This window comes from Tympanuchus pallidicinctus, unplaced genomic scaffold (genome assembly GCF_026119805.1).
Source record: "Tympanuchus pallidicinctus isolate F22 unplaced genomic scaffold, pur_lepc_1.0 scaffold4, whole genome shotgun sequence".
NCBI classification, from domain to species: domain Eukaryota; kingdom Metazoa; phylum Chordata; class Aves; order Galliformes; family Phasianidae; genus Tympanuchus; species Tympanuchus pallidicinctus.
This window is the reverse complement of record NW_026294758.1, coordinates 25,424,960-25,497,048: the sequence shown is the minus strand read 5'-3', so window position 1 is coordinate 25,497,048 and position 72,089 is coordinate 25,424,960. Positions and strand designations below refer to the sequence as shown.

The 72,089-nt window shown below is 38.3% G+C and overlaps 1 protein-coding gene across 1 annotated transcript; it reads left to right on the top strand.

Annotated features, from left to right (window-relative positions):
- Positions 1-55,690: 55,690 nt before the first annotated feature.
- SLC25A46 (solute carrier family 25 member 46) lies at positions 55,691-68,872 on the top strand. Its single transcript, XM_052701032.1, has 8 exons — positions 55,691-56,035; positions 57,720-57,762; positions 60,757-60,814; positions 61,295-61,372; positions 62,026-62,126; positions 63,794-63,850; positions 64,300-64,357; positions 67,275-68,872. The coding sequence occupies exons 1-8, from the start codon at positions 55,783-55,785 to the stop codon at positions 67,851-67,853; spliced, it is 1,227 nt and encodes a 408-aa protein (XP_052556992.1). The 5' UTR covers positions 55,691-55,782; the 3' UTR covers positions 67,854-68,872.
- The last annotated feature ends 3,217 nt before the right edge of the window (positions 68,873-72,089 follow it).

Here is a 72,089-nt window from a genome sequence, read left to right as displayed (position 1 = left end):
TTTTGTAGGACCATTTCATAAAGATCCATGACGTAGCTGAGGCTTTCCTATGATTAACAAGCCATCACACTTGGACCTCTCCACTCTCCCTTTTTTTTTTTTTTTTTTTTTGCTAAAATGTTTCACAGGTGATCTTCACTGCTGTTACTTGCAAGTTCAGATCTCATTCTGTTGAGCTGTTTTCAAGATAGAATAAAGTTCTAGGGACCAATACATGTATTTCTTCATAGCAGATGTCACTGTTATTGCTGCATTAGAAGTGGCTTGGAATACACAGAACCACTGGAGAAATAGCGAGGTTAAAAATAGCTTTTATTTTGTTTCCCTAAAGAATATCTGACAGACAAAAGAAAAGGATTATTCTTGAAAACTTTCATAAAAGAATCTTTGAACTACAGCTTTTATTAGAGGAAATAAGTAAGTTTTTGGATTAACCTATGCCAGCTGAAGGTACACACATAATTTTGAAAATGACAGCCTGTCATTTTCTGTTGGAAGAACATAACTTGAAACTTTGCATCAATAGCAGAATAATGTTGTTTCTTATATCTGTTTTCATAGTACCCTTGAACCTGTCTCAGTGTCCTAAATGTTGTGAAAACACAGCACAGCTCCATCACATGTCACGTATGGTTTGGATTATCCTAGATTTGATTCTGGTAAGTAAATATGAGCCAACCAAAGAACGCAAGCATGGAACGCAACTTATGGGACATAACGGAAGAGCTTGTAATTGTGTGGAAGGGAAAAAGAAGAGAGAATAGATGGAAAAGCAGCAAGATACAAATTGATGAATAATAACACTCACAAAAAAAAAAAATAATAATAATAAAAAAAAATCAGTAGATACAGTTGCAAGTAGAATTGATTCACTCCTTAAAGAGTCAGACTGAGCTCATGTTGCAAGATCCTACAGAGCCTGTCCAAAATCTAACACTACTGAGTATTTCCATTGGTGGTTTGGCTGATGGAGACAAAGACTGCTGCATTTTTGGGTGACAGGGAATGAGAAGAAGTTCTGCAGAAGATAATTGATAGTTCATCTGCTGTGCTTGAGTCAACAATGCCATAACGCTGCAAAATAGTTAAATATCATACTAGAAGATATACACAAAGCAGTAAACCTACATCACTTGGGAAATCACTTGTCCAGTACAAAATTATCAGAGATCTAGAAAACATATTGTAATAAAAGAGACTAAAGGAATTGGGGTTTTTGAGTCTGGAAGAGGGAAGCCTCAACTAGATAACAGAAGGAGGTAACAGGTTATTCTAAAGGTGTGCTGGATTTGAAACAAAAAGATTGGTTTCTGATAGAAGAAAAATAAAGATTCAGCACCAAGTGACTTAAAATATTAGGACCATACATACTTTTTCACCTTGTACAGAGTATGGAATTAATATCCGCTAAAAATGCTTTTTCTTGTGGCTTGACAGGTCTGTATCTACTGTTATAAAATATTTATAAAATAAGCAATAATTCTTATGCATATTCATGTTTCAGGGTCCTATGCACCTTTGCAGTTTAGGTACCTAAATTCTTTCTCCTAAAAGATTTTCAAAATACAGACTGTTCTAGTAAGAGTTAATTTCTTTTCAGACCTTTAATAACTCTTTTAATGTAGATCAATAAAAAATTGAAAAATAATCAAATTGCCAAAATAAGTATGTTGTGCGAAATGGAATTCTTCCTTTTTTCTCATTTTATTCATTATTCAGTTAATTCTGGTTTGCAAAGTATGAGCTTACTACAGTTAGATAGTCCTTAAACTATCATTACAGTACAATTATAACTCTCTTTTCTGCAGCTGCAAATTAACATTATTCATACAAAGAGATTATACACCACATTAGAATTAGAATAATACCAGGGTTAATAAAATTTAGACTCAAAATATGATAACTAAAATTAAAGGTAAGGAGCATGCCAGCAGGTACTCATAGTCAGGTCACTGATCTTTAGTTTTATTAATGAATAATGGCAATCTAATTATAGTGCTTTCTAACAAAAGAGTTATCCATGGTTCTCAATACATTCTGCTCCCCTTTTCTTCCCAGTTTTTAAATGATTTAAGTGTCTTTGCATTTGCTGAGCAAACAAACAAACAAACAAACACAAATTCTAATCTGTTTGCATACATAGCTGATACTAAGTACATGGGAAATGTTTGTGTGTGGTTCTGTAAGCCATTAAAATTATAAGTTCATTTTCTTCATTAGATATTGGAGAAGCCCCATATATGTTTATGTTTGTTTCTGAAGTTCCTTTTGTGAAGGAAATGAAGTAAGCAATGACACATGTAATTTTTGTTCTCCTGCAACTCTACCTGTCCTTGAAAGTCACTTCTCCTATTTTGAGAATAAGGTGACTTTTACTTGTAAAAAAGGAAATCAATCTGCATATAACTGACCCTAAGCTTGCTGCTTGTGTGCTACAATTTCCTTGACTGTCATTCTGAAATTATAATTTAAAAGAACAGACAGATTGTTGGACTGGATGACCTTAGTGGCCTTTTCCAACCTTCAGTCCTAAAATGATTAATTAAAAAAACAAATAAAAAAAATCAACATGCTGGTTGAACACTTTGTCTTAGATACATCAAAAACTGTTACTGCTGGCAAGTGACAGTCTTGGCAGTAAGAATAAAAGAAAAAAGATCAAAATCATTCTCAAGCATTTCAGAATAATTTAATATATCGTTTTCATCTTTTCTGTGTATGTTAAAGGCTCCCTTTTTTACAAGATGGAAAAAAATGTATCATCCATCCTGTGGTTTGACAAAGAATTGTTGGCATTTGGCCACTTATTCAAAATTGGAAAACTTATTCATGGTTAAATCTGGAAATACAAAGTGGACTACAGATTGTTGAAAAATTAAACCATATTATTCAGAAATTTTAGGCAGAATAAACTAAGTAGGACTTCCAATATTTTTCACATTTTGTGCAAAATGTCTCTAACTGCTCCAAGAAATAAATGACAACACCATAATCCTTCTTTTTCTGGGTTTCTTCACTCTCTGCTCTATAACGTTATTGTAAGTATAAAAGTGGCAGAAATGTTTTTCATCTTCATAGATACTTGCAGTCAGCTGCAAATGGTATTGCAAAGGCTCAGAAAAACATGCTCCTCCTATTCATCAAAGACGCTTTTGTGATTTTGTACAATCACAGAATCCAAAGAAGGCAGTAACTATGAATTAATAGCACATAAATGATAAGAACAAGATGGCGTATATAGCTAGTATCCTAGAGTAAGGATGACAAATTCTTCATGAACTACTGTTTTTATCAGGACTATGAAGCTCTGATTAGCCAGAATGGGCTTATGATGGGCATGTCCTGGCTGACTAATTGGATTTCCTTCTCTTCCTTCTTCTGGTTAGAAGTTGAGGCTGCGGATGTTGTCTACCTGTTTTAGTACAGCATTTGACACTTTTTCCCACATTATTCTCCTGAAAGAACTGGCTGCTCATGGTTTAAACACGGTTCACCGAGTAAAGAACTGTCTGGATGGCACAGCTCATAGAGTCCTTGTGAATTAAAGCAAATCCAGATGGCAGTAAGTCACCAGCAAAGTCCCTGGGGGGCTGAATCATGATGCCAGTTTTGACTGATATCTTTATTAATGATATTGATGAGTTGATCAGCTGCACCCTCATTAAATGCACAGACAACATGAAAGTTAGCAAGGCTCTGAAGAGGGATTTGAGGGACTTGGGTTGACTAGCTTGATGGACTGAATCGTATTGTATGTCATTCAACAAAGTCAAATGCCAATTGCTGTGTCTGGGTCATAACAACTCCACACAGCTGTACAGGCTTGGGAAAAAGTGGTTGGAAAGTTTTCCAACAGAAAAAGACCTGGGGATGTGATCAATAGGCAGCTGAGCATGACCCAGCAGTGTACCCAGGTGGCCTAAAAGGCTAAGGGTGCCTTGGTTTGTATCAGAAATAGCATAGCCAGCAGGAACAGGGAGGTGATCTCCCTCCACACTCAGCACTGGTTAGTCTGCACTTCAACACAGTTTCAACCCAAAGCATATTACGCTGCTTGAGTGAGCAGAGATGAGAAAAAAAAAGAAAAAAAAAAAAAGAAACTTTTTTTCACAAGACTTGTGAGGAGTTGCAGAGAATGCTGGGGATCTTTATGTACAATAGGAGAACTTATCACTCTCTAAAACTGACCAAAAGTATGTTGCAGACAAGAGACTGTGAGTCTCTTTCTCAGGTGACATCAGGAACTGGCCTCAAGTTGTGCCAAAGAGATTGGACATTAGGGAGGATTTTTTGACAGAAACAGCAGTTAGGTACTGGAAGGGTCTATCGAGGTTGGAATACCCAGGAGGTATTAAAAAGACGTGGAGGTGGAAGTAAAAGACATGGTTTAGAGGCGGAACTTGGTAGATAAGGTTGGTGGTGTCACTGTGTGATCTTAATGGTCTTCTACAACCTAAATGATTCTAGGAGTCTATAATTCCATCTATCTGAAAGATACATGGATTATACTATATGATTAAGGGTCCCACGAATGATTTTTCATTATATAGGGGTACTCTATTCTAAATTTTTTGTCATATTTATTTACACTAACTGCAGAGTAACTTGGGCAATTAATTCTGTAGAAGAAATAATCATTCTTCAATCCTTCCTTTTGCAATTATTTTCTTTTTTTCTTTCTTTTTTTCTTTAATACAAATATATTTCCCCAATATGTTTATTCTATTGCAGTAAAAAACATGTTTATTCTCCCCTCCTTCTAAAAGTACTAAAGGCAATCTGACTTTTGATTTTACAGAGCAAAGAAAATAGATGTTTTTCTTCTGTTCAATTTAGCATTTCTAAGGCACACACCTCCTTCCACTTCTGAATCAACACAGTTTTTACCTGTTCCTGAATACCCATTGAAGTGGAAATAACTTCTCTCACTAGGTCCATTAAAGTCTTCAAGCAGAAGTTTAATTTGGCTACCTCTCCAAAGGATCAACAAACGTATGTATTTTAGAACTGAAAGAATTAAAAAAAAAAATAAAATTCTTAAATACTAAAGAAGATAATGATTGATTTTTAAAATACAAAGCCTACTGGTTAAAAGCAAACATTATCTTAAAAAAAAAAAAAAAAAAGAATTCAAGAGACACTGTCATTTGATGCAGTCAGTTAACATCAATTAACACTTGCCTACAGAGCAAGTGAAAGAGGCTCACAGTTTTATTGAGATTTATTGGATTCAATGTAAAAACATCCATGCTATGGAAAAGTTCTACTGTATCACAGTTCTTTTGTTACCAGAATAGACCACAGAGTCCTAAAAGGAAAGCATACTCAGTGTTTTGCTATAACAATAAATAATTCATTATTAGAGGTCAGGAATAGTTCTGTAGGTTATTCAGGAACTTTAGTTTCACTGGTGAAAGTCAAGTCATTAGAAGAAAAGTTTCCAAACTTAGCTTACTTGGACACCAAAACTACCAGGGGTGAAGATGCCTTTGGACATATGGAAACACAGTGAATGTCCAAGAATTCTAATGCTACTTGCTTTCCACTTTTAAATAATTTCTGTACCACACTGTTATACCCAGTTAAAGTTTATGTCATTTTATTCCAGTGGAGAAGGTATGTTTTACTACTACTACTGTAGGGGTAAATGAATTAGATATATCTGACTCCTGCATGCCATCTGTCCTGAAATATACAAGTTAGTTATCTAACTAGCAAGGAAAAAAAAAAATCATGATTTGTTCACAAGTAAACAAAAAAAAAAAAAAAACTATGAACTGCCAATGAATCAGGTCGAAGATGTTTCAAGAAAACTGCTGACAGAATCAATATTATGTCAAGTTTCAGTCCACATCTTCATTAATGATCCAGAAATACAGTAAGCAAGCATCACTGAAGGCTGACATACGAAAGAGGCCTTGTGAAGATCTGTAAAATGGCCAGGAGAACAGCAAAATGATTCCCCTTGTAAGATATAGGCTGTTAAAAAAAAAAATGTAATGTGAAATACAAATAAAATATATATTTGCAGGAACCTGGAAAAGCATAATGTGGAAAATATAAAAAAGAAAGGCAAGGCAAGGCAAGGCAAGGCAAGGCAAGGCAAGGCAAGGCAAGGCAAGGCAAGGCAAGGCAAGGCAAGGCAAGGCAAGGCAAGGCAAGGCAAGGCAAGGCAAGGCAAGGCAAGGCAAGGCAAGGCAAGGCAAGGCAAGGCAAGGAAAGGAAAGGAAAGGAAAGGAAAGGAAAGGAAAGGAAAGGAAAGGAAAGGAAAGGAAAGGAAAGGAAAGGAAAGGAAAGGAAAGGAAAGGAAAGGAAAGGAAAGGAAAGGAAAGGAAAGGAAAGGAAAGGAAAGGAAAGGAAAGGAAAGGAAAAGACAGTACAGTTAACGGGACATGTGGCAGAACAGGACCAATTCCAGTTAGAATGCACAGGAGTAAAGAGGAATAATTAAACTTTTTTATCAGCATTATCCTCACTGGACAACCTCTTCCAGTCTCTCACCCACCCTCAGAATAAAGAATTTCTTCCTAATACCTAGTTTAAATCTGTCCTCTCCCAATTTAAAGTCATTTCCCCTCGTCCTGTTGCTGCCTGCACAAATAAAAATCCCTCCTCAGCTTTTCTCTAGGCCCACATCACATGTTGGAAGGCTTCTATGAGATCTCCTTGGAGCCTTCTCTTCTCCAGGCTAGAAAGCCCCATCTCTCTCAGCCTGACCTCCTAGAGGAGCTGTTCCAGCCCTCTGATCATCTTTGTATCCCTCCTCTGGCCATGCTGCAACAATTCCATGTCCTTCTTGTGGTGGGGGCTCCAGAAATGGACACAGTACCCCAGGTGGGGTCACACAAGTGCAGAGTAGAGGGGCAGAATCACCTGCTGGTCACGCTTCTCTTGAAGCAACTCAGGATACAGTTGGCCTTCTGGGCTGCAAGTGCACACTGCAAGCTCATGTTGAATCTTTCATCAACCGACACCCCTAAATCCTTTCTCCTCAGGGCTGCTCTCAATTCATTCCCCGCCCAATTGGCATCTGTGCTTGTTAATTTATGTCTTGTATTCTATAGTTTCATAACATAAACACTCATACATTTCTTATTTAAGCAGTATATATATAAACGGTTTGCAGATGTTTAAGTTTTGATTTTTAATGACATTTACTTCAATTAAATTAAAATTTATAATTTTTATATTTTCTGGGACGTCAGTCAGAACATCCTGCAGACTGCAGAATCATGTACAGATTATAAAAGATATGAGGTTGAGGTCTTCAAACGTGATGCAAGCAGGTTTTTCTGAGTTTCAAACTTTAAACGTGTTTTTACATAGAATTTCTCCAGATTGCATATATGATGAAATTAATGGGGGAATATAGCAAAACTAACATCAACAGAATCTGTAATAACAATTTTCTGTTAAAAATACTTCTGCAGCATGCAGAAAACAACACATGTTAGGTTTGATTTCATAGCACAGACAGGTTTCATTTTTCCATGACATGTTTTAACACTTTCCTACTAGTGTTAAATTTTACAGTCTTTTCTATAAAAATTTCAGTTTTTTGCCACTCAGCATACATATCATTAAAAGGTTATGGACCTACATGTCCTCATGAATTAGATCAGTCCCTGAGCAATCTGTGTAAACTGGATTGGAAAGAATCATTTTGCAACATGACCACAGTCACTGTCCCCATCATAAATAAACTCAACCTGACAAGTAACTGATGAAATATGAATGGTTTAGTTCCAGTATTGTATGGGTGCACAAAAAACCAGCCCCGTCACAGTAACCTTGCATCTGGAATCAATTTCACACTGAACTTTCCAGAGGAGATGATTATTGATGGAAAAAAAAAAAAATGGAATCCTAAAAAAATCATGCAGAGAAAAAGGAAAAATAGGTTGTGGATGAAGCTATGAAAACAGTAAGCCCAAAGAGGAGAGTAGGAGGGAGGAGAAAAAATATTCCATAGATCATTTGCTGTTCTTGATCTAAGATAGCAACTTTGGACGTCAAATTGCATACATTTCCTGAAATTATACCAGTTGCAAAAATATTTTCTTCTATACATCAGTTTATCGTGCTCAGAACCGAAATTTAGTCACTCTTGTTTGTTTATTTATTTATTTGCCTACTTATTTACTTTTCTATTTATTGAGAAGCATTTCCTACTTCTAGAGTTGTCATTGTGGAGAGTTGCATTAGGAATCCAAGTTCGTGAGAGGGCTTCAGGCTGTGAGTCTGTCTCACAAATGCAGACAACTTAGGGGCTGCATTTAGTTGAGGTATGAAGTGCTTTCTTTGGAGTGTCCAAACAGATAGCTTTCAGCATGCTTCTGCCTGGCTGTTGGCTTGCCCAATTCATAGTGAATCATCTGACATATGTCCAAGTGGATCAGTATTGAAATTTCTCTGCTGTTCGGCAAAAGATTTAGTAAGATCTTATAGTAGAATAACCATTAAGCAAGGATAGGACCTACACACAGGTTTGCTGGACCTGCATTCTAGAAAGTGTAACTCAAGACACATTTCAAATGAGATTTAGGAGATAACTCATTAGCCTGCACAACGTAAAGCAAGCAGAAATCTAACCAGAACATAATGAGCACTTCCTAGTCATCTTTTTTCTTCCTTCCTTGCCACATGTAACGAACGCTTGTTCTTGCCAAAAGGCAAGAACAGCTTGCCATTGAAGTCTTGTTGCAACTGTGAAAGAGTAAGGAGTATTAACAGCTGAAGTCAGAAACGAGCTTAGAATAACCTTACCATCAGCACTAGCAGAAAGATGAAAAATTCTACACAGAGGAAAGAAATACATGCAAATGAGAAAAAGAAAATTCAGTTTATTTATTTATTAACTGTACATGGAAAAGCATTGTGATTGGAAATGGAAGCTGATGTCACCTTAATGCTCCTAGATGTTTCCATCTAAGCGCTGCTAAGCGCTCAGATGGAATCATCACTAGCTAGTAGTAACACTACTAAATGCTACTAAGTGCACAGAAAGCCTGTCAAACACAGGAGGCGAGGTGATCCAGCATCACTCTTTAGAGAAATGTTCTCTGAGGTTCTAAAATGCAGTGAAGTTTCTGTACTGTTCTTCAAATTATGAACTTACCAATTATCATTTTTAAGACTTTGAAAAATAAAATTAAATCTGAAGATCTCCTCAGGTTAAAGATAACAATAAAAATAACAGCAAATTCAAGGTTGCTCATTACTTGCATGAAAGAAAAAGCATCAACTTGGATTTCCCCTAAGGACTGAATGCATACTAAAAGCAATAACACCAAAAATGGAGAACGGCCTTTCTTAGGAACAGAAAAATTGTATTTCTGAATTATTTTTCATTTATTTAAACAAAAATCATTATATTGTGCTGCAGCCTTCACTGAGTTTACTGACTCATATATCTACACACACACATGCATATGTATGTTTTTAATTCCACTTACTGCTCATTTTGCCCAAGTAACTTGCCCAGCTCTGGACTCTGGGTCCTCAGAATATCTTTCTTTCAAAGTTGGGACAACATTTAACATGCAATTGTCAATAACATACACATCATTTACAACATCAGTAAGTGTGAGGGAAGATTTGGGGGGATAAATGTACTCTTCAGGGTTCATTTGCAATAGCTGATTAAATAACAGACTCTAGAAACATTGAATAGGTTTATTTTAATTATTAGTGACAAGTGTGTAATCATTTAGAGCTTGAGATATGAAAGTTTGTAAGTACTGGCATCCTAAAAACTAGTAATAGGGCAGGCAGTATACATCTTCAGATAGCAATATTTCTAGGCAATTCTTTAACACTTCATTTGCATGCAGTATGGTTCCCTCATCCATATATACACCATTTCTGCCAAACCTAGCAACCAAAAAAATGCAGAAAAAATCTATAAAGGCAGCAGGTGTTCCTAATAGCTGAGATTTTGTACAGTTAAAGCATGCAAACATGTTTACAACAGTTTTGTCTGCAAGGCACAGGCAGGATGATCCCTGACGTAGATCACAGTAGGACAAAGCTTATTCTGAATCTGAGGTTGCTTGAGGAAGATTTGTTGGCCCAGACTTTCCAGGATAACAGAAAGAAACTTGTTCTGATCCAGGTTCTATACTCTGTTCATTTTTCCCCTCTATCTTGCAGATTGTCATGTCCTCCAAAGGAAGACTCAGCTTAGCTGATCTAAGCAGCACGGTTGCACTGAGGGTTGGAGGTAACTGAACTCAGAGAGACTTTTAGTTATGAAATCATATAGAAACTCAATTCCAAAGTAAAAAATTATTATATATATTGCAGTGCATACCATTAAAGCATGTGACAGAAAAAAAAATAATAATAATGCCAAAGAGCTTGAAATCATAGAAGCATAGAATGATTAAGGTTGGAAAAGGCCTCTAAGATCATTCAGTCCAACCATCAACCTACCGCCAATATTGCCCACTAATAGAATGGTAGGAAAAGCTGACATGCTATAGTGTTCCAATTTTCTTGGAGACAAGTTAATTTTCTTCACAGTGCCTGATATGATGAGGTGTTTTGGCTTTAGAAGAAAAAACAATGCTGATAACACACAAATATTTAGTTGTTGCTGAGCAGTGCTGTACAGATCCAAGGACGTTTGCACTATTGTGACAATGGGAGGTTGTGGGACACAAGGAGTTGTGAAGGGACAGAATCAGGACAGGTGATACAAACTGGCTAAAGAGACATCTTGTACTGTATGTCATCATGAGAAGAAAAAAGAAGAAGAAAAAAAAAAAAGCTTTAAAAACTGAAAGGAATTGCCTGATGGGGTATTCACTGCATCAAGATTGGCTGGGTGAACAGTTGATGAGCAATTACCTGATGAGTTGTGCAGTATTTGTTCTGTAAATATATATTATTTTCACTACTATTATTTTCCTTCTCTCTTCTTTTTCTGTCTTGGTAAATAGTTTTTGATGTCAACCCATGAGTTCTACTTTCTTGTTTTTTTCCCATTCTCTTCCACATCCCTCTGGGAGGGAAGAGTGAGCAAACAGCTCTTTGGTTCTCACCTGCTGCCAGTTTAAACCACAGCACATATGTGTGTGCCTGGAGAAGTTTTGGACACATCCTCATGCAGGGAAACAGTCACTCTTTGTCTCTCAATTTCTGACTGAGAGACAGCTACTCCTGTAGCCAAAGAATTACACTAACTCGTAACTGCTCATGTGGTATGAACTTCACATCAGAGAGCCATGTCCACCAGAACAAGAATATAACAATAACACATACCCATGTTAAACACGAGGAGTGGGATCTGAATGGAAAAGAAAAATACAAGCGTAACTTCCAAAATCTTTGCCTCAGTCTAAAAAGACACATCCTTTGAATACATCCTTTGCTTACAGAGTTATTGCTATTAAAGAAACAATGTCAAGTAAAATCAACTTTTGAATGAGACTTCTTATTTCTAGTGATGCATTTTTCCTTGAGAATTTTGAAAATGTATATCTCTGGTCTTTGGATGCCTGAAATTAATTATGAAGTCAGTAACATTCATCATGATGTAAACAAAACGAACAAAATGTCTTTACAGGGAATACATACATAATGCTGATCTGGCTCTCCAGACGTTTTCAGATGCTTTAAATCATTTAACTTCTATTGTAACTCTGCTGAACAACATAGATTTAAAGCTCAACCATATGTGTTTGATGACTAAATTAAAAGAAAGTATACTAGAAAACATTCCACCAAAAAATTAATCTTAATCATTCTGGGTTTGTTTTTGGTTTATTTCAAAAGTACAGGACAGAAAAAAAAATTGAAGCTTAATGTATTTTGCTGAAGAATAGAACATTTCATTTCAGCTGCTTAAATATTCAGAAAATAAAGGCAACTTACAGTGCAAGAACAAAGATTGTATCAGTAAAAAACTAAATTAAAAAACAACTGGGATAAGATTTTTATGTGCTTAATGCAGAAAATATAACAGCAATTTTTTGATGTATTGAAGGTATACAGAGTACTTCCAGAGTGTATGCTTCTGTTGCTGAGATTATAAATCTTTTCCATAGGGTACATAAGACTGATTAGCATGTAACTACATGAGTTGATAATGTAAGAATTATATCGAGGTAGTCATTGACCATTGCAAGGTCTGGTGGAGCTCCTTCATATAGAGTAGAAATTGGAGTATTTCATGCAGCTGAAAAGATTCATGGCGTACAGAAATCCCAACCTTCACTGGTGGGTTATGACTCAAAAATAAGTAAAACAAGTAACTAAATGAAACTCTTCACTGAGACCCTTGTCCTTCATTTAGCCTTTATACTTGAATTCTAAACACAGCAGCAGTCTAAATATACATATTTATATTTTCATACTGTGTTTCGAAAAAAAAAAATAAGAAAAATGAGAAGCTTACCATTTCCTTAGCATTATTTTCTTCGTACTTCATCTAGCATAATATGTTTCTTTGTTTTTGCTTTTGTTTTTTTTTTTACCACAGACCATTTTTCGTAATGGACTAAGAGTTACTAGTCTTAGAATGGAATCTTGTTCTAACCTGAGAGGAACTTCATGAAAATAGAGTTTAAAGCTTAAAATTAAGATTGGATAAAAACTCTTATCAACTCTTCACTATTACAAGCAGTATGGTTCTTTCCATGTGTTGAGAATGTAGTTAGGCATCTGAAAAGTAGATCAGCAGCCTGTACATATAGAGCTTGCCCGTAGGCCTCAGTATCTGGAATCAAATCTCCACACTCACATCACTCTGTTCATGCATGAAATCCTTGATGGTGAAAATTTATCTAGGAAACGGAGTAAGTGAGACTGCATAACACAATCTAAAGCACTTTTATCTACAGTTATGTAGTACAAGCATCATAATTTCTTATGCCAGAATGTTTGTAAATCTCATTTCCAAAGGATCTGCAGGAATTCATGACAGATCTGCTAACTTCAATGAAACTGTGCACAAGTGGTAGAGGAACTGTAATTATAATTCTCACATTATACCAATGTGAGAGAAACCGCATTTAAAAAATTAATTATCTGCATGTTTGCATTATTATGTAACTGTTATTGACATGTTTTAGATCTACCACACTGAAATCATTAGATCCTCCTGTTAACTATATAATTCAATCCTTGAGATGTGCTGGAGCCCTCCTCTGACAGAAAGGTGGAAGTTTTCCTCTAGCTTTAGTCTCATCCTTCTGTCCAAAGATGAAAATTAGTTTTAGCCCTGAAACAAGGGACTGAACACTATTTTACAGAAAAGCATGATCAAGTATGATAACATTATAGTGTTTTCTACTACAAAAATTACTTTGAACTAAAATATTTTAGAATGGCTATACACTTGCAGTCACTCTCTAGCACTTCTTGGATCCCATTCTTAGAGAACTGCCCTGCTACCAGATTACACTGTTGGTAGGAAACGTCAAACTCCCATTCCAAGTAACTCCTAAGCAGAGCTAACAGGGGCATAAGGTTCATGCAAACAGCAAAATGTTTCCATGAACTCTACAGCTCCGCACTTTGCAGGCACTTAGGTTCATGTAGCTGAAAGGCTGTAGTAAGTCTCCTGAGAGGCTGTATGCATGAATCATAGAGCCAGCAAATTCAAAGATGATTCAGATTTTCTGAATTACCTCAGGCAATTCAACTGTCACTCAATCTTGCATGCCTAAAGACCCTATTTCTCAATTTAGTAACCCATAAAGGATAATTAATTATGCAGTGTGCTTCTAAACATTATGAAAAACAAGCTTAATTAATTGATTCTCCTCTATGACATCCGACCACCTGGAACTTGTCTAATGTTGTAAGTTCTACTCAGTTCTGTTACTTCTACTTAGGCATTCATTTCTGTAACAAAGAACAGTAGACCCTGAAATCAAGAAAATGAAAATAGGCACCAAAGAAGCTGTGGCAATGTACTGTTGAAAAGTGTAGGTGCGATTCATCTATAATTTATTAGAAGCAATGTCTGGAGAATTGGTTGCATTCAAAATCCTTAGACACATCTGGATTTCAGAGGACACTGCTCTAAGTGCCAGGTGCCAAAGTTACTTTATCTTTGAAAACGGTTACATTTCTCAATAAAGAGAGGGAATGAACTATCACTACACTGTGCTAGTTATTTCCCATGCATGCAGTGGCTGAATGAAAGGATTCCAGGTTCTGGTATCAGAAAATTAATTTCTCCCTTGATTTATTTCTCTAACACTTCATGTATTCAAGACATGTTTATTAATGAATAGAAGTCATTTCTATGAGAGCATTCACTGTTCTTTTGTCTCCACACTCACTGGGGAAAATTGTTCAGAATGAATTAGCCTAATTAAGTATGATTTTATCACCTTCAGAGATGGAGGGCATTTCCTTCCAGGCTGTTGCTAACGGAGTGAAGACATGCTATAAAGTCTTCACGAGTCAGCTGTGACTCTTCCTGGCAGCAGTTGGTGCTCTGCAGTGGGACAAGATGCCCAGGTTTGCATCTTTGCACTCCAAAGTGGAGTGCAGATACAGAAAGTTAGTCATGTCCTCTTTACTCCCCCTCTTCTGGAATCATGAACTCTTTCACGTTTCTCTGTGACATCATGCAGAAGTCAAAGTTTCTTCCTTCTTGTGCAATTTATTTTACCATACCTTTCTTCCTAACTACAGAACCTCTACATGCTCTTCACATCACCTTCTGTCCACACTGTTCAGTTACTCTTATGACAGCATCTTCATTGCTAGGCGATTTTTGAAATAAAATTTAAAAATCTTTGCCTAAAAGCTTAAAGAATACTGATCATATTACAGATGAATTTTCCTCATTATATTGAAGATTTGCCATTAAGTAGAAGCTGAACTTTAAATTGTTTTATTCAGTCTTGCAGACTCTCTGCAGTGAGGAATATTCACAGTCTCCATCTATAGCCTTGTCCTGACATATGGCTTGTAGGATGTGCCGCATTCTCCCTCTTCCCATCTGTTTCAACCCCATGCTCTTCTCAAAAAACAATCCTCCCCCTCAGGCATTTAGTTCTCTCTACCCTTTTTTTTTCACATTTTGGAATAAATTGGCTGGAGAAGAGGGCTAATTTTGACATTGAGTCTATTTGTTCTTTCATGCTTTACCATTATATTTTTCTCATCAATTAAAGAATTTGACGTGCAAAGGTGTTAAATAACTTGTTCAAGGTCACAAAAAGAGTTCATCAACAAAGTTCAGGTTTCCTGAATATCAGGTACTTACAGAAAATATCATATTTCTGCTATAAGAAATAAATGCCCCAAGAGCTGCAATCCTGAGAAGCTTCAATCCTGAGAATCCTTTGGAAAATGAAATGGGAAAGCACCTTTAATCATTGTCCCTCTGTTATGCTCATTTGAAGAGAAAACAGACCAATGTGTACAGCTTATGTAGCTTACAAAAGCAAATATAACCGAGTATAAAAAAGGGAGGATGTTTCAGATCAACTCTGTGACCTTGGTTAAGGCATAGAGGATTGCACTTAGAAAACAAGCTCGGTAAGTTTTTTGTATGTTTGACATAGGGTTTGTCATTTGGGGCTGCTCACTGCTTAGGAAAGTTTAAGGCTCTAGTTCTATTTTTCTATTCATGAAGAAGAAATAAATATATTTGCCCTTTGTTGAGAGGCTTTCTAGTACCCTGAGATAAAAAATACAAGTACTAAAAATTATTAATTACAATAAACAACACTTGTACTTAAACTTTGAGAAGAAAGCCAAAGTGATACTTTCAGTTTAAATGGATTGGTTTTGTTTTGTTTTGTTTTGTTTTGTTTTGTTTTGTTTTGTTTTGTTTTGTTTTCTCTATAATGATTTGTTTACCTGAGTGAATGAAAACTTGTTTACCCAAGGGACATTACAGAGTTCTTTTGAAGCCATAACATCCTGTAACCTAGGCACATAATTAGGCAGCTTTTAAGGACATAAGTAATAGGCTATTGCATATCAAATAATGATAGTCTTCATACTACAGATAAAGCAGGTAAAGTAGAGAAAACACTCAGAAATTACCTTCACAAAGTACTATCCAAATGAAGGACTTGGGGTAGCAATGGAAGGAGCTGAGAAATGTGAGCTCCACACAGTATGCTCAACCTCTACCAGTAAGAATCTTTGAATCTTACAATAATAGAACAGTTTGGATTGGAAAGAACATTTAAGATGATCTAGTTCCAACCTCCCTCTATAGGCAGGGATACCTCCATCTACAACAGACTGCTCAAAGTCCCATCCAGCCTGGCCTGGAAGGCCACCAGGGTAGGGGCATCCACACCTTTTCTGTGCAGTCTGTTCTAGTATGCCACAACCCATACAGAGAAGAATTTCTTCCTAATATCTAATCTAAATCTACCTTCTTCCAGTTCAAAGATATTTTCCCTCATCCTATTGCTACACGCACTTGTAAAATGTCCTTCCTCAGCTTTCCTGCAGGCCCCTTTCAGGGGATATGCATATGTTAGGGCAGACATTTAATAATTTGCTCATTTATACTTCCTTCCAAAACTACATTCTTCATAGCTATTTCCTATGGTAGGAAGGCTTTTCCAGTCCTGTAGACTCATAGGGCAGCACAGCATTAACTCTGCAGCTTCCTTTAGCCACCATATTTCTTTCTAACTCTAGTTTGCCTGTCTCTATTTACTGCAAAGTTAGAGACAGCAAATAGAAATTGCTGAGATGTATTACAACCAAATGAGATACCAAAATTGATGTCCATCGTATCAGCTGAGACTTCTACTGAAAATTCCAGATGGGATCTTTATGAAATCATCTTGTTTCACAAAGTCAAGTGGCAATTTCTTCACAATTAAGGACTGTTTATTGTTGAGCAATTTACTGAACTAGGTGCAATTTGTTCAGCTAAACTAAACTTTAATACTTTCCTCTAAGCTGCCAAGAGTGCTTATTTGATCACAGTAATCCTTCCCAGTAAATTGTATGTAATTTGATTACACTACCCACCATGCCAAAGAGAGTCTGATATTGTCCTTCTTCCAAGCATACATCAGATACCGGTAATGATTCAGAAGGTACCACTGCACAGCATACTGCTTCCCTTGCTCTCAGCATGAAATGTACTCTTGAGAGGCTGTTTGGGAGGCTCATGACAAATTGCACAGGCTGGGAGTGCTTTAATAGAAAAAAATATATATATATTGGTGAAAACTGTCTTTCAGTTGTTTTACTTTCTTTTTCTTTCTGTTTTTCTTTTAGTTACTGCCTAAGATTTTACTTCGCTGCTTAGTGGATAGAATCATAACCAAATTTTCCACTGCACAGATTTATAATTGTTGTGTGACCCCTTGTGGTGTAATAAAATATTACACGTGTAATCCATGTGTAATACAGTTTATGTGAACTGCAATTCACATACACCGCTACATCCTAGTATACGTATTTCTGTCAACCAAAGATTAGCTGTTGCCTATGAAATTGTCAATTAATAATCAATCACAATATAAAAATCATCCTTTTTAGCAGCCATTAAGTGAGTTCATGCATTTTGAGTAACTTAATTCCTAGGTAATTTGATTTTCATAAACTAAAGCTTTCCTTAAAATTTATTTCTGACATGACTGTAAATTCCATATTCAGCAGTAACATACAGATGCTAGAAATGAAAATATAGTTTCATTCCTGTCATTAATGACTTTTGGCACATAAAGTAATTAACAAACCTCTTGAATTTGTTTCCATGCGTAAGGGCTCTTTAAAACTGTAATATATGCACATACATAATGAGTAGATTAAAAAAAAATCAACTATTTAGAAAAAGTTGTCAAATGGATAATACTGGCATTCCTTAAGCAACACAGGAAATTCTGAAGGCATTGTTCTTGTTTGTAGGAGTTTTCTATAATAAAATATCCTTCAGAAAGCCTGTTAAGAAAAAAAAAAAAAAAAAAGGCAAGAAGTGATATTAATTTTAAAAACTGGCCTAATATTTTTGCTTTGTATTGTATATTACTTGCAGCCATGACAACCAACAATAGTAACAAGACTGCAATGCCTCTGCAGTCTTATCACAGCAGCAGCCTCCTGATGCACCGCATGCAGTGTACACAAAGGAGTCATGCTATAAAATATCATGCAAACAGCTGCCATTAGGTGTCCGTATCAGAAATGTTAATGAAAATACTGGAGCTGAAGTCAGAAGGAACTTCATTTTTGTCTTTAATGCAAGTTGCTCATTCCTCTATAGAACACTTTGAAGGATTAGCCTATATGTCATTTCCAAAACTAGAAGCTTAAGGATACTGCAGTGTCATTATTTTTTTTCATATTTGTAGCAGCGCCTTCTCATCACTTGAAACATATAATAATGTGTAAGAACACTTTCAAAAATGGCTTAACAAATAAGTAGCACTATTCTTAAACAAATCGCAAAGATAATATAAATTCGATTAGACTTTTAAGAACAGTCAGGTTTTCCACTTATATTCTGGTGTCTCTCAACATAATATTTCAGTGATGTGAAATTGTTTTGATCTCTTCCTTTTTCCATCTGCACATCCGCATTTTCTTCTACCTAATTTAATCTGTATTGACTGCTTTCTTATGTTAGTTGTGGTTCCTGATTTTGTTAAAAGGACTTTTAGGAGGATATGCTGTCTGTATTTGCAATATACCATGGCTCACCATTTAATTCTGAGTAAAGCTTAGCATAAATTTTGCAGAAGATTTCATACAACCAGACAAGCAGAAAATAAAAAGTCTTAAAAATTCAGACCATAAAAAAGCTAGTAAAACACTAAATGAAAAAAACTCAGCAATTATTTTCAAAGCATCAAACCATCTGCTCTGTATGTAAATAACACCTTTGGAGTTTACATTTTTCTCAACTTTAGCCAACGTTCATTTTTCAAAATTACTACCTACCCTAATACTATTGTATCATAAACCTAGAGTAAGAAGGACTGAAATGTGGATGAGAAAACAAATACAGTGTAAATATTAAAAAATAATTTTCCTGCAGTTAGTTTTTTTAGTTCTCATTAATAACGTGGAGTAAATTAAGAAAGACACTGAAAGCCTACTTGGGGGGGGTCTCTCTCAAAGCAAAAGAAAAAAAGAAAAATCTCAAAAGTTTTCTTGCTGAAGAAACCAGTGCATCTTTATATATTAAGCATCCACAACTCATGAAGGCAAATTTACATTCAAATAAATAAGTAAATAAGGCCAATAAATCTGGGTAAAATGCCAGTAAAATCCCCTCGGTGGATACAGATCAAAGTGCAAACTTGGATGTCCAGAGCTCAAGCAATTTGCCTCCTCTATGCTCCTGTATTTCAGTCATATCCATTCTGAAACAGTAGCATTACCTCTTTTATTTGACAGCTCATGGACCTGGTTGGTGGCTTTAATAAAAGACAGAGGCTATGAAAACAGCAAAAAGATGAAAAAGAAACAACTAACTCTATATATCACTTGTATCAAAAGAAAAATAAAATAAGTATGAGTTTGAAAATCTCTGGAAATCAACCAATTTACATTGTCAACGTACTTGGAGTCATTCAAGCATCCAGTTATTGTTCTTTGGAACAACAGTTTGTAAATATGCTTCAGGTGAAAGCAACTGAATATGCAGTACTCAGGATGCTGAAGAAATACATGGAATAAAACACAGGCCTCACCTAAGACTCCTGAGAAAGGTGTAGAAATGGCAGCCTAATTCACTGTGACAGTTGTATGTAATGGAAGAATTATGGCTGTAACCAGTAAAGAAGTGGATAGCTTCTGTTAATATCTTGAAAAATAGATTTTTTGTTCAATCTCAGATCTGAGACTGTGAACACAGACAAATTGGATGAACTTATTCATTTAAGAAAAGTTAAATTTTCTGAGTTCATACTAGCAATATGTCCAGTCAGTTTTAGAAGCAAAAGCTCTAACGCACTCCAAAACATCATCTTTACTGTGAATTTTAAGTAAACCTTGTAATTTCTCTTTGACGGTTTTTTTTTTCAATTTGCTGGTCTATTATCCTTGAATGGCAAAAATTTTATATTATTTTAAAATATAAAGTAATGTCATACTCTTTCCATTCCCTTCTCTTTATTGTCTTACACGTTACACTTTTTCTGCATTGCTTGGATCTCTCCAGCAAATTTCACAAACCTTTTTGCCCTCATCTGTTCCTCTTTGCCTACAGGCCATGACTTCAGCTTGGAGCTACCTGCAGCCATAATGACAGAAGCACTGCTGAAACCAGTTGCCGTTCATGCCCTGAGCCAACAGCTGCATTCCTCCATCGGTCTGTGTGGTGCAGCAGTCAGCACTGATCAGTTTGCAAAAATATTGCAAGGCAAACTAGGAGTACCCTCATCCCTTTTTTTGCCATTTATCTGATACAAAAATCATAATAATAAAAATCAGAAAATATCTCAATTTCCTGCTCTCTAAACTCAGCGCTGAAAAGTGGATGTCTTTTTAAAGTCTTGAGTAAAATTCATTCAATCTGAAAAAACGTATGCTGAATATATTTCTCTTTGTACTTATAAATAAAAAGAGAGATATTCTATTATTGCATTTTATTATTTAAATAGATTAATCAGAATTGGCTGAACTTTAGACTTGACTTGACAGAAAATTATCCCCCCAGAGAAGACTTTAAAAATTGCATAACCCTTGTTAACATGAGTTTGTTTGAATATATGTGCAATTTATTGTGTCATATAATAGAAAGTTTTAAACCAAATAGATTCTGTAAAGAAAAGTAAATCATGCTTCTGGATTCATTGGAGCACGACCCATAGAAATTAAAAGGATTTATACAGTAGAAACTAACAGCAAATAAATCCACTAAGCTGAATCTTGAATGACTTGTAAGTTTACTTTAGATATACGCTCTACCTGCAAGTTTAACAAAAAACAACTCAACCTGTTCTCATTTTGGCAAACTACTGAACAGCTACAATTTTTTTGTGTCAGTGTGCAGAGTGTGTTATGTAAAATTGTTTGAATTAAATCAGTGTTGAAATTGTATAATAAAATTTAATTTGAATATAGTATATTTCACAGGCTTATGTGTATCAATTTTTACTAGGTATACTGTTTTTTCTATCATGTGAGTGAAAGCAGTCAAGTGAAACTATGGCTAAAAAGGTAGGGCTGCTTTTTATGATTGAAAAGACGCTTAAATTGTTCTTTCAACAATTTTTTACTGTGAAACTAAGTTTTGTCTTTTCTTAGTTTTTGGCTACTGATTTGTATGAATCTTCTGTTCATGAAATTGACAGATTTATAGATCTCACAGGCAAAATTTAGCCAGGTAGTTACTATGCAAATTTCCTCAGTTTTGCCTGTCATTGTGCTTTAATCTTTACTTCATCTGCTTTATCTGACAAATTGTATGTAGAAAACAAACTCTAAAAGGAAGAGTAGAACTGCCTCATACAAATCTTTCAAGTTCATTACTTCCTCTCTCTCATCTTGATCATCCATATGTTACATGATGAAAGAATCAGTCTTTCTCCCAGCCAATTTCTCAACTTCCACCACTTGTCAAAAGAGGTGATATTGTTACTCATAGCACCTAGAGGTCTGAAGTGAGACGTGAAGTCAGGGTGCAATTTATCTTGCTATAAGTAGATTACTAGTACTGATTCAGATGTTTTGTTGTTTGGAAATGGATCACCTGGATTCCCACTGTCAAGAAAAGCACATGCTGCCTTCACACATGCAGGCAGCTGTGTTTAGATGCTCACATGAAGAAAAAGGCCTGGATTCCTTCTTTTGCATAAATTGTCCATGGACATACTTGTTTTTCTAACTTTTTAAACCATGGCCAAAACTGGTCGTAATTCAACTCTTGCATAATGACAACTACAATAAGCTATTGATCTTTCCATAACCATTAGCTCTCATAAGAGTAGCTACCAGCTACTGTGCCAAGCAACATGGCAGTGGATTTCCAGTATCTCAGACTTTGAAGTTAGTATGGGATCTATAATATTCATCAAATGCAAGGCACTCCTGTCACACACTCTTGCCCTAATCCAGGGAGATGAGAACTCTCTCAAAAAAGAAAAGCATGGTCATGTAAGTCTGATGGAGATAGAAAATAATTTGATATGGACTGAAAAATGCAGGAGAATTAAAATACAGAAAGAAAAGTTTCTAGAATTTATGGCAGCCTTTTTTTATCTCACTGGTCATTTATTATTCTCCTTTTTGCAGAAGGATCAGAGGGCAAGTCCAGCACTACTCCAGACACTTCAATGCAGTCTTGACAGGTCATTATTCAGGATGGTACGACTAAGGGCTTTTCATTTCTAACCTCATCTTACTTTACCTCACAAGAATGCCTTGCCAGTACTAACAAGCAAAAGGGATAATCAGGAACTGATGATTATAGTTTCAGCTCAGGCCAATCTCATGGGATTGTTAGTAACACCATCAGCAGCAGAGTTAGGTTTGTACAATACAGCTCTGAAAGGCTTTGCTTTTCCCTGATTCCTGGAAAAGGGGACCAATTGTCTCAACAAGAAAATTTAACTGACCATCACTTTAAATGACTGCTAGAAATCACAGGCTCTTAGAAAATGAATCTTTGGGCTCCAGAGTTTGTACATTTCTTCTAGTGTGATCACTACAGTGGAAACTTAGTATGACAGACGTCAATAAATTGTCTAGCTATTCATAGGCTTCTAGGGATCATAAATGGATCTTTAAGTAGAATCACCTGCATGGAAGACTTCCCTGTGTTTATCTAATTACGTGGCTTGGGAAATGCAGACAATCAAAGCTGTGCTCCTATCTATTGTCCAGGGCTTCACTCATGTGGAGAAAGAGGGAGAAATGCTTGGTTGGGACAGCCATGGAAACATGAAGACCACTGTACTGTTTAGGAAATATAGTTTGAGACGGTGTCTATACTAAGAACAGAGCCATGGAAATTGGCCACTGCTATGTCAAATTCACACACATCACACAGCTAGCTTTGATGGCTGAGATGCTGAGAGTTGGAAGGACTCATGACAGATAAGAGGATGTCTGTCCTCTTCCTTCACATTCATAAGGAAGACGGGGAGAGCCTAATATTTCAACGTGGACAAAGTACTCACTAATTTCTTAATTACCTCCATGTGTATTTGTAGCATGTTCATTGTCTAGCAGAGAATCATGCAGATGTTTTGAGTAGCCCAGTGCTGCCTTCACTGAATGGCAAACTGGATGACAAGATAATGTGTCATCAGTTAGCCACAGGTCTGAAAAAAGAGGACAGAGGGACGGAAGAACTTGGCAGTGTAAAGAGATGTTGGCATTTCCTGATGTGAGACATTTCACTGACAGGTCAAAAGAAAGTTCTGTATTTCTTCAGAATTTTGACAAGATTGGTTGTAATTTTCCAGTTACTCCACTGAGTGATACTGTATTTCTCCATAACATTTGGGCTGGGAGCTCTTTCCTGTACAAGGAATGAAACATTTTTTAAATATTTAGGTTTGTGAGGAAGGCTTTTGCAGATTTGTTGACCCTATATTTCTTGTCCTAATCTTTCTGCTTAAACTGTGAAGAGTTCACCATTGTTCTTATTTCTAATGCAACCCTAGTTTCCTACATAAGTCTCCTGTCCTATATCCTCAGCGCTGCTTAATGTCTTCCCCAGTTTAGTGCTCTATCCATGGGTATATCTATACTAGCAAGTGGATGGGATCCCATAGGAACAGATCTCCAAATCAGCAAATTATCTGCTGCTGAGATTCAGATGTCTATATAAATATTTTCTTACAAGTGGCTGTATACATGTACAGCTGCCTTGATACAGCTCTGTGAAGTTGGCTTACTGTAGATAGTACAATTTTGTAGGTTTTACCCCAGTGCATGAACAGAAGAGATGAATTGTAACCCTTTGGAAGAACTTTTCAGGAGAGGTTTTTAGCCTAAGTGTGGATGTTTACCCTTCATCAACTGAATTGCACCTTCAAAATTAGAACCACAGTGTAAATTTACAGTAGAGTACTCAGCATGAGTAGTTTATGTTTGTGAACTCCGTATTACATTTTTGGTGGTGATGTGTAAAATTATGGTCCTTCATGTGTATATTTATGGTCCTTTGCTCAACAAAATATCAATATGGAAAACTAATCATAGGATCATAGAATCATAGAACGGTTTTAATTGGAAAGATCGTCCAATTCAAATCCCATGCAATAAGCAGGGGCACCTCCCTTACACCAGGTTGCTCAAAGCCCTATCCAGCCTGGGCTTGAATGCTTCCAGGGAGGTTGTGGCACACACAACCTCACTGGGCAACCTGTTCCATTGTCTCCCTCTGGAGACTCTCACAGTAAAGAATTTCTTCCTAATACCTAGTTTAAATCTGTCCTCTTCTAATTTACAGTCATTTCCCCTCGTCCTGTTGCTACCTGCACAAATAAAAATCCCTCCTCAGCTTTTCTCTAGGCCCACACCACATATTGGAAGGCTTCTATGAGATCTCCTTGGAGCCTTCTCTTCTCCAGGCTAGAAAGCCCCATCTCTCTCAGCCTGACCTCGTAGAGGAGCTGTTCCAACCCTCTGATCATCTTTGTATCCCTCCTCTGGCCATGCTGCAACAATTCCATGTCCTTCTTGTGGTGGGGGCTCCAGAAATGGACACAGTACCCCAGGTGGGGTCACACAAGTGCAGAGTAGAGGGGCAGAATCACCTGCTGGTCACGCTTCTCTTGAAGCAACTCAGGATACAGTTGGCCTTCTGGGCTGCAAGTGCACACTGCAAGCTCATGTTGAATCTTTCATCAACCGACACCCCTAAATCCTTTCTCCTCAGGGCTGCTCTCAATTCATTCCCTGCCCAAACTGTACCTGTGCTTGAGATTGCCCCAGCCCAGGTGCAGGATCTTGCCCTTGGTCCTGTTGAACTTCTTGAGTTTGGCACAGGCCCACCTCTCAAAACTGCTCAAGACCTCTGAATAGCACCCCCTGCCTCTAGTGTGCACCACTCAGGTTGGTGTTGTCTGCAAACTTGCTGAGGATGCACTCAAGGATATTAAATAAGACCGGTCCCAACACTGATCCCCAAGGAACATCATTCATCAAAAGTGTCCACCTGGACATTGAGTCATTGACCACGACTCTTTGAGTGTAATCATCTAGCCAATCCCTTATCCAGAAAGCAGTCCATCCATCAAATCCGTTTTTCTCCATGCAGGACAGCGTCAAATACTTTGCACAAATCCAGGTAGATGATGTCAGTTGCTCTTTCTTTATCAACTGATGCTGTAATTCCATCATAAGAGGCCACCAAGTTTGTCAGGCATGACCTGCCCTTAGTGAAGCCATGTTGGTTACCACCAATCACCTTGTCTTTATCTTCCATATGTCTTAATAAGGCCTTCATGAGAATCCACTCCATAATCTTGCCTGGCACAGAGGTTAGACTGACTGACCTGTAGATCCTTGGATCTTGTTTTTTTTTCCCTTCTTGAAAATGGGGGTTGTTTCCTCTTTTCCAATCAGTGAGAATTTAACTAGACTGTCAAGACCTTTCAAATATGATAGATAGTGGCTTGGCACCTTCATTCACCAGTTCCTTCAGAACCCGTGGATGGATCTCAACAGGTCTCATGAACTTGTGCACCTTCACATTCTTTAGATGGTCTTGAACCTGATCTTTACTTACAGCAGGCAGATCTACATTCTCCAAGTTCTCACTTTTGGTTTCTGCAGTTTGGGCAGTATGGCTAGAGCCCTTGCCGGTGAATGCTGAGGCAAAGAAGTTATTGAGCACCTCATGTTTCTCCATATCTCCTGTGATCAGTTTGAAGTCCTCTCTGATATCCACATTTTTCTAAAGCTTCCTCTTACCACAGCCAGCAAAAGAAGTATTAATGTTTTTTTCTTTTTCATCTTACAAGATGAAAGCAAGCACTTACATCTCCAAATCTGCTGAGCAAATCTCCAGAGAATTTTTTACAACTGTATGTTCCTTTTAAGTCATGTAGCCTATAAGACATTTGTACAGTTCACACCCAGTCAGTGAGTGGCTAAAATGGGGATTGATGGTTCAGTGAAACCGTGCTGCAGTTTTGATATTATTGAAATTACTAAGTAAACCATGGTAGTATGAAGATTATAACACCTAATCTTTAGTTCGTTTTGAGAATTACTTTGATTTTGAAAGAGTAAATAATTGTCCTGGCAGGAAATTAGGAGCTTTTATGTTCAAAGTAAGACTTCTTTCCACCTTAGCAAGATTTTATATAAGTCTATTTTGCAATACCATGAAAATGTCCAACAATTTATAATAATACTGCAGTGGAATATTAAGTAAAAATAAATCTCTAAAATATGTAAGTTTTGCTTTGTTTTGTTTTTACAAATCAATTGATAGTCATAGGAGCTCATTTTCTCATATTTTACAGTAATCAACTTCAGTACAACAGATTTCTTTGAATCTTCTTTTCCACAAGATCTCCAAATGGGTGAGGTTGGAAGGAAGATCCAGAGATCATCCTGTCCAAAACCCCTGAAGATGCAGGAACATCCAGAGCAGGTTGCTTAGAACCACATCCAGATGGGTCTGGAAGATCGTCAGAGAAGGAGGCTCCACAACCTCTCTGGGTAGCCTGTGCAAATGCTCTGTCAACCTCAAAATAACTACTTTTATCCTCATGTTTAGTTGGACTTCATTGTGTTCCAGTATGTGCCCATTGCCCCTTGTCCTGTCACTTGTGTACCACTTAAAAGATACGGGCTCTGTCCTCTTTGCACCCACCTTCAGTAATTGCTGAACTTCATGAAGCAGCTCATTTTTCCAACCTGTTGAGGGCATTTAGTTGGCAACACATCACTCTTTTGTATCAGGCACTCCTCCCAGTTTTGTGTTATGAACAAATTTGCTGAGGATACATTGTGCTAATCATTGGCATAATTAATGAAGATATTAAACAGGATCATGCCTAGTACTGATCACTGGATCACCAGACTATGCCAGTTCAGCCTGTTTTAAACTCACCTCATTGTCAATTCAGCTCATATGTAACAACCTGTCTGTAGGATCATATGTATTAAAGGCTTTACTGAAGTCAAGATATACAATACTCAAGGTTTTTCCCTCATCTACCATGCTGGTCACATCATCATAGGATTTTCTTAAGTTGTCCAAGCTGGACTTTCTGTTGATGAATCCATGCTGCCTACTCCCAAATAATTAAATAAAGTTTGGGAGTCCTCCATGTTTCTAGACATGTCTTCAAGGATGTGCTATTTCATCACCAGCCCAGGGATGAAGGAGAGGCAGGCTGACCTTTACTTCCCTGAGATGTACATAACCTTTCTGAAGATAAACATGACACTTGCCTTCCTCCAGTCTTTAGGCACTTCTTTCAGTCACCATCACCAATCAATAACTACCAGGAGTGGCCTTATAATGCAATCTGTCAGCTCCCCTAGCACTCATGAGTGCATCCCACCAGGGCCCATGGACTTACATATGTCTAGTTAGGTTCTTCCTAATCTAATCCTCTTCATCTGAAGGTACATTTTCCCTGCATCAGTCTTTTCTCAAGATCTCTGGTGCCTGGGATTCCTGAAGGCCAGTCTTGCTATTACACTCTGAGGGAAAGAAGGCGTTCAATACTTCGCTTTTCTCTATGTCCTCTGTCACCTAGTCTCCCATGTTCTTCAAAAATATGCCTACAGTCTTCCTAGCCTTAATTTTGCCACCAGTACGTTTCAGAAGCCCTGCTTGCTGCAAGCATCATCTTTGGCCAGATTCAATTACAGCTGGGTTTTGACTTCCCTGGATGATCAGATAATGCCTCTGCATTCCTCCAGGTATCCTGTCCTCCCTTACATCCTCTGTATGCCTTGAATTTGACCAGGAGCTTCTTGTAAGAACATAGAACTTTTGGCCTTTTTGTTTGTCTTACTCTCTTTTGGCAGTGACTTGTCTTGAGCTTGGAAGAGTGATTCTTGAATATTAACAAGCTTCCTTGGGCCTTTCCAAATGTCTCTATCAAGCAGATCTTAAAGAGTCCAAAGTCTGCTCTCCTGAGGTTCAAGGCTGTGAGGTTTTTTTTCAACCTCCTATCTGCCCTAAGGACCCTGAGCTCTGCTATCACATGGTCACTGTAGCCAAGGCTTCCTTCCATATTTACATTCCTCATATGTCCCTCTTGTTGGTTAGTGTAAGGCTCAGCATAGTGCTTCCTCTTGTTAGCTCTTCTGTCACTTGGAGAAGGAAGTTATCATCAGCATACTGAATTATTTGCGTCCTACTGTGTTGTCCCTTCAGCAGATGTTGAGGTGGCTGAAGTCCTCCATGAGAACCAGGGCCAGTGACTGTGAGGCTGCTTTTAGCCCTCTTCAGAGGACTGCATCTGCTTGTTTTCCTGGCCATGATGGGCCCTGTTCCCTACTATAATGTCACCTTTACCTGTACTCCCTCTAATCCTAACCCATCAACTCTCAGTTGGCTACACTTCCACTTGCAGGCAGAGCTCCATGCACTCCTGTGACTTTTGATATGAAGGTCAACAACTCCTCCTCACCATCTCTGGCTGTCCCCTCCTCAGCTCAGTCTGTCCTTCTTAAAGAGCCTATATCCCTTCGCTGTAATACTTCAGTTGATGATGCCACACTAAAACATCTCTGTGATTTTACTTCAAAATGACTCCACATCTGAAACTGAAATGACATAGAACCATGTTTCTCCTACAAAACAAAAAAAGAATGACTTTGCTTTGTCCTATACAATCAGCCCTTGTGTTGGTGATAGATGCTGCGTTTACATTCATCCATGATTTGCTTCCATTATTCAAGACTGATTCATCCTTTTCTGTCTTTGCCTATACTTCAGCTGCCAAACAAGGCCCTAAATCATGTACAAAAATTCTCTTTCAAGTTGCTTAGAAAAGCTTCATTCACACAGATACTATTCTACCCAAAGTAGAATACTAAAGATCAGTAAAGCTGCTTTGGTGTACTGGTGACTGTATACCTTCTTCTCCTATCTGGTTTTACCAAGCACAGCTCAGTGTTCAAAGACTCTTCCATGAAAAGCTTAATATTAAGCTTCTCTTTCTGTGAAAATATCTCTATTTAATGTTGTTTTAAAAGTTAGCGTATTTATTTATGTCATTACTTATTTCCTTTAACAAGGTCAATTAAGAAAAAAGAGAATAAACAAGCGATTTAAAGCATTTCAGTTTCAGATTAGTAAATTCTATTTTAATAATATTAGTGGTTATTTTTCAGAAAGGTCGTAAATAAATGTTGTATAAAAACCACAAGGAAAAAAGGTGCTTAAATGGAAATGATTTTACAATTTAACAAATTAAGTTCAAAAATAAAAGGCTCAAATACAAAATGTAGCTGAGTAATTGTAATGTCAGTATATTTTCCTGAAGTTTTATTTTTCAAGTAGGAAATAAAAGCATTTTTCATCTGGGCTTTATTTCATAGTTTAGAGCAGTCAAGTTAGCTTTCACAGCTTAGTTAGAAAAATTCGAAGTAATTACAAAAATATAATTTAAGAAAAATATACCTTCTTGAATATCACACTTGCACTGAGACAGTATAATTGCTTTATTCCAGGCTCCTGGGAGATTCATGTGTTCTCTGGAACCTACAATCACTGAAACTAAATTTGCCCCATTTTAAAGGAAAAGATTAAAGAAGAGTTTAAAATCTGTGGAGTTTGTTCAGCTGATTCTGTATCTGTTTTACAACCAAGAAAATCCCATATCCTTACTTTTTAAAAAAGTGCATATTTTGAAGACAAGAATAAATGGGCTTGCTGATGCAAAACTCTGAGTAGAAATTAACGAGGCGTCAGTGTTAAGCTACTAGATGTAGCACTTTAGTAAGAAGAGGTACTCATGCATATAATTACAGCCTTATTACCCAAGTAATAAAAAACAATTATTTACCTCAGTTACCAAATCTCTGACACTAGCCAAGGTAGTTCAAAGATACTACTATGACAAATTATGTAGTAATAAAATCTCTGGAAAACCTGAAAATGCATTTCCCAGTACTATTACAGGGCTTTGTGGCTCACATTTTTGTAGATCAAAACATATTTTTCTCACTAGACTTTCACTTATGAAGTGTTTCATAACTACACAGAGTCTTTAACAGCCAAAATATTGGCACGTTTGGTCATTAAAAAGGAAAAATACCTAATAATTAGATTTGTTAACATTTTGTGCACATTTAGCGATTCCTGTGAAACACAGAAGCATCAAAACATTCTTAGCTCTCTTCTATTACTGCCATTCTAGCAGTGATACTGCAGGCTGATGCCATCAGCTAGCTTCATGAACTAGAAATTACACTGCTAAGAAATTAAAACAAGCCTTCGCTTCTCAGCTTTGGTGTCGTTAATGAAATGGCATCAGCTTTTGACACAAAAGACAAGACCAGTTTCAGACTTAGGAAAATGAGGTAGATGTCTACCAAAACAGTGACTGTTAGGGGTGAAATCACCAGAAAGGAGCATGCAAGGATTTACTATCTCGTCTACCACAGACCCTCAAATAGCTTTTCTTGCTGATAACCCTAAGAAAGAGATCTGACTGTGGAGTTTGTGCATTTGCTGGAGGACAGTTCACAGCTGCAATACACCTTATTCCCAAGTCTCTCTACAGTAACATGAAGCACAGTTACCCAGGGCTTACTTGTTTTATTCTCATCCTTAAGGCAACAAAATTCACTTTCGACTACACTGATGAGAAGTTGTGAGCCACTTCTGACTGGAGATTGCAGAATTAACATTGTCGGTAATTTGCTATGCTAAGACCCATTTTCACCTATTTCACCTTTTGTCAACAAATGCAAGCTGCCTCTTTATTTCTGAATACATTGTAAAGAATTCTGATACTGAAACGAATCCAGACTTAACTTGCACAAAAACTGATTTTTCAACTCAAGCCCAAAAACAGCCAAACTTCACGGAAATATCCATTTTGAGATGCCGACTAAAAAGAATTTGAGCTCTTTTAGCCAGTGTTCTTTTCTACCAATTTTAGGAACTGCAGCACAAAAGATAAACTTCAAAATGAATGCCCACAATTTCCAAAAAGGACCTTGAATGTGCCACAAAATGCCTGCATGTTCTATTTGGAATGTAGAGCATTATATTAGCATCACAACCTCCTCTTTTGAGCTTATTAGATGTCTAATGTATCACTATCATAATATCTTTCCAATTTGAATGACTACTCTGTTTCTGTGCATTCTCTATTTTTGCTTAGGAAGCTCACAAGGAATAATTTCTGGTCTCATAGTACAGTTTTCTCCTTTCAAACAGCTACAAAGATTTTAATGGAGAAAATAAAGTAAAATATAAAATTCATCAAAGCAGTGTTATAACTAAAATCCTCCTCATAATACTGTTCTTGCACAAATTTAGATTTATACTCTATAAGCTAGTTAAAATTCGTATATTTTCTGCTGCACTTTAAAGTATAATGGAAACATTAGGGCTTGAGCCTCAGATAAAAAAATCAGTCTATTGATCATATGTAAGATATCTCCAGAGAAGACGAATCCACAACCTCTCCAGGCAGGCTTGTGTCAGTGCTCCATCACTCTGACTACAAGGAAGTCTTTCTTTACTTTGGCATGGAATGCCCTGTTTCTGCCCTCTGACCCTTATGCTGTTGCTGGGCACCAATGAAAAGAGCCTGGACTCATCCACTTGACTGAACACCCTTCACATTATCAGTCCTTCAGATTACTTACCAGCATTGATAAGATTCTCTTCCAGAGGATCTATTCTCCACACTGAACAGTGCCAACTCTCTCAGCCTTTCCTCACACAGAAGATCCTCCAGGCTCTTTATCATCTTTGTCACCCTCCGTTAGACTCTCTAGGAGGTCCCTGTCTTTCTTGAACTGAGGAGCTCAGAACCGGACACAGCAGTCCAGATGTGGCCTCACCAGGGCAGAGTAAATCCTTTGACCTGCTGACCACAATCTTTGTAATGCATCCCAGAATATCACTGACTTTCTTGGTTGTATGGACACACTGCTGCCTCATAGTCAACCAGGACTCCCAAGTCCTCCTCTGCAGAGCTCCTTTTCAGCAGATTAACCCTAATACATGAAGTTATTCCTTTCTAGGTATAGGTGTTCCTGCAAAGAATGTTGGAAAGTTGCAGACATAATAGTGAGATGAACTGTACCTGCACAATAATGCTGCCCTGCAACTGCATACGAAGCAGCCAAGGAAAGGCCTTCAGGATCTGAGGTGAATTCTTACCCCTATTGCGTTCATCCTCTCCAGGTCCTGTTTGATGGTGGCAAGAAGTGTTCTGCCTTGTTCACGCTTAGGGGGAATATTGTGTATTACCTAAAAGCTAAGCAAAAAATTAGCAGACTGTACTCTAAATCATCCTCTGCTTGCTACTAGTGTTATATTATTTTAGATTGCTTGGTAAATAATATGAAAAGAGACACATAAAACATACAGATGCCTGATTACCAGGCACTGCCTGAAATTGTTTCATTTAGAGGCCAAACTACACAGTGCCTTCCCAGTACAATAAGGTTTTGTTTGTGCCATACACTGTATTGCTGCATGGAGGTAATGAACCAGCTGAGAAGGAGCTGCCTCCGGAACTAGAGCTGCTCTGTGATTGCATGGTCACACTCCTTCCTACCCCGTAGTTATATCTCTTGCATGGCTCTGCACAATGCAGCTTACTCAGTACCAAGGCAGCCATTGTTTAGTACTCTCCTGTTCTACACAGCAGAAATATATCCCAGGAGCCTTCCCATTGATTTGGTTGGGCTTTAGATGATCCTTCTAAATACTAAGATAAACTCCAAAAGCTGACAGTTCTAATTATGCCTGGCAGGAATGTTTCCTCTGATATCCCAGCACAACAACATACCTCCCAGAATAAAAATGGTAAAAGATCCTCTTGAGAAACAGCGTCACTGTCTGCAAGAAAAATCAGAGTCTGACTTGATTTAGTCTAAGTCATTGTCACTGCTTTTGCTGTCTAGGTATTTTAATTATTAAAACTAAACTTTTGTTTCTACTTCTGTAGAAAGAGATGATGGATGTAGAGACCACAGAGGAAAATGAATAAATAATGTATATTTATTTACTTATTGCTTATACATATATATAGATATTAGGGAACTTATTTTCTTCCTTTGGTATATCTCATGCATCTGCCAAGCATTTCTGCACCTAGGAAATGTTTTCTTCTGGGCTTTCTATTGGATGGCACTCCTCAATTAGTTTATCTGTTGTTTCCAAGGAATACCTTGGAAAACAGATCATATAGAAAAAATATTAAAAATGGCAGCTTTACTTTTAATTTCTTACTGGGTTAATGCACTTTAATTAATTTTTAAAAAATTATTAATGCTACAGGAAGCATCATTATATTGTTAAATAAAATTTTAATTGAGATACAGCTCTCACAATGAAATTGTACTAAAAGTTATGTCTTCACAAAATGTTTTGCTGCAAAAAAAAAGCTGGAAAATTAAAAAGAAGTTAGCCTGGAGTAATCCCCATACACTTGGAGCTGTGCTGCAGAACGGCTCCTTACATGCCAGAGTGCTGCTCTCTGCCATGCATCTTGTAGGGCTCTGCTTCACATGTAATTCAATTAAAGCCTACATTTTAAATGTAAATGAAATGGCCAAGCAATTTCCAACCTGCTGAACTAGTATCCCATGGAGCTTAGGCCCAGCTTGTGTACAGGGCTTTCATAATAACCAAGAGGTGTTCTCTGAAGCAGCACATTGGAATCAGCAATTAAATAAAGTGGTTAATTAAAATGAACATCAATAAATGAAGACAGGTGAGAAATTATCAGCAAGTGGCAGAGGCAAGGCATCTACAATATAAAACTGAAGCTGGAATCCATAGGTGTGTGAGAATTAACCTGGGACAGAGTGGCCTGGCTTAGCTCCAGGCATGGCTTGCACCCACTTCAGACTGCTGTCCTGCACTCAGTTGCATGAAGTAGAGCCCTCCTTGGTTTACAGGATTGCTTGTTGCCACCATCACCACTCTACAAGAAACATCATGTGGCTAGAGGCATGTCTGCACAACAGGCTAAGCAGCAGCTTGACAGAAGGTACAGCCAGGTTTAGCAATAGCAAGTAAGGCGCTTGTACCAGGCCAGCAGCATGAGGTTCATCTGGCAAATCAGGAGGGTGGCTGATCCTATGCTGAAGTCTAGCCCACCACTGATCCTTCTGATAAGGATGCCTAAGCAATCTGGAGCCAGCCCCCTAACTTCAGCATGAACATGCTCTTCTAGCAAGTCTTGCATGCCTCAATGTGCCAGCAACAAAATAAAATCAATTCAAATAGCTCTTCAGCCTTTCCCATGACCAAGCTGTATTTACTGCCTGTAATGGCCTCAGGGTAGATAGTCTGTGGTGTGTTTCCCATCTCTGGTTTTTAAGACTTAGTAATACATAATACATATCAGAAATAGAAAATATTGAATGATTAGATATGGCATTTCTGCATTCCCCAGACTATGTAAAAATTAAATCAAAGTATGCTGTATTTCTCCAACAGCCAGAGGAAGGTCCCAAGGCAAAATCACCCTATCTAATCCGCTCTTCTATTTCTAGTATGTACTTTACAAATAACTTGTGCCTTATCAATTATTTTACAGATACTAACTGCAGCCTGTGATGCATTATTGAAAAGAAAGAAGACTACTCATTTGTAGCCTTATATGTAGAAAGTGAACTGCTTAATTGGATGCTTTTCACAGGCTGCCACTACTCAGTTTAATGAATATTTAATAACAACATAATGTGGCTATTTTTAAGAAATAGCTGACTACTGCAAAAAATAAATAAATAAATAAAAAAAATAAATTGAAAAGCCTCACAAGTACAGGTATTTTGATCTATACCACTGCACTGCAACCAAAAAAGTCACAAAACTAAACATCCAAGGAAACACCCACAAATCAATAAAAGTACTCTAAAACTGCTGATATATATATATATATATTATTATTATTTTTTGTCAGTATAGGTACCAGCAATGAGAATTACCAAAAAATAATTACCAAAAACAAACAAACAAACAAACAAAAAAACCTGCACAGTAGTTCAATTTTAGATTAAGAATTATTAAGAATCACATTATATTTATGACCCAGGGCTATGATCATGTTACAATTACTGGACATATTCCATCACAATATTTTTTTAGCTATGCACTGCTGGAAGAATAATCAAGTTGCTGTTACAATTAGAACCACTAAAGTCTTCTACATTCTTTTCATCTGATTTTCTTCTCTCCGTATTTACTCTTCTTTCCAAATTTCCTCCTCCTCCTTTTCATTCTCTCTGAGTTTTCATATACTAACAAAGACTGCTGCTCTTTTCAGCACAGATCTTGAAGAGCACACAATTGAAAAGTTCAAGACATCAGAAAAAGTGTGATTCCATAAGTCCAAACACCATTATGCCACTGGACAGATACTTTGCAGCTCATTCAGTAGCAGGTGAGGTGTAGGTGGATCTCTATCAGTGTCTACGATCATTTTTTTACCCCTCACACATAGAACGCCTATGCTTCTTCTGTAACAACTACAACCTCCACTTTTGCCAAACACCCAGCACACATTATTTTAAGCCAGTCCTAGCTTATTCATCTGTGGTGATCAACATGATCAACAGCAGGTAGCTCACCATATCTTCCTTCCTGCCTTTTGAAAGATACAACAAATGAATTTAATGTAAAGAGGAAAATAAGGACCCTGAACTTTTAAAGTCTGAAGATCCATCTGTTTAAGTACTAACTGGATGAGATCTCCTAGTAACCTGTCCTTATGGAGAAAGGAATGGAGAAGAGCTAAAAACACTTTAAGGATACCTTTCAGAGTGTGCAAGAGCTCCCCATTCCCCAGCATAAGAAATTGAGGAGACAGGAAACTCTGCAAGGATGTACAAGGGCCTGCTGGTCAAACTGAGAGATAAAAAGAAAATGTAAAGGCAGTGGAAGCAGGAACGCATGTCCAGAGAACAATACAGAGATGCTGTCCAGACATGCAGAGATAGGATCCAGTAAGCCAAGGCACAGATGGAACTGAACTTTCCAAGGAATGTGAAAAAAAATAGCAATCTACAAAGACAGTGCTCACAGAAAAACCATGGAGATGTGTGTTCTGGTAAAAGAGGAGTGAGAAGCAGCAACAACAGACGTGGAAAAAAGTTGGATCATCTAGTTCCAGCCCTCCTGCAGTATACAGGGTTGCCAGCTACATGATGACAAGGCTGCCCAGTGCCCCATCCAACCTGGTCTTCAATGCCTTCGGGAATGGGGCTTCCACAGCTTCTCTGGGCATTCCAATGTTTCACCATCCTCTTTAAACAATTTCCTTCTAATATCTAATTTAAATCTCTCCTCTTTTAGTTTAAAAACATTCTCCTTTTTCTTATCTCTATGTACTTGTGTAAAAAGCAGGTATCCATCCTTTTTTTAAGATCTTCTCAAGAACTAGAAGGCTGCAATTAGGTCACTCCAGAGTCTTCTACAGGCTGAACAAGCCCTGATCCTTCATCCATTCTTCATAGGAGAGGTGCTCCAGCCCTTAGACTGCCTTTGTGGCCCATCTCTGGACTCACTCCAACAGCTCCATGTCTGTGGAATACAGGCACTTCTCCAGATGAGGTCTCACAAGGACAGAGTAGAGGTGGATAATCACCTCTCTTGCTCTGCCAGCGACTCCTCTTTTGATGCAGCTTAGAATACAGATAACCTTCTGGGATGCAAGCTGGCTCATGTCCAGCTTTATGTCCACCAAGAACCTCAAGTCCTTCTTCCTAAGTCTGCTTTCACTGACTTCTTCTCCCAGTATAACACATATCTGGGACTGACCCTTCCCAAGAATGACACCTTGCAGTTGGCCTTGTTGAACCTCACTAGGTTCTAGTAGGCTCATTTCTCAACCTTGCCCAGATCCTTTCTGACGTCACGTCTTCCTTAAGTCATGTCAGCTGTACCACTCAGCTTGGTGCTGTCTGCAAACTTACTGAGAGTGCACTCAATTCCACTGCCCAGGTCATAGATGAAGACGTTGAAGGGCGTCAGTCCCAAGACAGACCCGTGGAAGATACCGCTTATCACTGGCTGCCAGCAGGACACAGAGCCACTGACAACTCTTCGGCTACAATTATCCAACCAATTCCTTATCCTCAGATATTCTTATCATACTATAGCTTCCATAAGGGATTCTCAGAACCGAACACAGCACTCCACATAAATAGTATATAGTTTCAGTATATCCTGCTACATACAAAGGGAATATTTGTACTAAATCATTCATAAGTATTTAAGCATTTTTTCCTCATAAATTAATTTAAATCTTTGAGGCTGCAGAAGATTCATGGAACTAATTTGCATTTTGGTTTATAAGGATATTTCTTTCAAACAATGAAGCATTTTAAACTATATATGTATAAACTATATATAAAAATAACTTATTTTTTCCAATTTTAGTATATTATGCATTCTTTCAGATTACTGCATTCAGAATTATTTCTTTTACTACAATATCTTATTTACTTATCTAAGCCCAATGAGTCTAAGTTGCTTTTCCATTTTATTTTACCTGATCAGTAGAAACATGTATTATCTGCAAAATCTGTTTTCTCACCATTGATATGCTTTTACCCAATGACTGTTAAAAGCATTAGGCAACATTGTTCTAGCCACAAAATGACTATCACAATACTGAGAACAATTCGGGAATTATCTCTTAGGCAGTTGCTTATTCAGGACACCTCTGACTCCATGAGTATTTGGTTTCCAAAATATGATGTTGTCAGAAAATTTTGTCAAAGGTTTTTGAGTCAATGATTACAACTGGTAGTTCTCCATTCACCAATGGATGGCTCAAAACCATTTATTTGACACTGCAAACATATAGTTTTCCTCTATAGAAGTAGGAATGGTTTAGCCATTTATTTCATATTTCATTATTTTTTGAAAAATATTTATGATTCGAGTAAGGATATTTGAAATAAAATTTACCTCATGCTTTTTAGTATCCTTAATTATATCTATTATTAATATATACTACACTATATACTATTTAACAGTCATGAAAATCTGTACTAGTTCTATTGAGATTCATTCATCTTTATAATAGTTCTTTTGTAATATTTTGGCAATTTTTGACTAATTATCAAACAAGATGAAAACATAACAAATTTTCCACAAGACCTCCGTCACTTTGGCCAAAATCATAACTAAAGACGTTCCCCTTTTGTGTACTACATATACTAACTACTAAGCTACAGAGAAGCAAAGTTGCAATTCTCTGATGTATCTGCAAACCATTTTTCCCACAGAGTTGGAGTCATAATGGCACGACTCTATACAAAATGCTTCAAACGTAAATTCAGCTCAGGAGAGTAATTGATGTCATCCCAGGTACAGCCCTTTTCTGAAGATTTACTGTACTATTCCACTTCTGACTTAACTGCCAGAGACAGCTGCCCTACGAACAGCAAATGTACTACATGAGGAATCCTGCTGTCTGGTCCATATGTTCCCAAGTAGTTGTGCTGATAATTTGTTCATTTTTGAGATAGAATTGCTATAAAGAGTCATCCTATAAACATACACACGATTTAAGGAAAAGTAAAAGTACATTATTTTACTATCAATTCTATGTTAAAACAGTTGCTCTGTTTGATTATGTGTTAACAGAAAGAGGAATGATTTAGACAAGTGATCTGGCAGATTTCGAGGAGTTTCTGTACAGAATTATAAGCTCTCTGTAGTTATTTGACTTTCATTGTATGTCTGATGGGGTAGTAGCCTATATAGTTTTGGATGTTTGCACATATAATCTAAGGTTTTACACTGCTGAAAAATCAGCTTTGCCGGAGCATTAGAACTTCTGACTGAAAGAGTTCAGATCAAAATAAAAGGTGTGCTGATCCTGAGATACCAGAATCAGGAAAAAGAAAAATAATCTACTGGCAGTGGTAGGAGTCTCTTATAATCCAAAAATCTTGAAGGATAGCAAAAAATCATCTGAAGCCATTTGGAACTTAGGATGATTAAATAATAGGAGTTTTATAATAGTTTGTTGGCTTTTGGATTCAAAGAAACAAATATCGTTCCTGAAAAGTCATACATGCATTCCTACTTAATACTTACGAATATATAAGTATATATATATATGACAGTATATATTTCATGAACTAATAAAATGTTCTAACTGATAAAAAAGTACTAGCTCTTCAAAATTGATGTAAGATTGCAATCTTTTATCATTTTATTCAATATACCATTTCTGGTATAGTTTTAGAGTACCAGGTTTTATAACCATTTCTCTAAATTCTCCAAAAATACAGTAGAGGAGAAAAGAGTTACTAGGAGCAAACATCTTGCTAATCCTTCCATTCTGTACTTTGCAGATAGCTGAATTTTGCTTTAAGCAAGAATGTGCTTTTTTCAAGTCTTAACCACACAGTATAGTCATTTAGCAGATAATGTACTAGTTAAATCAGAAACTCTTTTAGGGAGGTGATGTATATGAACAGAAATGTAAATAACATACTGTTCTCCATATTTTTAAAAATTATTTTACATGACTTATTTATATTTCACATACTTGCTCAGGTGATCTAATGAAGCTTAAATAGTTTGTGGCTTTTTGCATACAGCCATAAAATGCTAAAACTGTAGTTATTGAGAAGAGTATTATGACAACCTGCAGTTTACAGTATGATATTCAAGACTAATACAAAGAATTAAAAGTAAATTTTTGACATATGAAAGAGAAAAACCTGTATATCAAATCAGAAACTTTTCACAATACATTACAGTGCTTGGCCATAATCAGTTATCTACAGATGATCCTACAGAAAGTAGCCTGAAGGAAGAAAATGTAACTAACAACGCTAAGCTATCACAATAGCAGACCCTTGTGCTGTTGCTGGGCACCAATGAAAAGAGCCTGGACTCATCCACTTGACTCGTGTCCTTCAAATACTTAGAAGCATTGATAAGATCCTCTCCCAGGGGATCTATTCTCCAGACTGAACAATGCCAGCTCTCTCAGCCTTTCCTCACACAGAAGATGCTCCAGGCTCTTTTTCATCTTTGTCACCCTCTCTTAGACTCTCTAGGAGGTCCTGTCTTTCTTGAACTGAGGAGCCCAGAACTGAACACAGCACTCCATGTACGACCTCTCCAGGGCAGAGTAAAGGGGAAGGACCCCCTCCTTTGACCTCCTGGCCACAATCTTTGTAATGCACCCCAGGGTGCTTCTTGGTCACAAGGGCACACTGCCATCCCATGAAAAACCTGTTGCTCACCAGGATATTCAGGTCCTTCAATGCAAATCTTCTTTTCAGCAGATCAGCTTCAGCAGACCCAGCCTGTACTGGTGCACATGGTTATCCCTCTCCAGTTGTAGAACTCTGCATTTGCCCTTGCTGAATCTCATAAGGTTCCTCTCTGCTCTACCCTCCAGCCTGTCAAGTCTCACTGAATGGCAGAACAGCCTTCTGGTATGTCAGCCACCCCTCCCAGCTTTGTATCATCAGCAGACTTGCTGAGGGCACACTCTATCTCTTCACAGAGGTCACTGATGAAGCAGAAGATGCCCTCAAAGAATAGAGGATGGTACGGCATGAAAGTACTATATCACTGAGCATGTGGCTGTTCACTTGTGAGCAGGGTTGAGTGGGACACACTGTGCTCCCACTGAATTCTCAGCCCTGAAAACTGTGACTGTGTGGTCAGGCACTGGCAGCACAGCTTTGCTGTGGTTCCAGGAACCCACAGAGCTGAGGCTGAAGATCCTGTGGGCTCATTCCAGGACCTTGCTGAAAAGGACTAAAGAAACTACAGGAGGGTGGAAGAGCAGAAATTAGAATATTTATAAATATACAGTATGGGAGAGAAACAGACAGCTATCATCAGAAGGTTGAAGTTAGAAAGTGAGTAGATAAATAGAAAAGTCTAAAAGCAATAATGGAGGTAACAAGCATCACGATCAGAATGTTATGTGCCAGTGAAGAAGAAAATGATTCAGTCATATATTTTTCAAATTAACATCCTTTGGTCAGATACATCTATCTTATAGCAACATTTTTTTTCCTCCTCGATTTTGCATCAGAAAGCAAATCAAAACATAAATAACTGGGGCAAAATGAGACAGTGCTAACAGATGCACTGCATGAACACTGTAGCATGCAGAATTGTGGTACCAGTTATCTGTGAACATCTGTACAAGTTCGCAGGAGTTACTGCTATTAGATCCGATTTAGAGACACTGAAATGTAGAGATTTTTTGGTACAAAAGACTAAATTACTTAACCGCAAGGAGGAAAAATAATATTACCACAGGAAATATATTTAGTCTGGATTTTCTCATTGCCCTAGTGAGACATCGAAGTCAGCTTAAACAAAAAGAAAAATTAGTAAATAAATAAATTATCCTCTGGTAAAACTGAAAGACACATAAACATGTTTTTCTGTTGCAAAATATAAGATGATGGTTAACATAATTTTATTTTAGTGCAGGAACCATCAATTTGAAATGACCAAAATAAATAGATTGCTCTTCTCTTATTCAAAAAATTGTCCGTAGTCTATAGGATTTAATTAAGTGCGTACATAGGTGGATGAATACAATTAAGAGATTTATTGTCACAGTGAAGTAAAGCAAGCAAACAAGCAAACAAGCATAAGGGAAAAGAAAACCATAATACGTCTTAGAAGATAACTACTACATAAGGTGTTCAACTTCTCAGTAATCTTAGCATTCTCCCACACTGCATATATTCCAGTGTTGTACACTCCTTTGAAAGCTTCTTGGGGATACTACTTTGCATTTTTATAAGATTCCTAGTGATCATACGTTTCAAGTTTTCAAAAAAGAAAACAGGAAAGCAGTAACCAAAACAACAACAAACAAACAAAAAAAAAAAACCAACAAGGGAAAGTTACAGAAAGCAAGTACATAAAACTTGTCTCTACATCTTTCACTTTTGGAGGGAAAAGGAGATAGATTCTCCCAATATAAAAATGAAGTGCAACTCTGCTCCCTGGGAAGTATTGATCTCTAAAAACTCCCCCCAAGTGCCATGCATACCTTCAGTTCTCTAAAAGTAAATCTTTGATTGCAATTCTCATGGCTGAGCAGCTCCAGCAAAAATGTAGGTCCAATTATCAAGAACAGTCCAAAGAACCACAATAATGAGAATTAATATAATGTTACAATAGGCTACATTAAAGAAATTACGATAACTGCTGATGTGCACCAAATAATCCTGGAGTATGGTCAAGACACAAGTAATCTAAATTGCCTGAAGTTTGTACTAGGCAGTGTTACTGAAATAAGAGTTGTTTACCATTAGATCCAGGTCTACTAATGAAGTTTTCAGAAAACCTATTGGATAGCTTATCCTTAAGTGCAATGAGACCCTTTGACACAAGGAGAAATAACTCCAGAATGTGTAGATTCTATTTTAGAGGGGAAAAAAAAATTTTTTTTTGATCCTATGATCAATTACAGTTGTGTATCACATACATTTGTTAATAAACATATCCCTGTGGCAAATCAGTATTTGCAAGCTGATACACTAAAGGCACTCTATAAGTGTAATTTCTTCATTGCAAAAAGATTAATGATAATTTCACATAATATTGTACTATATTTCTCTCTCTGATTTCAATCACTTTACTGTAAAAATCTATTACACCAGAAAACAAAATAATTTAAAGTGCAAGAGAGCAATCTTTCACAATAAACTCATAAAAGTATTTTAAATTTGCCTATGGGACTCTATATATATTTAATATATATATATAAATATATGTATTTTATGACTGTCCAAGAGGTTCTCTCACAAAACTGAGAATAATTATTTTCTTAGGTAATTACAGTAGAGTGCAGGCATACAGATGGATCAATCTGTTATCTTGAAAGACTTCATGAAGTTGGAGTGAATGGGATAACTCACCTTTTTCAGACTAGATTTCAATTCCTTCTGTCCAAAAACATTCACACATTTATAAATATTTATGAACAGGTAATTATTGAAGCTTCATTAAGACTACAAGCCTGTGTAAAGCTATGCAAATACTTATTTACACATAATCAGAAGTCTATGAAAGAGGCAGAGCACAAGTTTTTTCTACAATGACTCTGAAGGAACAACTGCAAGAGCTCAGGTATCTGGTGTTAAGCAGAGGAAGGGAATGATAACAAGTTGAATTTATAGAGCATTGTAAGTGATGTGACAAAATTGGAGAATTGTCACATTGGAGTATTAGCGAAGTCTGGAGTTTCTTTCTGAAGTCATTCTATATTAGCTAGCAAATATCTTCTCATGATATCTGTGATACATATTTAAAGTAATAGTGAGATAACAATAACTGGAATTAGCAATGGTGAGTAATACAGGAAGCCAGTGGACTTTATTTGCCTTAGATGTAAGTTTCTTACTATGGTAATAGCATTTCAAACCTATTTAACACAAAAAGCAAATAACATTCAGTTCTAAACCGATTAGGAAAATCAGACAAAGTGGAAAAATTAGAGGTACTTATTCTTAACCACCACACAAGGCTCAGAGGTATAACTTGCAGCTCAAATTTCAGGTGGGCTTAGCAGGTTAGTGAAGACAGAAGAAAGCAAATGGATGGGCTTTTGCTAATCATCTTCAGCCCAAAAGGAGACAGCAGGAGAACGCAGGTCAGAGGCTACCTACTTCTGTTAAGGCATGGAAAGAAAACCAGCTGAAGACCAATGGGGAGTAAAGTCAGGAGAAGTAAGGTGAGAAAACCTGAATTCCAAACTCAGGTGTGATGAAACAGCTCACCCTCCCCAGCCTCTGCACAAAGAGGGAGCAAGAGGGTCATTGTCTGGATCTTGTCTTTGACATGCTGCATGGAGGTCCCTGTCCTGGCTGTGTGTTTTGGGGACACAGATAATCACAAAAGCAGCCAGTGGTGCTGAAGCTGGTGGCATAGCTATCACTGTTGTGTTGTACTATGTGCCTCTGTGCTACTCTGTATTGTATTCCACTAAATCTTGCCAAAGTGAGGAAGCATGCACCTGCAGGAGATCCACAGCCTAAGTGTCCCCACCTCTCCTGAACATAAGCTATTGGGCTCATGACCGTGACTGGGGCTCTTAGGCAATCAAAGCCCATCACAGTCATGGGGTGTCTAGCAATAATGTTAGGCTGGAGGTGAACATGGCATGACTGTGAGAAAACATAGAAATTCTAAGTTTGGCAAAAAAGAAGGCTGCAGCAGAGGTAAGAGGCATTTAAGCATTGAGAAAAAGGCAAAAGATGTGGGCAGCCTGGAGGTTTTTTGAATGCTCCATCATGTCTGAATATTCTGCTTCTGGTGGGTTTTCCCCCTGCAAGGCACCAGGTGTGACTTCCTTCCATAATGTGCCCATAGCAGTAGTTGGAAGCTTTTCTGGGACCTGCAGGACAATACAAAAACTGAGAAAGAGGGTGGATAGAAGTTTGGAAGGATTTCTGCTTCTCTCTTTCACCTCCCAGATAGAAAGCCATACTCAGGAAGGGAAGAAATATGGAGGTCTCTCTGCATGGAGACCTGCATTCCACCTCTCATTATTCATGATAGTTTCTGGAATTTCCAGAATTGCAGATTCTGGAAATGTGAAAGGTACATAAAGTAAAAATGAATCTCAAATCATGTACAATTCAAAGATTCCTACAGCAATTTTTATTTTAATGTTGTGACAAGAGGTAACAACAATAGCACCAGGCATATTGAGCAGTTAGCTTCACTTTGTCTTCAGTGTCTTCACCTGGACCAGAAAAAGCTTGTCCGAGTCTATCATCTGAGCATTGTAACCACATCAGCAGAAGGCCAGTGTTTCACAATTTCCAATGTCTCTGGTCTAAGACTGTTCTTTCCACATTTCCTTTTATTCCAGTGTGCTATTTTTTGTGTATTTGTGTATTTGTGGGTTTTGCTGCAAGCTTGCCTGTGACTAATTCAGAAAGAAAGACATCCAGCAAAAATGTATCATTTGCTTTCTTTTATTCATTTGGACAGACAATAATAGGATCCAAGCATTTCCATCATCACATTCCGAATTGTAATTTCTCTGTTTCATTTTCAGTGACATTTGGTGTCAAGCCTATCACAAATTCACCACGGTGTTTTGAAGACAAAACTGCAGTAATATCTTTGGAAGAGCATGAAATCCATATAATATCATTAACTATGTATAACCTTACCAGCTCACTGTTGTTGATACTTAACCTTTACTTTCCTTCTACAACTTGAAAGTACTTTTCAAATATGTGTTACAGTATGATCAAACAAATTTAGATAAGGCTGACACAGACAGTTTCTTTGTTTGGCATTGATTTTTCTCTACCAGAAATGCTATTAAACTGAAGCGAAAGGCATTTTTCTTGTGCACATTTTTAGTACTTCTGTTGATTGAATTCAAAAGTCTATACTAATCAGTGCAGGCCTCACTGTAAATAAACATGAAATACTGTACAGCTTCAGAATGCTTCTCATTACCAAGATGCTGGAAAACAGAGAAACTAGCACTGTGCAAACACCTTTGTCACACAAGTTATCCAGATTTCTTCTTTTTTTTATTTCTTCTTTTTTGAATTTGGAGAAAATGGTGTTTTTGTCACTATGATTGACACTTCCTAAATAATATTTTTGGAAATTGGAGTGCACATGGGTTCAAAGACAGTGCCTAAATTCTTTAGTGGCACTTCTATTAGTGATCTTGTATTCAGCACACTTGTATTCAGCTACTCTAAAAAACTGTATTTGTGCCTTCAGTGTTATCACCAAAATTCATGACTCTTTAATTTCAAACTAAGCTCAAACTACAGTCACACAAGCAGTTATACCACTGCAGCTGAGATGCACCATAAATCGCGCCTGAGTCTGGAGATAGAAATGAGTGGCTGGGAACTGGGGAAGCAGGCCAGACCTTACATCAGTGCAGCCAGCAAACAGAAATAATGTAATACAAATCTGCATCCTGAATTTCAGTTTCTTAATAATACTGTCAGTCCAAATGGCACAGAAAGTATAGATACTTTGAATAATATATTTCTTTCAGACTATCACAGTTGACCCATCTAAATCAGATATCATGTAATATTCTCATTAAAAGTAAACCTTTAATGGCATGCAGTTCCCTGAAGATGATTCCCTTCACTACTTCCAGTAATCTGTCTATACTGTCTGTAGACTCTGCTTGGCAATGATTATTTTCTCCACAATATTCATAAAAACAAAATACCCTACCAAAAAAAAAAAAAAAAAAGCCCTAAATGAGGCAGGTAAATAATGTCATCACCAATTATTTCTGTGTGGGACCAAATTTGGAGATTCTGAGGGATGTCACTTATCCCACACATAATTACTTCCATTTTCATCAAATTTTTCTTATCAGTCAACCCATCTATCATTTAAATCAATGAGCTAGCCTGTTTCTTAGTTGCTTCTGCCTATTGTGAGAAGTAACTGTGCTGGAATCGCTACCTCTACTTTAGGTATGAGTAACAAAATGGAGAACACAGCTGCTCAACACTTTCCCAATGCACCAAGTCAAGATAGATTCTACTGTCAGTCAGATAAAAGCAATTCTTAACCATCCCATTTAAGCCCTAAAAGAAAGAATGAAACCCTGGAAGAAAGAATGAAGTCTTCAAACAATCTGCATGAGGGTCATCTAAAACCAGCATTTCACATAGACAGATATTCTTCACTTACTTTGTAATAGTTGTTTTACAAATATCCATGGCTGTGCTTACCGGATTTCAAGAGCCAAAGCTCTTGAAAATACAGGAAATAAGAAGTGAAGTTTTATGATCAGATCTCAAATATAGCCCCAAATAGCTCTGCTGCTATAGCAAAACTATTTGGTCTTCTGTGAAACAGAGACATCTGTGAGACTGTGACCATCCTGTCCTGTAAAGTTAAGCCCTAGGTCAATATGTAAACTTGCCTGCTCATGCCAAGGTTGTCTTTCATAGAGGATGGAAGGTCCTCCAGAGGCAATGCTAGTTAATTCATTCTTTAAAGAGCAAACTGAGACTATGTTACCACCCTCAAACATTACTCAAAGATTTCTGACTTATTGAGACCATCGCTCTGGACTCAGGACTTATGTAACTCTAAATCCTAGTGCTTCCTGGAAGGAATCTTGGGAACGGGCTAAAAGAAATATTAAGAATCATCATTTCACAGAAGATGGATCTTTTTCTTGATGGGTTGCAAAAACAAGTTTCTCCATGTTCTTCCACGGGTCAAAGTAAAATTTCCTGTCTTTATCATGTCTTCTGTATCATGACAATTCCCTTGACAGAGATGCTTCAGGAAGTCTAGCAGTTGTCAGGGAGTTGAAGAATGAGATGGAATGAGCTGCACAGGCCTCATAAAGTGGAGAGTGGATTTCATATATTATACCGGCCCCATAGGAGTCATACATTCTCAGCATGTCATTCTCAGACAAAAATGGGTAACAAATCCTACAGAGCATGGAGCAAGGGAAATTCCAATAAAATACGACATACAAGTTTCAGAAACATGCAATCATCTCCATTAATCTCTTCTTTCTCTGTGGAAACCTCCTTTTGATGATAAGCCAACTCCTACACCCAGGAAGTTTTTCAACAGAGCCTTCCAGTTCTGCTGGAGTTGGTGAACTTACAAGACCACATCTACCAGCTCCTTACAAAAGCTTGCTAAAATAACTTGTTAACAGCTTGATAGAAAAATATATTTTCTAAATATTAGTTAATAATTGCTTTATACTTAAAGTTGTGTGTATCCTTCTTTCTGGGTGTCTCTGAAAATGTTAAAAGTTGCTTGATCCTCCCCCTCTACTCTGCCCTGGTAAGGCTTCATCTGGAGTACTGCGGCCAGTTCTGGGCTCCCCAGTACAAAAAAGACAGGGATCTCTTGGAAAGAGTCCCAGAGGGCCACAAAGATGGTGAAGGGCCTGGAGCATCTCTCCTATGAAGAAAGGCTGAGTGAACTGAGTCTGTTCAGCCTTGAGAAAAGAAGACTGAGAGGGGACCTGATCCAGGTCTATAAATATCTAAGGTGTGGGGGGCAGAATGGCGAGGCCGGACTGTTTTCAGTGGTGAGTGGAGACAGGACAAGGGGAAACGGACATAAGCTGCAGCACAGGAAGTTCTGCACAAATGTGCACAAGAACTTCTTTACAGTGAGGTGACGGAGCACTGGAACAGGCTGCCCAGGGAGGTGGTGGAGTCTCCTTCTCTGGAGATGTTCAAGATCTGCCTGGATGCCGACCTGTGCGACCTGCTGTAGGGAACCTGCTTTGGCAGGGGGTTGGACTCGATGATCTCTGGAGGTCCCTTCCAACCCCTACAATTCTGTGATTCTGTGATTCTGTGAAAAAGTGACCAAAGCAATAAGGCTACAGATCTGGAAGAGGGCTGCATTAGGGATTGGAGGTGGAGGGCTGGGAAGAGGAAGCCATGAGCACAGACCAATGACAAGCAACACGTAGCAATGCTTGTCTTGTAGAACTGCTAGCAACCTGCCTTGGGAGCAGCTGACCAGCACAGGATTTTGGAGACATCATAGGCACAACTGATGACAAAAAATTTCACAGGGAAATGCAGAGATCCCAGGTAGTAGTAGCTGGGCAAGATTAGAATCTGATTTTTGTGAATGCTATGGAAAGGACACACATGGTAGCAATTTAATGTCAAGTAGTTCAATGTTAAGTATATGTTTCAATCCTATACATGTTAAAATAAAAGCACATGCTAACTAGAGATGACTAACATGGCAAGTTGTGCTTATATGGAGCCTGACAGCAGGAAAAAAGGTAATGAAGACATTTATTTTAACACTTCCACTGCCTTATGTGAAAAGATTTGACCTCTGCCAGTTTGCCAGTTCCTAACATGGGAATAATCACTTTTCACAGCATCAGAATGATGTTACAAGGATAGCTAGTTAACAGCAATAAAGCAGAAAGCATGGCATTACAGCTCAATAGACTAATAGACCAAGCACACAAATAAATTACTTGACTAAGTACCATGGAAAAGCAGGATCTCTGAGGTATTTCACTCACCTTGGCAACTATACTGAGGAGATGCTTTTCCTGCATGTATTAGTGGCCTTCACTGATTGCAAGCTCTCTGGAGAGAAGCTATTATCTGTCCTCTGCACTGCTACAGGATTATGCTACCAAATACAAAAACAAAAATAAAAATGCTGTGAATATCTATGTCAGAGATATCAGAAGCATGTCAACTTTATATTGAAGCCTCTCTGTGAGCATGTATATGATTTCCTGCTCCAAGGACCTCTGTGAGATAACGAAGCACTCTTCAGGTGAGAACATAAAATAATGTCACATCAGGAACTGCAGCACTGAAGCAGTCTCAGAAATCCCAAATCCAGGACTGCCCCCAGGTGGCACACCTCAGACACCTGCACACAGGAGGTGGCACAAGCCAGCTGCAGGGTGACACAAAACCTACAGTGCAACCTGTGTCCCACTGAACCGATGGGATGAAGACAATACCCTGCAGCACCCACAGCAGCCCTTCATGACAGCATTTAGCACTACCTACCCATGCCCCACAGGCCATCCTAGAAGAGGTGACAGAAAACGTAATCTTCTGCAGAATTTTGGTGCTAGGCAGTATGTCAGCAGTCCTCTTCAATTTCATCTGCTTAGCTGATGATATTGGCCTGAAGTGCCCATCAAGCACAAGGACTAGCTTCATTTTGCATGGAGTGCAAATCACGGGAGATTACAAACGACATCAGACTCCTGCATTTTACCCTGAAGCTAGACAAATTGATTACCCTGTCATGGGTAAGTTTAACCCACAGATCTCTGCCCTTTGTCCCATCATCTCCCACAGCCTCCTTTCTGGCAGAGTACTGTTTTCTTGTGGTACTACTCAATGGTGTTTAACTGTAGTTACTATTACTACTTGGTATTTGTGGAGATCTGTAAGCATGCTTCAGGGAGGACAGATATACAGGAGAATGCATGCACACATAGTCAGGAAGTCTAACACTCTTTCCGTGTACAGACTTTCCACCTGTTGCTTGGAGCCTGCCACAATTTCACTAACTTCAAAAAGCCTCTGGCACTGTGTCATGGAGTACTCCTAGGGGTTCATTTTCCTCTATATTTCTTCTCAGCCACAGCAAGGAAGACACGCTACTCTAGCTCCTAATGCACAAGGAGTGGGGTAAAACTTAAGTAGACATGAGCAGCATGATTTGAAAGGGAATCAGCAGATTGTGTGATCAGAGCAAAATTCAGCAGCCGTGCAACTGCTGTAATGAGTGCAGAGGGAGTTTGCAGCCTCTGATTGTGTGCTGCTGCTTTGCTGCTGCTGTGCTGCAGGAGTGGAATCTGTTTCAGACTTCACAGGAAACAGCAGACACATGCCACTGTACAAACCATATTCTGCACCTGGAACGGGGCAACTCTGCATGCACCTACATATTGGGGTATAAGAGGCTGGAGGGCAGCCCCATAGAAAGGGGTCTGGGGGTTCTAGCTGATGGCAAGTTGAATCAGAGTAGCCTAAAGGAGATGCACCCGGCCCAGCACTGCCATTGGGCAAATGGAGGTGCTGTCCACTGTGGTCTGCACTTGTGTTTGGGAGACAAAACAGCAGTCTAGGAAGAAGGGACATTCTTGTCCAAGTCTGTGCTCATCTGGGATTGCCCCTACTGAAGTGCAATATCTTGCAGTTGGCCTTGTTGAACCTCATTAGGTTCTTGTGCACCTACTTCTCAAGCCTGTCCAGATCTCTCTTGATGGCATCCCTTTCTTCTATTGTATCAACTGTACAACTGTATCACTCAGCTTAGTGACATCAGAAAACTTGCTGACGGTGCAGTTGATCCCATCATCTATGTCACTGATAAAGATGTTGAAGAGCACCAGTCCCAAGTCTGATTCCTGGGGACATCTCTCATGACTGGCCTCCAACTGGACACAGATTCATTGACCAGAACACTCTGTCTACAGCCAATAATTTATCCACCAAAAAAATCAGCCTTCAAATCTTTATCTTTCCAATTCAGAGATTATGATGAGGTGTGGAAACCAAAGGACTTGCATAACTCCAAGTAGATGACATCAGTTGTCCTTCCTTTATCCACCAATGCCACCAATCCATTTTATAATGCCACCAAACTAGTCAGGAATGATTTGCCTTTGGTGAAGCTATGCTGGCTCTTCGGATCAGCTCCTCATCTCATGTGTACCTTAACATAGCTTCCCTAGGATCTGCTCCATTATCTTCCCATGCAGAGATGTAAGGCTGTAGCTTCCGAGGTGTTCTATTATGCCTTTCTTAGAAATGTGACTGAGGTTTCCCTTTTCCATTCACCAGGTCTTCATCTGACAGTCATCTCTTTTCAGATGTGATGGAGAGTATCTTGGCAAGCACAGAAGCGTTTCATCAGGACCCTGCAATCTGTGTTGTCTGGGCCCACAGAACGTACACATTCACTTTCATGAGGCAGTCTGACTTGCTCTGCTCTTACTGGGAGGCGTTTTGCTCCTCTGATCCCCAGTCTGGAGGTTCAGGGGCATGAGGTGTGGGAAGCCTGAGTGCCAGTGAAGAAAGAAGAAAAGAAAACCACTCAGCTTTATTTGTATCTGTTGATGCCAATTGTCCCTTCTCATTTATTGGAAGAGACACAATCTCCTTTGCCTGTCTCTTCTGAGCAATGTACCTACAGAACCGCTTCTTGTTTTTTTTCACTTTGCTCATCAAGTTCAGCTCCATCTGCACCTTGCTTCTCTGATTCTATCCCTGCACAGCTGGGCTGCATATTTGTCTTTAAATTGAAGAGACATGAATTTGACAGAAGCATCACTTATTGTGTAAGCAATTGGCTGGATGGTCACATTCTGAGATGTGGTCAATAGTTCAATGTTGAGGTGTGCTTGCAGCCCAGAAAGTCAACTGCATCTTAGGCTGCAACAAAAGAAGCGTGACTAGCAGGTTGAGGGAGGTAATTACAGTGGTCTTTCAGTATTTAAAAAGGGCCTGGAGGAAAGATGGGGAGAAACCTTTCATCAAGGCATGCAGTGGCAGGTAATGGTTTTAAACTAAAAGAGGGAAGATTTAGATTAGATATAAGGAGGAAATTATTTACTCAGAAGGTGGTGAAACACTGGTGCAGAATGCCCAGAGAAGCTGGGTGGATGCCCCATCCCAGGAAATGACCTAAGGCTGTAACAGACCAAAGAAAAACACTATCTGTGGTATGTCTGTAATTGTCTCAGACACTTGCAAGATGAGACCATCACCATGACAACAGATTAATGGCTGAAGATATGGTCAGAGGAGGGATCCCTGTGGAGACATGCTCTGTCCAAAATTCCACTGTTCCAGAAGAGTTGTTGACAGCACACTTGTTATCAGTGAACTTATTGACATTGAACTTGCTAATGATGAACATCACAAACCCAGCAGGCAAAAAGGATGTCTGAGGAAAGTTCTGGGGAAGACTTCAAGACTGATACTTTGAAACTTTGGAACTTCTGAACCAGCACTCTCACAGACCAAGAACCCCACACACACTTCGTCTAGAACAACACTGGAACCCAGATAATCTCTGTCATAATTTCTGTCTCTCTCTCTCTGTCTCCTTCCTCCCCCTCCCCCCCCGTCCATCCACTCCCTTTTTCTTCCTTTTCCCCCTTAAAGTTGTTAAGTAATGTAAGACTTATTTTGATTTCTTATAAAGTCACATAGTTTAGCCACAAGGTTTACACAGGTGTAACTTAAGAGTGACAATATTTTTAAGATAATTTTAGTACAGAGATTCTCATTAAAATTGACAATTGTGTTTGGAACTTCGGTGCTTTTTTACCTTAATTTAACTAAGGAGATTTGCAAATCTGGTCACCTCTCTCTCCCTTCACAGGTAGGATATGAAAAAGGCCATGTTGGATGGAATTTTGAACAATCTGATCTAATTAAAGGTGTCTGTGCCCATAGCAAAGGGGTTGGGACTTGATAATTTTTAAGGTTTCTACCATCCCAAATCATTCTATGATTGTTTGATTCAACGACTTTTGTGAAGGGAGGAATGAAGGCAAAAAGGTCTGAATACCACCAAAAAAAACCCAAACATTTACTCTAGCACAAATAAGCAGCAGAAAGTGGATTTTAGATATGTGTAGGTAGAAAAGTTAATTTATGTTTTCTTATGCATATTGAACAAGACATACACAGAGGCTTGCATGTGAAACAGCAGTAGATTCTCACTGAGTAATTACCCAGCAGTAGCCTCCAAAAGTATGGATGCCCTGTATGCATGGCCTGTGAATTCATTGGCTGATAATAAGCTACTTAAGCATACACACAGTTGATGATAAGCCCCTGTGTGGGATGCATCTGTTTATTTAGCATACAGGATTCTGAGTGACACAGATTCTCCCTCCTTGAAGCAAAAGCTGGAAGGAGACTTAAATTGAAGCCTGGGGGGTCATATTTCCCACAAAGGTCTAGTCACAAGATGACATTTTCTTTCAACCTTTATGACATTACAGATAGAAATGCTTGCAAAAGGAAAGTGTGGCAATGCATTGGAAGTTTCCTCAAATATTCTTGTAGAGTCTGAAAAAGAAAAATCACTGTTCCAGAAAATTGTTTTTATGAGGAAGGAAAGATACAGTAGCTGACAGGTGCACATAAAAATCTATTTTAAACAATGGTGTTTATCCATGACATTTTCATTCCCTCACACATATACAGACTCGATTAATCGTGCCTTTCCAAAAAACAAGTCTGACTTCATACATGCAGTTTGCTACATTTTCGGTGTTTAAAAGGATACAAAATACTGCATTTTTCTTTGGTATAAGACTTTTTCTTCCATATTCTCCAAGTGAATAAGTTTTGCTGCATGTCCTATTCAACAACATTTTTTCTGCACTTCTTTCCTGCAGGTTGGTCATTGCTTACAAGAGAGAACAGCAACATAGTCCAGAGATGGCACACCTGGCCCTATAGTAGGTCACATGGGAATTTACTTCAAAGGATCAACAGTATATAGGAGCTCTATGTCTTACTGTAATGCTTAAATAACTTAGCTTGCTTCCAATTTGTTATAAGTGCAAAACCAAATCTTAAAATTGTACTCTTTGTGTTTTCCTTCAAACAGAAGAGATCAGCCCAATCATCTGAAAACCAGGCCTATGCTGTGGAAGTATGACCAGAAAAAAAACAGAGGCTGGACTTATGCAGAAGACACAGATTCTACCCCTGCATCCCCACTCATGCAATTTGCAGGGAACTAAAAGCATGTAACAAACAAAAATCTGTAAAGCCATTTTAGGTCTTTATTTCCAAATGGAAGATACTTTCATTGTTCATGCTACAACTTTCCTACTGTTGACCAATAAGACACTACCTCGTTGTGCAGAGGGCAGCATTTTCTTGGATATTCACTATTCCTGTAATTCCCAGAGACACCGCCTACCAGATCATCTCTTAACCCTTGAAGACCTGCTCATCACAGTATGTACTGAACAGATTTAGGCTGGACCTGTCTTAGATACACAAAAACATCTGCTTTGTTTTTTACGACAGAAATTACCTCTAATCCTAACATGAACTGCAGTATTTTGGCTCTTGCTTCCTGGGGAGGCTGGGTCTTCTGCCTATTCACAAGTTCAAAGCAAAATCTTTGCAGCAGACCTGCACTTAGTGGGCAATTGTCATGGCCCAAAGGAAGGAGGCAAATCTGCATAGGCCTTCTTTTGCTGCAGGACAGAAGGGCTGCAGCTCCCCAGACCGTTTCTCCCTACCCAAACAAGGACACTGACCCTTCACCCAGTCATGGGGAACACCTGAGGCTTCCTGGTAAAGCAGAGCTAATATTTAATAGCAGTAGAAGAAACCAGGCAGAGTTGAGAAGATTTAGCACCACATGACAGTAAAACACAGTGAGCATTCCTGCTGCAAGTCCTGTACTTAGATCTGAAAGGATTAATGCAGCTTAATCTGGTGTACAAAGAACAAATGGGCGCAGGTCAGCCCAAGGCCCAGCTGTTGGTGCTCTTACAGAATTACAAATACAAATAGAGGTTGAAAGGGGCCTCTGGAGATCATGTAATTCCAAGCCCCTGCTACAGCACATTCCCTACAGCAGGTTATACAGGAAAGCGTCCATACAGGTTTTCAGTATCTCTAGACAAGGAGACTCCACTGCCTCTCTAAGCAGCCTGTTCCAGAGCTCTGTCACCCTCAAAGGAAAGGTTTCCCTCCTGCTCAGATGGAACTACCTATGTTCCAGTTTGTTCACACTGTGCCTCGTTCTGTCACTGGGCACTGCTTAAACGCAACCAGTACCATCCACTTGACAGCTTTTAGACATTTGTAAGCGACGGTGATATTCCCTCTCGGTCTTCACCCGGCTGAATCTCAGCTCCAGGCCCCGCGGCTCTCAGGCAGAAAGGACGGCAGAAAGGCTCTCAGGCAGAATCCGTAACACGCAGATCGCACAGCACCGGACGAGCCCCTACAACCACACCCGCCGCCTTCACGCCGCCCCGCGACCTCCCCGTCCTCAACGTTGCTCCTCCGGTGCGACAGGGGGCGCCAGCGCTGCTCTGCTCTCCGAGGAAAGCCCAGCCCCGCAGGAAGAAGGGTGCCATTGGGGCAGCCTGCTGCCGGCCCCGCCTCTTCCCTGATCGCACGGCCGTCGCTGGGCTTCGGTGGGGTGGGGCTGTCCTGTAGCTGTCGGAAGTGGCGGCTGGCAGCGGGTCGAGCTGCTGCCCGTGACGGCCCGCCATGCACCCGCGGCGCCCTGAGGGCTTCGACGGCCTGGGCTACCGCGGGGGCGGCCGGGAGGAGCCGGGCCCGGCCGTCAGGCCTTTCGGCGGAGCCGCGGAGATGGGTCACTGGGTGACCACCCCGCCCGACATCCCCGGCAGCCGCAACCTGCACTGGGGGGAGAAGACTCCGCCGTACGGGGCCGGGACGCCGCTCGGGGCTGCCGGTCTCAACGAGGAGCCTGGCCTCGGGGCGGGCGGGCCCGGCGCCGGTAAGGAAGGGCCCAGCTCAGCAGCGCGGCCCGCTCCTCTGGCCGCCTCTCGTTGACGGGCGAGGGCGGGCAGGCGGCGGCCTGGGCTCGGGCGCTCGCCGCGCGGGTGCGCTGCGCCGGCTTCCCGCCACAGGCCCGGGGCTGCCGAGCTCACGGCCGCTGCTCCGCGCGTGTAGGACCGAGAGCGCCCGCGCGCTGTCTGCGAGTCCTGACTAAGCGACGCGTGTCAGGACTCCCTGTGCCCGTGTAAATGATACCTTGCAGACGTGCTCCGCCTCCTGTGAGGGTAGGAGGTGGCCGCGGGTCGGATGGAGTGTTTTGTTGCTTAGTGTCAGGGTTGCGGACTGTCTTCCGGTCGCTTTAATTGTTTTGCTGAAACGCACGAGGGTGGTTGCTCCAGCTGTGGGAGGGATAACGGCTGTCGTGCATGGCGGTGAAGGAGCGGGAGAATTGGCGGCTGGTTCGAGCCTTTTCCGTTTACTGGTATGCAAAAGTAGAGTACAGGTATGCGAGAGTGGAGACTTTTATAAGCACAGTATCGTTTCATGCCGGGTTGAGGTGAATTGAGAGAAACTTTCTAAATCTAGGCTACTGAGCATAGGCTGCTTTAATTAAAAGATGATCTGTAGCGGTTTATATGTATGTAGGCATCAAAGTTCTGTGAAGAGCTGGTTTGGTTAAAGCTTAGTTTGTTAATGGGTAAATCTTTTTTTCAACCTGCAGTTCTCTGGATTTTTAGGGTTGTCTATGTACAACCCCACTGATGAAAGTGCGGTGAACCACACTGCTTCTTCATAGATATTCTGAATGTACCTTTTCCTGTCCTTTGTACTCCTGGTCGTTACGGTGATTCTACATGTTAAAGAACTGTAAGATAAGGAGTTGCGGTATCACTGAGTCCAACCTCTGCAAGTGAAGAGTGGCTTATTCCTCGTAGGAGAGCTGCTGTGTCTCTGTGAAGCTCCACTGGGACTATCTGTGGTTGCAATCTGCATTCACCTGTAGTTTGAACATTAATTTTCAGTTGTGTTTGTGGTTCTTCTTAAAGCTTTTCTTAAAACTAGTAGTTCCAAAGTGTAAATATGTGGTAACAAACAACAGGTAATTGAACCCACTGTTCTATTTGCAGCTTTAGTGCTTTTTTTAGTAACTACTCTTTTTTAGCAAAGGAGTGGAGTTAGAAAACTGATTTGAAAACCCTTGATGTTGTTTTATTATCTTTTCCAAAGTTTCTCTTTTTACTGTTTTTGGTTTTCAAGTGAATTCTGCCATAAATAGCTAATTTTATACTTCAGAATTGTAAGCTTATCACGAATGAATCATGAATGAAGTTAGCCTCTTTATCTATTAAAAGGTTCAGTTTCATGAACTTCTTGTTCATTTTATCTCCTTTTTTTTTCCCTGTAGTTGTTTTAAATCTTGTTTCTGAAAGTGTGCACAAACTCAAATGAATCCAAAATACATATATTCTTGGGTGAATCATTTTTTTATATCTTCCCTCACTGAATTGCTAAAAACATTGTAGTTTAGGAGCTGTATCTTTTTTTATCAAATACAGCATAAGATAATTTGGAACTGCTTGTTGCTTTTTGGTTGTGTTGGTTTTGTTGTTGTTGTTGTTTTCAAATGGTCTGCTTGGCATTTCTCCCCTCTGTGCTATATAATCTATTTTTATTTCTTTCAGAGCAGTTGAACAGGTTTGCAGGCTTTGGTATTGGCCTTGCGAGGTAAGAATTCTGTATTGCTTTCAAGCAGTTGTGATATAGTAAAGCTGTATTTGTTTTATGGTCCTCGTGTACATCACCTGTGTTATTTTTATGCCTATAGACTTAGACAGTTGAATTGCTTGTTAAACCTGTTTGAAATCCATTTAGGTTTCTGTTACTTAGTTTTTCTCAGAATGACTCCAGGAGCAGTGAATTTGAAACTTCTTCATAGCAATCTGAGAATAGCACAGAAGTTTATTTTCTTCCTTCTATTAACATATTTAAGTAACGTGAATGTGAATGTTTCCTAAGAATATGCAAATATATTCAATATCAATGTATTTGAATCAGTAATGTTAACCTGACTAGTTGGTCAGATTTCATGATTTTGATAATACTAACTACTGATAATATTTGTGGAAGTAGTGGATTTAAAATATTTAATACTGTTTTCAGAACCCAAAATTGTCTGGTCTAGGTATTGTGATAGTATTCCTGCTCAGTCACACTCAGCTGATGAGGTTTTTCTTGGTCACTGTACTGATGGATCTTGTGAAAGGGTGGGAGGTGGCTTTCTTGTCTCAAAAAAAGTAATGAATAAAAAAAAGACTTATTCCTTATGGAATGTGAGATTTGCTTTACCTGCATGTGAAACTTCTAAAAGTGCTTCTCTCTTCAGAAAATTGGAGTTATTTGCCCAGTTAGCTCAGCATAGGAAATTGCATCTTAAGTTTCTTGGGCAGCTGAGGTTCTTTTGGCTTCTGCCAAAAGTGAAACAAAGACTTCCAACTTGGTCTGTTTCTTCCCCTACTATTGTCACCCTTGCTGCCTATCAGAACTTTTAACTGATTTGAGGCAGTTAAAGTGAAAACAAATCAGGGAAGGAGCTGGATGACTTTTGCTGTTTTGGTGAGGCAGGTTGATTTGCCTTGGAGCTGACTCTGCAGGAGCCAGTTAGTCACCTAGAAGTAGTGCCAGCAGTGGACCAGAGAGGGGAGGGATAAAGAAGAGAAAATAGGAGTGACCATTTCTGGCAAGTAATGAGTTGCTTAAATTAGGTCATCTCACCTCATGAAATATTACCTGTCTCCCTCCTTCCACTGCTTCTCTTGCAATGATTCAGCTTGCTCATTGCTCAGCCTTGTTATTAATGTTGGGTGGAAACTGCCAAACATGTTAAGAGTTGTTTAATTTCTTTTCAACCTGATGAAGCTAATGTACTCAGGTGAGAACAGCAAAGTGTGGGGCCATACGGCAGGATGGTATTCATTTTCTTCAGGAGCATAGAGGTGTTAGCATGTCTCAGTAGCCCATTGGAACTATGTATTTCCAGTTAATCAAGCATGATGAAGCTTTTTACATCTTGAGTACTAGGGCTTCTAGGACCTTAAGGTGGGCTTGTGGTTTTGAGGAAGAGCTGATGAATGTTGTACCACTGCTGATATCAGGAATCCTGTAAAAAAACAGCCACGATAAAAAGGTTACTTTTTACTTTCTACAACTCAGTTGGCTATGGAAAAAGGCTGAATAGGTAGCATCTGGAGTGTGAAGAAAGCTTTGCCTTACTGGTAGAAGCAAAATATGAACTAGCTCAATAGCCTGTGAAACTTCAGGCTTAGTTTTTTGTTTTTTGGGGTTTTTTTTTTGTTTATTTGGTTTTTTGTTTTTTTTTTTTTTTTTCCAATTAATACTTGCTTATCCAGAGTAATATCTGTCCTGTTAAAAATCAGTTCCAAATTTTCAAGTAAGTTGGTGTTCACTAACTTACCTAAATATATCCTAAAGGTACCAGTGATGTTACCCAAAATGCTTAGGCAGAGTCTGGAGGCCTTGATTTTCTTATCCTTATATTGGATTTGAACTGCACGCAGACAAGTGTTTTTACCACTTGGATTCTTTCAGTTAACAAGTTTTCAAGTTTTCTATCTGACTGTGGCCAGAAATTTTATGTTAATATTGAGAGATTTTTCCTATCATGGTTTGATTTCAGTGGTTTCTCAGGTGAGGAAGGGGAGCGCTGTTCTGGGGGAGTATGCTTTCCTGTTGAAAAAATGTGTGACTGAAATTCAAAAGTAGCTGTTGACAACAGTCCTGTACCTTTCTAAATAAGATCATGATTAATCCTGCGATAAGCAGAATGAATATAAAATTGGAAAGTAACCCCTCCAGTATCCTACCTTCTGACTTGTTTCCCCATCTTATGGAAAGGGAGGGGTCTAAGAATTTTGGTGCATTGCTTTGCCATATGTATATACAAGGGCTGCTCCAAAAGTAATGCCTCCTATTTTATTATCGTGGCCTGGAACACCAGAGGCGTATGTAGATGGTATGGCAGTGAAAGGTGAACCTTCCTACCAGTATTCCATTATGTTTTGTTCCTGTGTGACAGATTGCAGCAGAGATTTGAGACAATGGTAACTGCCATGGTAACGCACCTTTACTTCATTCATACTTTTGAATTTCACCATGTGGAAAAAAAAATGCACTCATGACATTCATGGACACTTGCTGAATGTTTCAGCCAGACTATAGATATAGTTCATTGAGTGGTATATTTCAACAGTGGTAACAACAGTGTGAAAGACGAGGCATGTTCTGGACTACCATACACAGCTGTCACACCATGAAATGAAGAGCATATCAATTAGCTCATCTGCTAATGATGGTGACTATACTGAAAAATAGCATGTTGTAGCTGGGTATTTGCTATGTCAAATAATGTTACTGGGCTTTATGCATCTGTAGTTTCCATGGAAATAAATAGGTTACTTTTGGAGCAACTTATGTACATATAACCTATGTACATAATTTTCATTATGATTGTATGCATTGGGTGATTTTATACTTGTTAGTTTGTAGTAGCAGCATGCTAGAAGGTAGCCCTTCAGAATGCCTTATTCATTTGCAAGGTAACACATATTTTTTTCAAATACTGATCCAATGCTGTTAACGAGCCTTTTCTCATAAATTTACAGCTGTTTCCAGTGCTTTAAATACGTTTCTCTTTTTTTAAAGCCTATTTACAGAAAATGTGTTGGCCCATCCTTGCATTGTTCTGCGTCGTCAGTGTCAGGTAATATCTTTTCTGTTATCTTTTCAGTCAGTTTTCTATGCTGTGATATTGTTTTTGTCATGTTCTGTAGCGTATAAGGAAATTTCACGATTCTTAAGTAGTATGCATTGTTTTATTTCTATTTGTAGTGTGCATTTTTTCTGTTCTAAAATTTAACCTGAGCATTCTTTTTTGTTTGGATAATGGAAAATAAGTTACGGTAATTGAGATTGTCAACATCTCTGAAACTTTCAAACCCAGGTTACTAACAAGATGTTATGTTTCAAGTATTTTTTTTTCTGTGCTTTTTTGTTGTTTACATTTGCACCATACACACTTAAAAGTTTTGCTTGTTTCTCTGAATTTCACTGAGACTGTATTCATATATTGGTCACTTTAGGTGACCTTTATGGAGATGATGCCTGTTTTGGAAGTGCTTTTTACTTCAGAGTTGTAACTTCTATATGTTTATAAAACTGCAGTCATTTATATTTTTAACAGGTTAATTACCATGCTCGGAATTATCATCTCACTCCATTTACCATTGTCAATATTATGTACAGCATCAATAAGACACAGGTCAGTATTTGGGGTCAGGTTGCATCAGAGCAATGGATGTTACTATGGTACATTTGTATACTGGCATCTTCATTTCTTTATGCAACTGATGGTAAAACATATGGTCATTGTTAGGGGGTGTTTATGGTCACAGAAATTCTTCAAAAAGTAATGATTAATTTTTCTAATGAAGTGTATTATTTAGTAGGGAAAGCTTGTGTGTTTTAGAAAGTAAGAGGCCCTCAAAACTATTTTTTTTTTTTTCAATTAGGATAGTTAAAAAAAAAAAGAAGCTTTATGTGGATAATGAGAGTGACTGTTAAGTGGCTACATCTGAAGTATGAACTTCCAGTTCTACATAGTCTTGTGGGAGGAGAAGGAGTAGAATGGAAAACCTCATACTTAAGTCAGAGAGCAGTAAAAATCGGCATGTCTTAACATCCTGAGCATATTTTGTCCAGTGAAAATGGCATAACATTTATGACACAGAGACCTCTAAGGTTGTGTGATGCAAAGTTCTTTTGAGTTGAGAAGTCATCTGGTTTGATGATCTTGACGTTTAATGATAGAATTGTGACTCTACGCATCTTGGTTTGCTTAGATTTTGTGCAAATGAGTGAAATAGTGAAAATATTTCATGTTGCTTCAATGTAACTGCATATTTCAAAACACAGGGTCCAAGAGCTCTTTGGAAAGGAATGGGCAGCACTTTCATTGTTCAGGGCATAACCCTGGGAACAGAAGGCATCGTCAGTGAATTCACACCTTTACCAAGGTATTGTGTGGATTTTTATTTCTTCTAACAAAATGTTGTCTTTTAAGTGTTAGAAATTTAAATTTTTTTGAGAAATTTGAGTTCAGTCAGACATTGAGTAGATGACTTCAGCACAGTGAGGTTATTTTGGCAAAGATCACCGTGTAATTAAACAGTAAGAGACTTTCTGGAAGCCATGTATGTATGTTTGCCTATTGGTCAACTATATAAATAGCACGGCAAATTGGTTTGGAGTCACCAACCCTGGAGGTATTCAAGAAATACTTAGATGTTGTGTTGGGAGGTGTTGTTTAGTGAGAACTGTTGGTGGTAGGCAGACAGTTGGACTGGATGATCTTTTCCAACCTTGACGATTCTAAGGTTCTATAATCAAAAGTTTGTAAAAGATACTTAATAGTCACAGAGCACACGCTAATGCTGGTGAAGTGATAAAGATGTTTCTTGGATAATATGTTAAGAAAGTGGAAATATGTTTTGAGCTTAATACTGTTTAAGTCTGAATTGACCAAAGGGCTTAAGAATTGTCATTGCATTGAGGGAGCTCAGTGTTCCCATTTTTAACGTACACATGGAAACCTAGTACTTAAAGGACATGGTTTTAAATTGGAGAAGAGATTTGGCAAGAATGAATGTCGCCTGTGCGTATTACCCCATGCAGTTTTTTACTGGACACTTCAGTAGTAGTGTGTACCTGAGCCATTGCATGGACATGGAGGTTACTGCTTTTGGCAACAGTGCCACCCATAAATGGGGTTAAATAATTTTATAAAGAACAAAGGATGCAGTGAAACGTCTTCAGTTCTGTATTGCAACATTCCCCCATTATGGGAAAGGGGCTTGGAAATGCAGTTAATATTTAATGCATGTTAACATGGCAAGTTGAATGTTGTTCTGTACTAGACAAACTCATTCTGTATTTCACCGAATCATTGAAGTTGGAAAAGACCTCTGAGGTCATCAGGTCCAACTGAATGAGAACTGAAGCTGAACTTAGTTTTTAAAATTCGTCTATTTCTGACATTTGAGGTAGAAATTTCATTACATTGTAGGTATTTACCAAATTATGGCTGTTGAATGTCATATTGAGCTTGTGTGAGAGTCAAGCGGGCTGTAGTTAACTTAGTATTCATATCTTGAAATGTGTAACTAGAAAATTCTAACTTAAGGGTGACTTAAAAAAAAAAAATCCCTTAATATACAGCACATGAGTTTTATTTTAATAAAATTATTTTATTGAGCTATGTTAGAGACCAGTCTTCTCTGACTCTGTCAGAATATCTTGTCAGTTTTTAGGAAAGAAACAGATGGACAAAAGTAACTTCAAGAAATAGAAAGAATGTAACTAATTCAAAATACAATAAAGAATGTATTTTGGTAAAGAAAGGCTGATATGCTGAAATTTCCACTACTTTCTGAAAGCGACTTTCAGAGACTTACTAATAATTAAAAGTTTTTCTAAGCTACCTACTAGGCTGAATAACTTTTAAAAGGTTAACTACAATGTATTAACTGCACATGTGACAGAGGAATTTCCTATAGAGGAGAGATGCATCTCTAGACTAACAGTAGAATGCCAGTGTGAAAAAAGGAAGTTGATACCCATGAAATAAATGCTTGAGAGTAACTGTTCTTATGCATAGTACAGTAAATCCTGCTTTACTTTTTAGAGAGCTTTCACATAAATGGAACCTCAAACAGATAGGTGGACACCTTCTACTCAAAGGGTAAATATGGCATTTGTTATTATTATTTAGGCATCAATAATAAAGCTAGTAAATGTATAGCAGTATAATCTGCAAGTGTTCTTTCTTGATAGGATGTTATGGTAATTCTCAAATTCTGATTTATTTTTTAAAAATGTTGGTTGTGTGTGTCAGTTTCAGAAATTTTCTCTTTCTGGATCCCCGTGTCTTTATGGAGACAGAATAATTTAAAATAATGGTTTCTTCTTTCACTAGATTTTAATATCTGAGACGTGAATTGATCTATCATGTGAGAGTAGAATTTGAGAGAAGTTCTGAACATCTTGACTTGTTAATGTGTGTTTCAATATTTGAGTTGCTGTTTTGCCTTGTGCATGATTTGGTAGATAACTGCATTGTTTTCATGTGCATATGTGACTAAAATGGTAATGTCATCATGACTATAATTGTCATTTGGTTGATTTCTACAGGTTAACACATGTGATAGCAATGCCTTTCTATTCTGCAAGCCTGATTGAAACTGTACAGGTAATTTACATATATCATTTGGAAGGTACAATTATTTTGTTTATAAATTAGATTACTTAGAGAAGTGAATCTTTGGATTTGCATTCAGATTTGTTGCAGTAGTTGTATTGTTTTTGCTTGAGGCTGTATGTTTTATTATATCAGATGGTATATTTATTATACCAGGTAGGAAGTATTTATTATGATAGTTATTTTGGTTGTGCTGTCTTAAGTGGAAATCTAGTATGATAAAGCACACTTAGATGCAGTGTTCCAACAGTCTGTATTATGGAAGAGCAGATTACATTTATGCAATCTAGAAGACATATTCTAAACAAGTCTTTTCTGTATAAAAGTTTTTGAAAGGTCTGCTAGGCAGGTTACTGATATGACCTCTGACCCTTTCACTATAGTGATTTCAGAGCTTCTCTAGTAGTTCGACTTTGTTTGGTCAAAATACCAAGGAGTGCTTTTCCTTTAAAATTTTTGTCTAGTTCTTCTTTAGTCATCATAACAAATTTCAGGATAGTCTGAACATGTTGCTTAGGATACTTGTCTGTAAGAGTACAGAGTAAACCATAATACTTGTATTTCAGTGAATTGTTGCATTCCTTTCTTCACAAAGTGTCAAAGCTTAACAACAGTACAGGGTAATTCTTCTGGATATTTCCATGTAATTAGTTGCTTTTACCATGAAAGTATCTTTTTGCTGCTGATGGCGCTCTTACCAGTAAAGTGAGCTCTTGTGGAGGTGATGCAGGTTAGTCATTCATGTCATTCAGTCATCAAACTAATCACTTTCATTCAGGCAAGTTCGTAACTACTAAGATAGATAATAGATCCAACTTTTTAAACCTATAGTTCAGCTATTGCTGGGTGTCAGTAAGATGTTTTCTGTGGAGAAGAGGCAAAAAAAGGTTGATTTTTCTATCTTCTTATCATTCTTTGAGAATGTGTTTACATACTGAAAGGCCACTCTCGGGTTTCCCTGGAGCCTTCTCCAGGCTGAACAGCTCCAGCTCTCTCAGCTTGTCCTTGTAGTGAGGTGTTCCATCCCTTAGATCATTTTTTTGGCCATTCTCTGGACACACTTTAATTCGTCCACATCTCTCCTGTACTGAGGGCTGCACATTTGGGTGCAGTACTCCAGGTGAGGTCTCTCCAGTGCAAACTTAAGTGGAAAGATCCGTATCCCTTGTCCTCCTGGCCACACTTTCCTTCCTTGCAGCCCAAGATACAACTGGCTTTCTGGGTTGCTAGGGCACTTCGCTAGCTCGTGTTCAGCTGGCCACAAAGAGGTCCCCCAAAGTCTTTTTTGGCAGGACTATGCTCACTCCTTCTCTGATAAATGGAAAAGGAGCACTAGAACAACTGACGTGGAGAAGGCAGAGATACTCCACAATTCTTTGCATCAGTCTCCACAGACAGGCTTTGCATGCCTCTCACATCCTTGAATGTGTAGGCAGGGAGAGCAAAATCCTCTCACTTTAAGAGAATCATAGAATTGCTCAGGTTGGAAAAGACCTTCAAGATCATCAAGTTCAACCACAACCTAAGATACTACCCTAACTCTAACAACCCTCCGCTAAATCATGTCACTGAAAGAGAGAAAGGAAGTCTCAGGAAACTCTAGGATGAGTAGCCTCATATCTGTGGCTGGAAAGATCATAGAACAGCTCCTCCTGGAAGCTGTGTTAAGACACGTGAGACAAGGAGATGATCTGAGGTAGCCACCATGGCTCTGGATAGAAGAACTATATGGTCTGACAGGAATTGGAAAAGGGACATTGGTTTTAAACAGAAAAGGGAAGTTTAGATTATTTGGTAGAGAGGATTTCTTTACTTGGGGAGTGAGGAAGCTCTGAAGCAGCTTGCCTGGAGAACCTGAGGATTCCCTGTCCTCGGAGATGTTCCAAGCCAAGTTGGTTGCAGCACTTGGTGGCCTGATCTAGCAGGTGGCAGCCCTGCTCATGATCATGATGCTGGGACTCAGTGGTCTGTAAGGTTCCTTCCAGAACAAGCCGTTCTGTGATGATTCTATGCTTATTAACAAGGCAGAAACAAGCAAAAGGCCAAAACAGTATTTCCTACAACCTTGTAAACAAGTGATCATCTATGTAAAATTTTGTACATGAAAGTAATCCTACTGAGATCTTAACAGAATTTTAGGCTCAGTTCAACTGTGTTTAAGTATTTTCCTGAATAAATGTATCTGTACTGTATTAAATGTATTATCCAGTTCTTGGAAACATAATAATTGACTTTCTAACGAGAAATGCGAAAGTTAGTATTAGCATTTGTCACTTATTTATGCAGTATCCATATCTGCAGTGGACAGCTTGTAACAATTTTACGTTATTCATGTGCTGAAAGAGGACAAGTACAAATTACAAGATATAGAGATTAAAGACTGTTGGATTTCTTTTACCAAAAGTTTTATGTTAACTTTGATAAACCATACCATTAACAGTTAGAAATGCTTCATTGAAATAGCTTTAAGAGTTAGGCTGTAGTTGCTAGAGCTTTTGTCTCTTGCATTTCAAGCCAGTAGGTGGCATGTTTGAAGTGATAATAGCAATATGAAGGAGATCTTCAGAGTTCGTAACATGTTATGTATTTATAAAGACTGGATCAAAAAAATATTTTGAAGTATTCAAATTAGTTTCTCTTTTTGGCAGACCCTGTGATATGCTGATAGTTGTATTTCTTTGCAAGTGATACACATAACTGTAATGTAGATCAAATCACTTTTTAAAAAAAAATAAAAAAGCAAATTTACTTGAATCTATTAAGTATAGAAGAACGTGAAATATCAGTATAGCCGCTTAGACATAATGGCGTGCAAATACGTGTTTATCTTAAGATAAAATTCAGCAGAGGTAGGTGTCAGTGTGGTACTGAAATGGCACAAGTCTTAACTAATCCGCTGTGCTTGTAGAGTGAAATCATTCGAGACAATCCTGGCATTCTGGACTGTGTTAAAGAAGGAATCGGCAGAGTTGTAGGCATGGGAGTACCCCACAGCAAGCGCCTCCTTCCTCTAATGGTCTTGATTTTTCCAACTGCTCTACATGGAGTTCTTCACTACGTCATCAGTTCCGTCGTCCAGAAGCTTGTTTTGCTTTTTCTGAAAAGAGAGAATTCCCACAGCCTGCCAACAGAGAGCTCCACTTCTGTGCAGAGCATGCTGGATGCGTATTTTCCAGAACTCATTGCTAGCTTTGCCGCTAGCCTTTGTGCTGATGTCATGCTTTACCCACTGGAAACAGTTTTACACCGCCTTCATATTCAAGGGACGCGCACGATAATTGACAATACAGACCTTGGCTATGAAGTGCTTCCGATCAATACTCAATATGAGGGAGTGAGAGACTGCATTAATACTATAAAACGTGAAGAAGGAATGCTAGGTTTTTATAAGGGATTTGGAGCTGTTGTAGTGCAGTATACCTTGCATGTCGCTGTTTTACAGCTCACCAAAATCATTTATTCAACACTGCTTCAAAATGTTTCCTAATCTGTTCAGGTGTGGATTTAGCATTGTGGATATGATACAGTTGTACCATATTGTTAAAAATTAAGTCGAAAATGAAGTTGAAAGAATCTACTCTGTGGATTCTCCCTACATAGTAAAGCTTGTTTTAAAAATGCAAGCTTCTGAGTATAATTTGAAAGTATAGTTTTAAATTGAAAAGGAGAAATCAATTAAGTATAATATGCAGTCATGCACAAGGGGATCAGATTTCAGATATGGCTGCAATGATTTACTTACCAGTTAGCTGAACTAAGGAACGGGTATGAGTTTATAATCTCTGCTATAGAAACATCACACCTGATAATCTGGACTGCTAGGCAGTTTGCAGAACTTTTTTTTCATAAGTTGTAAGAACTTTGAAGTGAGAGATGACTTTACTGGTCTTTTTAAAGTGTTTTCATCTTCACTTTTAATGGGCCTGTGAGTAAAAGTAACTTAAATAGACACAAATCACTGAAATTACAGGTATGTAGACATCTTATTTTGCTGCAGTGTAGCAGAAGATGAATCTTTTGCTTCATACAACAATAACAAAAACTTCTTTGGGGATAAAATTTCACAGAATGTAATATGTAGCTGTCTTATAGTTTGTTCACAAAGCTTACAGTACTAAAGCGTGTGAATAAAGCAAATTAGAAACCAGTGTGTGCATGTGTAAGAGCCATTCTTAGTCAACTTTCCGCTGGTAACTTCAGTTAAGTTTCATTCTGCTACTTGATCTAACAGAATAAGCTTGCAAATGTATTGAGTGTCAATGTTCAAAATACACTGAAAGCATAAGAGATTAACTGGCTATTTTTAGAGTTCCTTTTGTTAGATTGGACGAGTATATACAAAATTGCCTACTTAAAGTTTAGCACCGATGTCCTTTGCTGAAGATCTCTGCTGCATTAGATATTTCTGTGAAGCAGAACAAAGTCTGTTCATGTGCAAGTAACTACTGAAATGTAACATTTTTCCCTCTTCCCCCATTAAATCAAAGCTGTTGGTCTGGAAATTAATTTTTGTCACCCAAAATAAATTATTCCTTTGTTTCATCAATAAATATGATGAAGTTTTGGGGGAGGGCGGGGTAACAGCGGGATGGTTTTAGCAAATACAGCAAGCACTGTATTTGGAGAGTCACTTCTAAATTACGTGAAAGGTTAATAACCTTCTTCAGACTTTCTTGTGGCAAGTCTTTGAATGCTGTAAATTGATGTTCACTTAATCTTTAAGCATTGTATAGTGTTTGTTGTTATGGAAAATAGTCATGGCTAAATAATGAAGTGTTGCTATTCGTAAGCTCTTGAAATCAGTTGCAAGTCTGCATTATTGTTACAGGAACTTTCATGTCTTTTAAATACATAAGTGCTGAAGTGGAAAGTGCAGTGAAGTTGGGAACTGGTTTCATTTTGAGGTATTGTTAACTGGAAATCTAGTGTATAGAATGGAAGCAATCAAATAAAATGAGAATTCACTAAATATTTTGAAGTAATTCACTGGAGAGGCAGACAAAGGAGTACTGATTTGTATGTTACATTTTATTGTATATACACTCTAGTGACTGTTGTAAATTGCTCAAATTTCCAAAGTGCAATTATATGTTGAACTAGAACTACATGCTAGAGCATGGGTAAAACACTCTAATTTTAGGGTTTTTTGTTTTTTGTTGTTGTTGTTCAACGTTTTTTAAGTTTCTGTGAATATGAAGAGTGAACCATATCAGAGAATCGTCCAGTTTGGGAAGACAGGTCTAGTCCAGGTTCCTGCCCTGTGACTAAGGTCATGTTGGAGACCAGCACTGCAGATCAGTCTATGACATTGGACCAAAATGTTTTTCTAGGAACAGAAGGACATTTTGTCATATAAAGGCATGCCTTCCATTTTGTGTATTCTCACAGAAGAAAGATAGAACTGTTCTGAACACTCATGGTGTATTGTGCTAAAACATTAACTTGTATCGAAGTATCAAACGTGCTCTCATTGCCAAGAATTACAGTTCTACTTCACTCTGCCAGAAAAGGGTGTAGCATTAAGGAGAATGAGAAGGTGCTGTCTACTTTCTGCGACTGTTCTGTAGTGGCAAAGTAGTTTGCTTCAGGCTGTTAATTTTGGTCTTCATCCCATCAATTACAATTAATATATTTTGATTCTTAATGTGCATGTGCTTTACCTTCCAAAAAAAACTAATTCATTGCTTTATCTGAAGTTGAATTCTTACCCATGCAAAAAATGTGGATGATCTTTTTAACGTTTTTATTACAGTATTGTAAATATTTCCATTTTCATTTTCATCTTAAATCCAGGTTTAAGAGAAGAGGTACATAGTTGTTTATCTCAAATGTGTAAGCAGTCAGTGGTTTTAGCATAGGGCGTTACTGCAAAGTATAAAATATTGTTATAGTAAGTGAGTTCACGTTTTTGGAATATGAAAGAACAGTCCATTCTCTTCATACTGATACAAACTCAATTACTTTCTTATATGTTTTTTTCATTTTTTTCAGTGCTGATTTCAAGGCAGTGAATATTTCTGAAGTATGACTCAATGTAGTGTTCCCACTCAGATTTGGCTTCTTACCGACATATACATTGTAAAGAGCAAGCTTTGATGTGAGGTAGCTGATGATAGATAAGGCAAGAAACTTTCAGAGGTTACACCACCTGGAAACCATCTCAATTATCTGCCTGTGTTGTTTCACAAGACTGCCTTTCAAATCAGATGCATCTTTTGGCTGTGTTAGAACAGAGCTTTCAGGTCTTATCATAGAAGGGTTTGGGTTGGAACGGAACTTTAAGATAATCTAGTTCCAATTCCCCTGTTAGGGGGGCAGTATTGATACAAGTGCTACAAGTCATGATGAAGTACTGTAGTCTTCAGCAAGATTTCAAATTCATTCCTTTTACCAGATCTACTCTGTTGCGCGAGCGAACCCAGAGCTGGATCAAATCTATTCTACTTGAGCTGTGGAGCGTATTTTATGGATTTATTCAGAGCTATCAAATTACATACTTCTTTCAGCTCTTGTGGATCTAGCATCAGCTTAATATTAGTACAAGACAAAATTTGAGCTGCTGCACTTATTGCTGCTTGTTCTACCTGAGCCGGTCCTTTTGGCTGTCACAGTCTTATTCACAGTCTTTCAGCTACTACATGATGACATAAATCAGGCTTGTCTTTACATCAATATGCAATTTCTTAGTTGCTATATATATATTTCTTGGTTGATTGTTGTTGGTATAATTAGGGGCTGGAGTGGTCCAAATATTTACCTTTTAATGAGCTCCAAGGAGGAGAGCTCACATAACAATTTTGTGGACTAAATGGTTTTTGATGGAAGTCCGGAGAGTGGCATGTAATGGCAGCATTTCCTCTCCTATGTGGGAAAAGGTGGTGATAACAAACTGAGTAAAACCATTTCTCTGGATTGTTTTAAAAGATAAAATGCAAACCTGCAGCAGGGGTAGAACATAAAATCTCTGTTTAATAAAAAACTGATGTCATCTGTTTTAAAAGCAAATCTAGTTCTAAAGAGGTGAGTAGAGCTTTGTATTTTCAGTCTTTACATCATCAAAAAGCTGTTGACTTTTTATACCAGTCTCTGCAGTTTGGCAGAGCAAAATTGGAGGGTGGGGAAGAAATGCTGAAAATTATATGTTGAAATAGCCCAAAAGTGCTGATTTAAAACAGTAGAAAAATGATTGCAGGTTCACCAAATTAATGAAACCAAAGTACAACAGTCTGGAATCTGTACATCTCTTAAGTTTTAAGTTAGAATCACAAAGCATTTAAGTCTACCATGCATTACTTTCCCTGGTGCAGCTGCTTCAGCATTTTCAATATGAAACATAGATTTGCGTTTTCTTCTCCAACCAAGACAACCTTTCAAAGAATGTAAATAATACAGCAATATGCATGTTTAATACTGCAATTATGTCCTTTTTTTTTTTTTTTTTTTAATTCAGAATCTTAATTGGCTGCGTTATACTTACTGCCTCTGGCAATTTGATCTGGGTGAGATGTTGTATCGGTTTCTTCTTGGAGAAGCAGAGGAGTATAACCTGGCCTGTTAATGTAATAAAATTAAAATTAAAAAAGGTTGTTTAGCTGTTATCTCAAGTTCAAAGTCTTGCTCCTATTTAAGTTTCTCATTACAGTAATTCCCGGTCATATTGGGGAAGTATTTCTCTTTTCTCTCATCTTTGCTCAAACAATTCTTGTAGACAACTGTTCTTAAA

Bases quoted from the DNA above. Each gene is read 5' to 3' on its own strand.
- SLC25A46 (XM_052701032.1), top strand. From the start codon at position 55,783: ATGCACCCGCGGCGCCCTGAGGGCTTCGACGGCCTGGGCTACCGCGGG. The intron at 60,815-61,294 runs GTAATATCTTTT...TATTTTTAACAG, and splicing joins TTCTGCGTCGTCAGTGTCAG to GTTAATTACCATGCTCGGAA. The intron at 64,358-67,274 runs GTAATTTACATA...CTGTGCTTGTAG, and splicing joins GCCTGATTGAAACTGTACAG to AGTGAAATCATTCGAGACAA.